General features: G+C 38.8%; 3 protein-coding genes and 1 long non-coding RNA gene across 11 annotated transcripts; all 4 read left to right on the plus strand.

The window, feature by feature from the left end:
• Positions 1-11,114: 11,114 nt before the first annotated feature.
• Positions 11,115-18,803, plus strand: LOC130100600 (transcription factor Sp5). The gene is made up of 2 exons (XM_056266111.1): positions 11,115-11,159; positions 17,813-18,803. The coding sequence occupies exons 1-2, from the start codon at positions 11,127-11,129 to the stop codon at positions 18,749-18,751; spliced, it is 972 nt and encodes a 323-aa protein (XP_056122086.1). The 5' UTR covers positions 11,115-11,126; the 3' UTR covers positions 18,752-18,803.
• A 989-nt stretch (positions 18,804-19,792) lies between these two features.
• erich2 (glutamate-rich 2) lies at positions 19,793-28,775 on the plus strand. 5 transcript variants are annotated; one of them, XM_056266101.1, is made up of 11 exons: positions 19,793-20,038; positions 21,213-21,264; positions 21,755-21,794; positions 21,972-22,008; positions 22,123-22,215; positions 25,322-25,444; positions 25,723-25,814; positions 27,302-27,468; positions 27,666-27,723; positions 27,825-27,896; positions 28,580-28,775. In XM_056266101.1, exons 1-11 carry the CDS (start codon positions 20,031-20,033, stop codon positions 28,732-28,734), a joined length of 897 nt encoding a protein of 298 aa, XP_056122076.1. In that variant the 5' UTR covers positions 19,793-20,030; the 3' UTR covers positions 28,735-28,775. The 5 variants fall into 5 exon arrangements, with proteins under 5 accessions (XP_056122076.1, XP_056122073.1, XP_056122077.1 ...); XM_056266098.1 differs by having other exon boundaries at positions 19,794-20,038; positions 25,720-25,814; XM_056266102.1 differs by lacking the exon at positions 25,322-25,444 and having other exon boundaries at positions 19,796-20,038; positions 25,720-25,814.
• A 1,213-nt stretch (positions 28,776-29,988) lies between these two features.
• gad1b (glutamate decarboxylase 1b) lies at positions 29,989-52,088 on the plus strand. 4 transcript variants are annotated; one of them, XM_056266070.1, is made up of 17 exons: positions 29,990-30,345; positions 31,327-31,453; positions 33,237-33,299; positions 35,747-35,890; positions 37,007-37,249; positions 37,610-37,700; positions 46,848-46,960; positions 47,193-47,308; positions 47,457-47,536; positions 47,691-47,745; positions 47,986-48,102; positions 48,217-48,281; positions 48,376-48,454; positions 50,606-50,755; positions 51,549-51,656; positions 51,744-51,833; positions 51,915-52,088. In XM_056266070.1, exons 2-17 carry the CDS (start codon positions 31,378-31,380, stop codon positions 52,086-52,088), a joined length of 1,764 nt encoding a protein of 587 aa, XP_056122045.1. In that variant the 5' UTR covers positions 29,990-30,345; positions 31,327-31,377. The 4 variants fall into 4 exon arrangements, with proteins under 4 accessions (XP_056122048.1, XP_056122045.1, XP_056122047.1 ...); XM_056266072.1 differs by lacking the exon at positions 29,990-30,345 and adding an exon at positions 30,943-30,967; XM_056266071.1 differs by lacking the exon at positions 29,990-30,345 and adding an exon at positions 30,996-31,016.
• A 15,577-nt stretch (positions 52,089-67,665) lies between these two features.
• Positions 67,666-69,219, plus strand: LOC130100592 (uncharacterized). Its single transcript, XR_008808894.1, has 3 exons — positions 67,666-67,763; positions 68,708-68,860; positions 69,179-69,219. It is a non-coding gene; the product is annotated as an uncharacterized LOC130100592 (long non-coding RNA).
• Positions 69,220-72,089: the final 2,870 nt, after the last annotated feature.

Below are 72,089 nucleotides of genomic sequence, written 5' to 3' on the forward strand. Positions count from 1 at the left end.
CAACACAAGTGGATTAAGTAAACTTAAATGTTACATATATTTAAGCAGATTGAACACAATCAAATTAAGTTCGGGCAAAATGGCAGTTGGCTCGCACTATACTGCCACCCTCTGGGTGCAAGAATTTTTCACTTAACATAAATGGTTTGTGTTTAGGCAACGCAATAGGATTTTGTACTGTTAAGTTGAGACATAATTACGTGGACCTTACTAGAAAAAAACATTTCAAGTCAAAAAACACAATTATTATAAGTAAACTAAATATAAATATATTATGTAAAGTGCACAACCTTCCTCGTTCATTTTTTTGAGTAGTCAGCATGAGACATCGCAATAGTCTTTTCTTACCTATTGTGCCGTGCAGGGGTTAAAGTGGGCCGGAACGGTCCGGAACTGTGTTCCGGCACCTCAGATAAATAAATAAAAAAATAGATTCATTAATCTCAACGAATCTTGCTTGCCGACCGACCGACCGACCGACCTCCCTTCCTCCCCACTGAACGCGAGCGATTACAAATGCGTGAAATTCACTCACGGTGGTTGAGCGCGGTAAAGTTAGTTTTAGGTTCGATATTTCGCCTGACATTTGTTTTCCCTAGCCACTGTTCTATAGGGTCTTACAAAGATACCAATAGCAGGATTAGTTTTAACATTATGTAACCATTGTATATTGACATGAAATATTCGTTTCACCTACGTGCATTAATGCTGCATATTTATACCTGAGAATGCTTTGACGCGTTTGCACAGCGCATGATGAGGGAACCAGTGGCGGTTCTAGCCCATTTCAACTGGGGGGGCCAAGCTGGGGCCAGTTGTACTGTTAGAGGGGCCAGTTACATTTAGACCTTATTGTTGTCCTATCATTTTCTGCACTGCTGCAGGCATTAACAGGCAAAATACCGTGTTTATAATCATTCAACAATGTATTGCATTTCCATTATATTTTTACATTTGCATTACATATTCAGTATTAGTCACAGTAACTGTAATAGACATGATGTCCTTCTTTCTCTTCATTTTGAGAACTATAGAGCAAAAGCAATGGGGACCAAGAAGCTTATTAATTCATTTACTGAAAATAACTGACTTGATATGTCTAACCGTTTACAGGGTTCCTGCACACTTTTTAAAGTCAAATTTAAGGCTTTTTAAGACCTAAAGAAATCAAAATTAATACCGTACATTAGGGGTGTGCAATATTGACAAATATATTTCAATATTTTCAACATTTTGTTAATAATTAGATAATATTTTACTGATTGTGTTTTTGTGCTGGTGCCATGGCTGGTTTAGGCCTGTTGTTGACAGCTGACTCACGAAGATATTAATATTTTTCATATTCGATGCAGTGGTCAGTTCACAGCAGTGACAGAAATACATTTTTTAATTAAGAGGCAATATTTGCCACCTTAAATTGATTTCCAGGGGCATTTTCACCTATGGACATTTTTTCTAAACTTATTTAGAGTTATGCATCACCTTTTATGTCAAATACTAACATTCAAATTATACAGTAATTATACTTATTTATACAATAATACTTAATTATGCAATAATTATACAGTACCACTGTTACCAGTCAAATTAATTAATTCAATCAAAATCCATCTTTGCAGTGCAGAGGTGACACAGAAGTGGCATTAATATATTTACACTCCATTTACAATTGCATAAATAAAGCTATGAGATTTTTTTAAATCAATATTTAAAAATGAAATTATTTCTAATTTTAACGTTTTAATTAAAGGATACTTTAAATATGAAACTAAAACCGCCAGTAGGCGGCGGCAAGTCCCTGTAAGAGGGATTCATTCATTCAACCGATTTGTTCAAACGGCTGATTCATTCGGGAAAGAAGCAAGTGATTCGTTCAAAACGCGGATTTCAGTCAATAAATCATCGCTGTGTTGCATTGAGACTCACTACGGTTTCATTATGAAATTCTAGTCGGCGAAATAAAGGGAAAACAAACAATATTGACAATATTGTGTCTAAAAAGTAACTCCCAATGTTAACTTATTGTTAATTTAACAGTTGTACAACATAAATATCACAGTTGCAATTGTGCACGGGAAAACGGCACTCTTGCTGATGTGATATTCTAATATAAGAACATAATATGATATAAATATAAGACAAAAACTAATTTGGGGACATAGCCTATGAACTGCACACAGCAGTGAAAGGACGATAGACAAATGCGATGTCACCTCACAGTGCCTCGTACATAGTTAAAACAATGATTACAATATCATAATAGACAATACACATCGCACACCATACGCACATAAAGAATGAACTTACAACTGAACTGACATTTACCAACTTTCTTCTTCTCTCCTCTCTCGCGTGCAGGAGACAGGCGTTATTCTGCCGCGATTCCCGCGAATGTGATGCGAATTGTCACGTGAAAATGCAAATCCACAAAGATAGAAAAATAAAAAAATAATACGCATACAACGATAGCAAAAAACAGTTTTGTAAAAATTATTTCAAACTCCACATTTAGGGGGGCCAAGCTTTTTGTCACAGGGGCACGGGCCCCCCTGGCCCCCCCTCTAGAACCGCCACTGGAGGGAACGTCTGCCAATTCCACTAACTGCGTTAAACGTATAGCCTATAATTTGTATTATTTAAAGTTACTTTTCAAATTCCAGAGCTTGTAGAAGGTGGGAATACTGACCTGGTAGCCTTGAGTAAATTAACTTGTTTAAGAAAAAGATTCATATAACATATAAATATCAGTTAAGCTTTACTTTCTTCACTGACACAGACGAAAATGAAAAGACTATCAGTCAAAGTCCAGCTTTAGGAGGGGAAGAAATAGGGCTGAGAGAAAAAGAAAGATGTAGATGAGGAGAGAGAAGGTATTGACAAAATAATATAATGCCCACTCACTGACATGGTTTTAAAGCTATTTATTATCCATTTTTTGGGCCTTCAAAAGTCTTAAATTGCACATTTGTAGGTCAGAGAAATCTAAATTTTCTCGGGGGAGCCTGCCCCCCAACCCCCCTAAATACCTCACATTTTAATGCACATGTCTGTGGGTGGGGCTGTGGATGATAATTATTCCAAAAAGTATTGCTATATCACGATACTCAATATGTTGTCCCAGGGTGAGCCATTTTTCCCTGTTGCACACAAAATTTGAGGATTCCCCCACCTGCCAAAACCACTTTAACCACTGGTGACGTGTATATATATCCAAAGAAAACAGCTTCTGGGACAAAGACATAAAATAGAATTTATTGTGATACCTATTTTTTTTTATGTGTAAAGCCATTGAATTAGTTTGTGTCCCTCAAACTCCAGTTATATTGGTACCAGTTACCCTGTAAAATCTTTAGCATATGCCCTAAATCACATGACTTGCTAGAAGTGACATCATTTCCTTGGAGGAAAAGCAACTCTAAGTAATAATCGGTCATAAACTTTTCCGGTTTCCTCATTTTTAGAAGACTCATCTAAAGCGTAAAACATAACATCCAGCCGGTTGTGTCACTTACACTGCAGATGAAAAAGTTTGTTTTTTTAAATATATTTTATTAAAATTCTTCCGAAATGTAAATCTTCTGCTAGCACGTTACTCAGCTAATAATTGGCTTCATAAGCCTAAAACGCCCGTCCTTTTGTAAAAAATGTCATGTAACGGTGGACAAACTTCATAGAATGTGAATGGGAAATCTTAAATATATGGTCGGAATTATTAGGTTATACTAGCGTGTTTTTATGATAGACAGACACTTTCTCATTTTAGCCTACACAATTTGTTTTAAAGTTTTATCAGTCCAAAAATCCACCAAACTGTAGGAATTTGTGCGTAAAAACTAGAAAAATTGAATTATATTTTTTACTTGTCCTTCCACCCGCAGTCGAAAGGGTCCAAATAATATTCTTAAAGTTTAAAGAATGTTCCAAGAAAGTGAAAGTGTCATTTTCTGTCTCCAACATCGGTTATTAAATGCGATTGAATGATTTGGACTGGATGCTGATGACAGCAGAAGAAGACAGTCTGTCCTTCTTGTTGAGTTTGCATGCATGTTATTAATCTCTAAAGCTACAAAGTCCTGGATTTCAATGCTAGCGCACAATCATCCACCGTTCTACTAACAATTCAGCTTTTGGTCAACTTTTAGGCTATTTGACCAGCGATGGCGACTAAATACCTGGCTCAGGGAAACAGATCTGTAGAGACTAACTTAAAACGAGATGAAGGAACCACATCTTTGTCATCATTTGGGGAATCTTCTTAGCATCACAGAGACATGTTAACAGGTTCAGTGCCTGAGTGCTTATCCTCAAACGCTGCCAGATTTGCGCGCAGGTAATCTTCTGCCGACACACACAGAGCTCCTCTGAATGTCCCTCACCTGTCGGGGAGATAGGAGGGATATTCTCTGTCGTTTTCCTGGATGTTCTGTAGCCATAAGCGCCTGTCTTTGACAGAAGCTGTTGCAGACGTTTGATCAGCCTCGATGCTGAAGTAAATCTTCAAGCAAACATGTTTAAACCAGCTGATGAAATTGTATCCAAGATGTCTTAAAAGTTAGAAAGAGACAGTTTAGCGTCCTGCTGCGCATGAATGGATTGATTTCGTTTCAGAGGAACGAGCTGTAACTTTTAAAGAAAGATTTAGATTCTTATCACTTTTACTGTCATGTTAGCTTCAAAATTAGGACATTTCCAGTAATTATGCACCCCCCCAAAAAAGCTGTTAAAGGAGTAGTTCGCTTTTTTAATAAACTTTTGCTGATAATTTACTCACCCCGATGTCATCCAAGATCATGTCTTTCTTTCTTCAGTCGAAAAGAAATTAACTTTTTTTGATGAAAACATTCCAGGATTTTTCTCCATATAATGGACTTCAATGGGTACCAAACGGTTAAAGGTCCAAATGACAGTTTCAGTGCAGCTTCAAATGGCTTTAAACGACACCAGACGATGCATAAGGGTCTTATCTTGCGAAACGATCGGTCATTTCAAAAATAAATAAAAAAGTTAAAGTTTTATAAGCACAAATGCTCGCCTTGCTCTGTTCTGTAATGCGCGTTCGTGACTCTCCTGTTCGAACTCGTTCATCAAAATGAACAAATCTTTTTTTAATTTTAATTTCAAAAAAGATTTGTTAATTTTGAACGAGTCTTTTTTCGAGTCATTTCGTTCATTCAACGAACGAAATGACTCGAAAAAAGATTTGTTCATTTTGATGAACGAGTTCGAACAGGAGAGTCACGAACGCGCATTACAGAACAGAGCAAGGCGAGCATTTGTGCTTATAAAACTTTAACTTTTTTATTTATTTTTGAAATGACCGATCGTTTCGCTAGATAAGACCCTTATTCATCGTCTGGTGTCATTTAAAGCCATTTGAAGCTGCACTGAAACTGTCATTTGGACCTTTAACCATTTGGTACCCATTGAAGTCCATTATATGGAGAAAAATCCTGGAATGTTTTCATCAAAAACCTTAATTTCTTTTCGACTGAAGAAAGAAAGACATGGACATCTTGGATGACATGGGGGTGAGTAAATTATCAGCAAAAGTTTTTTAAAAAGTGAACTAATCCTTTAATTCTGGACAGTGTTGCTCCAATCAAATGGATGTTGTGCCCTTGAGAAAGACACTCGACGCCGTCGCCACCTTACTGACCATTAAGTTTACTGTCGGCGTCTGCTAAATGACTATAGTCTCACATATAGGAACACTTTTAAAGTCTGTCCTACTTTGACAGGAAGAGATTGCATGATCAACATCTAAATTATTAACGGATTGATCTGATATCTGTTAAAATAATCAACTGACATGGGTAAAAAAACTGATCAAAACATGCAACTATTCAGATTAGGGGTTGTAATTTTCACATAAGCTTTACATTTTTGTGTGCAATCTACAGTATATCTTTAAAAAAAGGAAAGAAATTCTAAATTTTATTCAGCAAGGACGCATTAAAAATGATCAAAAGTGACAGTAACGAAAAAGTATACAAAATATAAACTGGTTTCCACAAAAATATGAAGCAGCACAATTCTTTTCAACATTGATAATAATCAGAAATGTTTCTTCAGATCATCATATTAGAGTGATTTCTGAAGGATCATGTGACTCTGAAGACTGGAGTAATGATGCTGGAAATTCAGCTTTGATCACAGGAATAAGTTACATTTTAACGTATATTCAAATAGAAAACACTTATTTTAAATTATATTACCAAAACAACAGTCCAGTCAGTCATTGGTCCTTCCTTTCACAAAACATTGCCTTCCCCATTTATGGTCATTTATTTAATATTTTAGTTTATTTGATTGTTTTCAGTTACTAAATGTAATGCTTTCATCTCTTTATTTTATTTTTATTTTACCTTTATTTAACCAGGAGAGAACCTCACTGAGATTAAAATCTCTTTTACAGGAGTGTCCTGGCCGTTCATCTGTAGAATTGCCCAGATTTCCCACAAAATCAGCAGAGAAAATGAAGGAACGGTCTCTTCCTCCATCTGGATTTGACCAGAATATCATCTCCGTGAAGGCGTGTGGGAAAGCAGCACTGCAACTGTGTTGAAGGCCACGGCTGGTCCGTAATTAACATTGATTGTGACTTTGATGTGCTTTCTAGGGAATTGGAAATGTGCTCATCAAAACCGGTTCAGACATCATTAGCTGAGCAGCGTCTTCTGTCGGTTACTGAACCTCGTTCACACACCGTCTGTAACAGCAGACCAGTTCTCAATCACTATACTGATTTAAAGCGTATGGTTAGGGACAGGTTATTAATTACATGCAGGTATCTTTAAATATAAGTATGTAAAAACATATATGAGTGCATTGAATCAAATGATTAATCAGGGTATCCGCGGGGTCTTGAAAAGTATTAAAAGGTGATAAATCAATTTTGGGAAAATTAAGACCCTTAAAAAGTATTTAAAAAGTCTTATCACGGCTTTATAAAGTCTTACATTTTGAAAGTATTTTTTCTGAATTAGCTGTCCAACAGTTTGAGTCCCAAAAACATCGTAAAAGTGTGTGAATTTAGTCATTTTTATTAAAAAAAAACTTTGCTTTGATTTACTATCCCAGCCTATTTGATTTTTTTTTTTTTTTATCAGAGTGGTCTATAGTCTTTATCACAAACTCAAAACTGTTAAGTTAAAAGTATCACTGATGTAAATGGTTACAGCTTGAAGTGGCGGTGAGGTATTAAAAAATATTGAGAAGGTCTTGAAAAAGTCTTGAAAAGGTATTAAAATTAACTTCAAGATTCCTGCATATAATCTTGTTAATACAAATCTTCCTATTTAGTCGTTAACACTCGAAGTGCCATTTTGACCGCTAGATTCACAAACTCTATATCTTTAATGATAAATACCCACTTGAGATATTAATGCATTTATTGTATTAGAATATCTTTTAAAAACAAAACACCAAACTGTACATTTAAACAAGTTTAATTATACATTTATAAATAATAATATCATTAGTAGCCTACCATAATCACCAAATATTCACTACAGATAGGCTATATTTCCATATCCATTCAACATAACTCAGAACAAGATAATAACAACTAAAAGTATCTTATTGAGATATTCTGTTGACAGTGAGAGTCAACCGCGGGAAATGTAACAAAAGAATACCGGGAAATTCAGTGCGGTCAATATGACCGTCTGTAGCCGAAATAGGTAAATATGTTGATTTGTTTTTTTGCCTTATGTGTATTTTATATAAATACAGACACTTTTAGGAAAAGTCAGGTACCAGCAGGATTTTTTTTTTTTTTTTAACAAAGTTATCGCAGATATAAAAATAATCAAAACGGTCAAAATGACCGTCATGGCCGTTCTAGTGTTAAAGACACTTGACCGGTGGTCATATATGTCAAGTATCACAGGCAATATATTATAAATGCCACTCACACAAATGAAGCTAATTGCCCCAGAACTCTTCTGATTGGTCTGTGTCCGATCTGCTCTAATAACCATTACCATATAATTACAGACTAGACTCAATGTTATCATTCCTCTCTCTCTCTCTCTCGTTCCCTCTTTCTTGCGTCTCTCTCAGTGTCCCTCAAAGGAAAGGTCCGATGTAAAATGGGTCACTCTCACACCCTGGAGTGCATGTTGAAAGCGTTCTGGTTCTATTAACAGGCTTCTTCCTCCCCAGCCTCTTCTGACCCCGATAACATGCTTTTTTATTTTTAATTGTCATGCCAAGAGAATTCCAACATTTGCAACAAAGAAAGACATGTTGTAAACCGTCCAGCCCTCCAATAACCAGATGATTCCCTCTGACTTGCATATGAAATTTGTTTTATAGTGTTTAGCATGCACATAAAAATGTGTGGTAGACTAAATGGCCCATGGTAGAATATTTCTGTTGCTTATGGTTAAATTTGGTTCTTATTTTAGAGATTGACTCTTCAAAGCATATCTGAACATTTCTGCTCTATTGCTATTGCTCTTTGAGTCACGCATTACACACATTATAATATTCAGCAGTGTTATTGATTTGACTGCACCGACACTATTGAGAGCTGAACTGAGCTGTTTTCTGCAGAGCTGCTTTATTCCTGAATTGAACTCATTGTATAATTGATGAACTTTACAGTTATTGATCCAAACTGAATCAACTCTGAACTGACCTCAGCTGAACAGTGACACTGTTGTCTTTTTAGAGCTGCTTTACAGCAGTATTGAATTCTGTTTGCATCACTGAATCGTCATTTCTGTAAAGCTGCTTTGAAACAATCTCTGTTGCATGAAGCGATAATTATGGAAGCTTGTTTCCACCACAGAATTTAAAAAAAAGGTAATTACAACTTTTTATCTCACAATTCGGACTTTTCTTAGAATTATGCTATATAAAGTCGCAATTGCAAATTAGAAAGTTAGAATTGCGTGACTTTTTTCTCACTATTCCGACTTTATAACAAGCAATTGCGAATTTTAATCTTTATAACTCACAATTGCGAGTTTATATCTTGTAATTCAGAGAAAAAAACCGAGATGTAAACTCACAATTGTGAGAAAAAAAAGTCAAAAGGTCGCACTTATCTTTTACATTGTTTTATTCCGTAGCGGAAATATAAAGATATAAAAATCAAAAGGGTCAAAATGACCGTCATGGCCGTTCTAGTGTTAAAGACACTTGACCAGTGGTCATTTGGTATATGAATGCGATAATTATGGAAGCTTGTTTCCACCACAGAATAAAAAAATAAAAACTACTACTACTACTTTTTATCTCACAATTCTGACTTTTCTCAGAATTATGTTATATTAAGTCGCAATTGCAAGTTAGAAAGTTAGAATTACGTGATATAAATTATGTAATATTGCGCAATTATGACTCTTTTTTTTTTCTCACAATTCCGACTTTATAACAAGCAATTGCGAATTTTAATCTTTATAACTCACAATTGCGAGTTTATATCTTGTAATTCAGAGAAAAAAAAGCGAGATGTAAACTCACAATTGTGAGAGAAAAAAGTCAAAAGGTCGCACTTATCTTTTACATTGTTTTATTCCGTGGCGGAAACAAGCTTCAACGGCTGAGGAAATAAAGGTGACTTGACTATTTTATTTGATTTCTCTAAGGAACTGAATCACAATTACTTATTTTGATATTGACAATCAGTTCTAATATTTTATGTATATTTTGATGTTTATTTATTTATTGCATTCAAATCATACCACACACACACTAACCACCACAGTTCATGGCTAAACGACTCTGGCTTTTAAACACAAAACCAGGCTTCACCTCAAAGGTTCACCAAGGGAAACCGGAGAGAACGATCACATTACTGGGGGAAACTCTTAAACTAAAGAGACCCATGTTGGAGGGCCTTCATGTAGGCCTGAGAGAACAATGGCTGCTTTCTGTCTTCATGAGACTTCAAAGCTGTGCGCTGAAGGAACAGAGTTCTGCTTTGTTGTGGAAAGCCACAGATGTTGCTCTAGTTCTAGACACCCTTGTAAGCACTTCAAGAGGCATCGAGCCTCCCACACGCTGACTCTTAGACTCTTAGGTTTCCATGCTGTTCCTTTTAAGACTTCATTAAAGGGATAGTTCGCCCAAAAATGTAAACTCTGTCAGTAATGACTCTCCCTCATGTTGTTCAACCCCGTAAGACTTTCGTTCATCTTCAGAACACAAATGAAGATATTTTTGATTAAATCTGAGAGCTGGATCACTCCTCCATAGGCAATGATTAGTTGAATAAAGTCGTTATTTTTGTTTGTTTTTTTGCGCACAGAAAGTATTCTCGTCGCTTGATAAACTTAAGGTTGAGCCACTGTAGTCACTCGGACTATTTTAACGATGTCTTTCATAACTTTTGGGCTGGCCAGTTTCGATCCCTTAAGAAGCCTATGGAGGAGTGATCAGCTCTCAGATTTAATCAAAAATATCTTCATTTGTGTTCTGAAGATGAACGAAAGTCTTACGGGGTTGAAAAACACGAGGGAGAGTCATTACTGACAGAGTTTACATTTTTGGGTGAACTATCCCTTTAACGTCTAAAAAATCCTGTAAAATACTTGCAGAAAACAATTAACAACATCTGAATAAAATATATACTATACTATATTAACGTTTTTGTGTGCAAAAAGTTTTGTTTTATATGTTTGACAAGGCAAAACCGTGAAACCCAGATTAACTTTATCCAACTAATAGGCAGTACCCAAAGAAAACAAGTATACATTTCTACAGCCTCGTAGACATAAGCAACAATTACTGAACATTTAAATATCCCGTCAGTGGCATACACTATTATTTCTTTGATCCATTCACAATCCCGATTAATTAATGGCACCTCCTTCATCTCTCCCTCCAAATAATCAAGTGTTTTATTTTCCAAAGCAGCAAACACTCATAAGACTTGAGCTCCTCGTTATTCTGTGATGATTGGGCAGCGGTAATCTTCAAAGGCAAAGCGCTTCATTCTGACTGGCTGGAGTTCTGATCAAACTCAATGAAATGATGCCAGTGTGTTCACTTTGCTACAGGATTATCCCGTGTGTTGTTGCACGGCATTAAAGAGGCGCACCGGTGCCAAACACAGTTACAGGGGATCTAGATCGAGAAGTCTTCATTGGTGCGGCATAACTGTGGACGCCATAATGCACAATGACCCACTGCAAGCTTTCCTTCAGGTGCGTTAAAAGATTTCCTCTGATGAATTGTGTCAAACTTGTCATTTTGATGTTTTTTTGCTTGCATGATGATTTGGGAGGGATTCGTTATTAGGCTATATCCCAGCAAACAATATTACGTTGTGACGACGTCACGTGCTGGTCATTTTTAGTCACGCTTACGTTAGCATATGACGTCGCCACAACCGCCAAAGTGAAACACCAAAAGAGGTCGCTACGACGTCGCCAACCGACAACGTGACAACGTCTTCAGTACGTCTTCAGTACGTTATGTTAAACGTTATTTAATTTTGGTCGCCGATTCGTCTTTTGGATGACGTTGCTGCGACGTAGCCAGTACGTTGCGGCAGCGTTATTGGTCGCCAATTGGTCATTTGATGACTTTTTCATATATATATATATATATATATATTCATTCTGCAGTGGATTTATTGACATCCATTTATACTAGCATTTACCTGCCACAGCAACATCTATAATTGTGGTTCTTGTTCAGAACTTTTTGTTTGTTGGTTGTTTCAACTAGCATTACTGTTCAAATCGACATTTTACTCAAACAATTGGTAAAAACATGTTTAAACATTCACTAATGTTAATGTTAAACATGTTAAAAAACATTGTAGAATAATTGAAAGAACTGAAAAGTGTTTTTGCAGATTTTATTTAACAGAATTTAACAGACACTAAAATAACAAATGGGGAAAAAACAACTATACATTAAAGCAAAAAAGGAAAAAAATAAATGTCACTATTTAAAACACTTTAAAAAGGTCTTCATCTGAATTGCTGGTTATTGTCCTAATGTGGGACTGCCACTTCTGGGACTGGCTGCACCTAGACAAACAATTTAAATAAATTAAGTGAACAGACCTTCAAGATTTAATGTCAAGATTTTGTATCGGTACACTGTAAGTATCGGCAAGTGCAAAAAATGAAATACTAAGTACTGCTACTCATTCCATAAAGTGGTATCGGCCCATCCCTACAAGTAATAGTCGATTGCCACAGTCTTTTAAGTGAAATGCTCACAAGAAGTGTATATTTGTACCTGTAGTTTACTGTGGGCTGGGGCATGTTTTAAAACATTTGTGACGAGTTCCTCCACAGCTTTGTCCTGTAGTCCGGACCGACTCAGCATGATAGCCCCTGTTGTGTAGAATAAAAAAATTTGTAAATGTTTTGTAAATTTCTTGTGTAATTACAATGTTTTACAAAACAAGTGGTGGACACATTTAATATATATTAAATGAAGCAGAAGGGCATTTTGATATTGTCTTTTAGATTTGAAAACAGCAAGCTATATTTTGAAACATGAACCAATTGTAAAGCAGAAATTGTTTAGACAAGCATAAATGCATTTTTTTGTGCTGTGGAACATCCACACAATTATTACCAAAAGTAACACTTATATTAAACTCACGTTTGATAACCTGGTACACTGCTGTATGCAGCAACGTTTTTTTTCCCTTCTTCCCATGAAGGCTGTAGTTCTTCCAGACACTGCTAGAAGCTACAGCCCTCATGATACGCCTTGTAACTTCTCCCGGGTTGGCTCCACCAATCAGACTGAGATGGTGTGTCTACACAGAGGAAATACAGAAAATTAAAAATCCGTAATGCAGTAAATATTTAGCTCTACATAAAACATAGCTTTATGTTTAAACCATTACCCACCAATCTCTTCTTGTAGTCTGGAAGCTCTTTCAGTTTTGCCTCCAAGACAGCAAGTTCTTCCAAAGACTGGGCCACATCGATTTCTATTGGGGTCTCCGGACCCTGGCTGGCCCCTCCAGTCTGGTTTAACCGGAGGAGGATCTCCTGGATGTTTTTTGCCATCACATCCTGGCGGGTCAACATTGCCTTAAGTGTCTCTGTTTCAGAAACACAAAATGTTTCAAAGACATTAAAATGAAGGTCAGAAACGTACAAAGTGCAAAGATAACACATTGCAGTTATTACATGACTGAAATTTACCCACAATAAAAATTAACATACCTTGTATTACTGTAACCGTTTGGGTTAAGGCGGAGATAGAGTCTGACACACTTGAGGAGCAGCTGGCAGTTTCTGTGTGCACATATGCAATACAAAATGCAAGCGATTAAACTCAACACTTAGGTTCAGCATGTTATAAAACGAGAACTACCAAAGTTCAAATCACCAGGCTACATTTTTTGTGTCAATATGTTGATATGTTGATAACTGTAACACTTTACAAATAAACAAGATTTTCAAAGTCATTAAACCAACAATAAAAATATAATCATACCATCAGACATCTCAGGCTGAATAGGACTAACTGGATCAAGGTCTGTGTAAATAAATAAAAAATATCAACATAAGGTATATTTTAATATAGATCCGCACAACTTGACAAAGCTTATGCAACAATTGTTAACTTACTGTTCATAGTGTTTGTCTGCGGAAAGATGCAGATGGGAGGTGGAGGGTGTGTTGGTCCTGCAGAAGATTTCCATGAAAGTGGCACCTCTGGTGGTCCATGGGACAAACCTAGATGATACATATTACCAAGATACTTTGGTTAATCATTCATTTACGGGACCCTGTCTAATGAATTCCAAAAATGTCATGCTAGCGATTTTCTTATAGAGGGCAGTCTTGTGAAGCATGGTACTCTTGAGAAATATTGAACAGTTATTTAATATCATACCTCTGGATTTCTTATTAGTTTGGAGGACCTGTTCTGCAGAGTCTTCATCTAAAAAGCATATAATAAACTCCAGTCAACAAACCAGTCAGAGATACAGCATGTAATAAATAACTACATGTAAATGTAAATACCCTCATCGCTGCTGTAAGCAAATTTTGCTGGCCTTTTTGATGTCCTTTTTGAGAGCACAGCCCCATCATCTGCACTTTCCACGTTTGACAATGTTTCGGCCTTTCTCAACCACCGAAGTGCCTGGTTAAAGTCAGCTACAAAGAAATGTGAACATTAGGGAAAGTACAAACAATATAGGATTGTACGGGCAGTGGATGGCAGTTGTGGATGACCATGGCTTTGCAGCAATTTCAGTAAGCTATCCACAGCATTGTGCTTCACCCGGAACTCACTGGTCCAAGCTGCAAGGGCTTCAAACAATGTGCCATCAGAGTGGTTGTCGAGGTCTGAGTCACTGCTCACTGAGTCACTGCAGGGTGACTCCATACCACTTTTGTGCCTGTCACATGACTCATGCACACTGTCTTCAAACAAATTGTCTTCATTCATGCTTTTATCTCTCTTCAAATCGGACACGTCCTCTATCACCATTCCATCTCTTCCACATGCCATGAATGCGTCTCTATTGAGGCTCTCAGTGTTTTGGTGAGTGAGATTCTCTGCCTGGCTTGCACAGGCATTCCCTGTCTGGCTCGCACGTGCATTTTCTGCCTGGCTTGCATGGAGTTTTTGGAGAGTGCGTCTGGTAGCTCTCCAGGACTGTAAATAGATTCTCCGACTTCGCTTCATCCTAAAATACAATCAAATTTTACAATTCAAACCGCGCTGACGTGGAAACCAGGAGAAACATTGTGCCATGAATGAACTAATCAGTGTCCACAGATCAGCAACATTCACCATGGATTTACTGTAGTAACACTACTAACTGTAACCATGGAAGTGTGGCAGGAATAGTAGGCTATAATGCTTTCAAGTAACATTACGTCGGTTTTATTTTGACATTATGAATACAATTGCTGCCCTCAAATGTTAATCTGAACTAAAATAAACCTTTGTTTATAACTACTACAATATTACATTTCATTTTGTCCAAGGAGCTGTTTTTGTTTTATATGCTCCTAAGAAAAGTCAAGTATAGCTCCATCATTGCTCAAAGTAAAAAAATATCATACTTTATGATGTTAGTTTTAATAAAAATATAATTAAAAAAATTATATCAAGGACATTTCTCTGGCATTTCTTTATTTTTGCTGTATCGAAAACGTACCGAACCGTGACACAAGTGTATCGTATCAAACTACACCCCTAGTAAGGACATGGTAGCCACTTGATGTTTCTGAAAAGGTTTAAGTTAGTGGATTGTCAAGTTCTAAAAACAGAATAGTTTACAGTCCCCCAATAACAATATTTGTATACTGGATTTAATACTATCACTTTTTTAAAAACATGCTTACCTGAAAAACACTGCAGATTTCTGTGATTTCCGATTTCAGTGAAGACAATCACCGAGAGCTGCAATGGAAGAAATTAGATGCGAGTTTAATAGTTTCCCACACCACTATTGTGTGAATACAACATTTCCAGACAAAAACAGGGTTTCTAGGAACTGGGAAGGGAGAAAAACAATATGTAATAATACAAAACAACAATTAAATAAAGCTGAAATAAGTTATTCTATTTACCAGGATAATGAAATTACCACAGTAAGAGACTACAGCAGTAAATTCCACTGATATAAATCAACTTTTTGATGATATTCTAATTATATGACCAGTATCTGTACATATAAAACAACAACAGTAGGCCTACAGTAACGTTAGGCCCACTCAGACATGTTCTATTTGAGCAAATGTGACGCAACACTGTCTACTCAACAATTAAACCTAACTAGTTAAAAAGCCATTTTAAACTACATTTGAAATAGAGATCTTGGTTAAAATGTAAAATTAGGAAACTTTAGAGAACGTGTGGGACCCTTACGGCGGGTTGTTTTTACACTTACCTGTTTCGTCTTGAAGGAATGGTGTATTTCTTCTTTCTTCGATTGATAAGTTAAACTACTGCTGTAACGTTAGGTAACTAAAAAGATAAGAAAGTGTGTAAAATAAACAACTAGAAGACGGTCAAAGGATACGAAAAGTGAAAATTCAAACACAATCCACGCATGTTCCGGTTCGTGAGGTGGGACTTCTATACACCAGCAGCGGAAGCTCTTCGCTGCAATCGTTTGAGTTGCATATACTGCCCCCTAGTGTACCGAAGGGAAATTGTTGAAATCTGTATGACTTGAATGAGTCTTAAGTGAGACACTTGTTACAGTGTCTCACTTAAGACACTGTAACAAGTGTCAGGGTAATGTTACAGGGTAATGTTACCCTGTCACAGGTGAATAGGGTAACATTTTTAAATTATATATATATATATATATATATATATATATATATATATAAATTAAATTATAGTTTTACTTTTTGAATGGAATTACTGATATAAATAAACTTTTTGATGATATTCTAATTATATGACCAGCACCTGTACATACAAAATATCTGAAAAAAAATTCTTCTATTAAAATGTACATCTGCTTCTAAGTCAAGAAATGACGTGGCTAAGACGTGGTGAGGAGGTTAGAAAATGATTGGTCATCAGCTGGTCTTTAGACAACGTTGTGGGAAGGTAAGGAAGCGACCAAGCGCTGTGGTCACGAGACTACCTTCTGATGAAGTTGCCACAACGTCGTGGCATAGTCTTTTGGTGACGCGACGAACCCACGACCAATACTGACGTCACTTTTGGTCGCCGTTACGTCACGCAGCGCCTGAAAATAGTTCCGTTGTGTTGACGGAAGGTGGCCTATTTTCAGGCGCTGCTTCATATCATTACGCCTGCTGCTCTCATGGTACGGCAGTGAAGTTTCTTGATTATTACGCAGGAATGAGAGTATAGTTCCTAGCCATATCAGCCTAGAAAATCGCAACTTTACATTTTCCGTCTGTCTTAGTGCACGATGTAACTACAGAAGAGTCAAGTTTTAAATAGGAAAAATATCGAAACTCTTTGGTCATTTTTTTTTTTTAGAAATGCTAATGGTCTTGTCCACTTCAATGATGTATGCTAAGCTATGCTAAAAGTGGTACCGCCAGAACCGGAGATCGGCTGAATGGATTCAAAAACGGTAAAACTCAACAGTTTAACTCTGGGGGAGTTGTAAAATGAGCCTATTTCCAAAAAAAGTGGAGTATCCCTTTAAAGTAACACTATGTAGTTTTTCAACCTTCATAATATATTTCCAAGACCCTTGTGATGGTACATCGACTTAAAATAAGTTAAATGACACGTCTGCCATAGCCTGACGTGGTCTGTATCGCTTTTACTGGCACTGTGTAACTTCGGGTTTCGGGTAGGAACCCGTGCACAAAAAGAACTACAAAATTCGACTGCTTTACGGCATACGTCACTTCCCCCACCACTTCCTCAAATTGTCTGTGGCCATTGCAGACATCCCAAGTCTCCCGGGAGTCTCCTGCGTCTCCCTGATGCCCGCAAATTAGTTCAGATCTGCCGGAATCTAGAGCGCGCATGCGAGACAGAACACACTGAGCACATAACATACATAGCGCGAGCACGGGAGAGAGAGAGAGAGCGAGAGACCTTGCGAGTGTGCCTCACGAAAGCTAGTCAACCTGCCACCCCCTGCCACCCCCGTTAACAATCCAGTCACCAAGATAGACCTCCCTGAAATTACTTCTTGCAGGTTGGGATGTCTGCCATTGTTGATTCCAAAGCCGGCGCTGGATAAACAGCGAGCGTGCGCGTGCGACAGTCGGCTGCGGAAGGCTAAATTATTTACGACAGCAGTAATGGACAATTCTGCTTCCAACCTGTAGGGCGACCGCTGAGGAAAAATCACATGGTGTTGCTTTAAGACCTCAATGTATTGTCATAAATTATATGCATTGATATTTCATAGGATCGGACTCCAAACTCCACCCCAGAATCCATCAAAGGATCCCCCTTGATGTTGCTGGAAGACACCTGCAATCGCATCAGCCATTCCTGTGCCTCCGGATCCACTCACGTCCCGTATGAAGGTTCACCACCCAAGCTCTTCCATCCCTGGAGAAGTGACGCTTCCACACATGCAGCGTTCTCCTCTGGCTGTGGCACGAGGCTGTCCCAGCACTTCCAGACCTCATTAAACCCACACCACGACGTGCCACTGACACCTCCAGCTGAACACTATGACTTCTCACCGCTGAAGATGTTGCCGTGTCCATCAGCATCCTCCTCATACGCTTCTCTTCCCACGTCAGTTTCAGCTTACGCACCCACACACACTGGACTTGTGCATCATCCGCAGAGGCAATTGGCTCGGGAGGATATACAATGGTGGACCCTACAAGACGCCGGTGTCTCCTCAACACATCATTTTCAGCGGATCCCCCGCGGGTGGGTTCTGGGTCACCCGGAGCTCAGCCAGTACCAGTCCCAAATCGCCACCCTGCTAAACTCCAAGTCTCGGAAAAGCCGGAGATGCATGTGCCCAAACTGCCAGAAGAGCACGGGCGCGCCGGGCAGGAGAAAGCAGCACGTGTGCCACATGCCGGGCTGCGGGAAGGTGTACGGAAAGACGTCGCACCTGAAGGCACACCTGAGGTGGCACACAGGTGAGCGGCCGTTCGTGTGCACCTGGATGTTCTGCGGGAAGAGCTTCACGCGCTCCGATGAGCTCCAGAGACACCTGCGCACACACACCGGAGAGAAGCGCTTCACCTGCCCGGACTGCAACAAACGCTTCATGCGCAGTGACCATCTGGCCAAACACCTGAAGACACACCTGATGAGGAAGAGCAGACCACTGTATCCCGTGCTGGATCACATCAGCGAAACTCTTGAGCAGAAGTCTTAGATTGTTTAAAGCGAGCACTTCATGAAGTAATGGGAGAGCAGGGCTTGTTGTCACAGTTGAGCTATACTACTATCTCAGTAAATATAAAATGTTGGGGTTAAAGTTACTCCGAGGTTTATTTTCTCTAGCAGGGTTTTTAATTCAAGTTGCATTCAATTGGGGCACGTTGTCACAGCTGTGTTTAAATGTTATACAATATACAATTTATTAATTACATTCATTTTGGCCAATGCCGATAACCATATAATTCTTTATATTTGAATGCCGATTAACGATAAGTTTTGATCATTTTTGAGAGCCTGATTACATTTTTATGTATAGCTATGACAGACTGCACATGTTGCACTTCTCTGCATTTTCATTTTTGAAGTGATTCAAATAATATTTCAAGCAATTTACTAACCATCATGTTGAACAGTGCGCATCTGATGTGTCTCAGCTGAAGGAATAATCCAGTATTTATCGGACAGATTTTCTTATCAGACCGATAACAATAACATTAAAACTGATCATATATTGGACGTGCATCCCTAAATAATTTCACATTGATGTGTTACCTTTTACTTTTTTGCTATTTCAGAAATAGTTTCAGAATTGTTTAAATATAGCAGAAAGCATGGTAGGACCATTGAGACGTGTTACAACATGCTCAAAATGTGTTAAAATTAATGTTCAAAGCTTTTGTATTGTCGGGACTCTAAGGAAAGTGTCTATTCAGACCCAAAGAAATATTAAAAAATAATGTTGGAATCAACCAAAGTTTCCCCCTATGCAATATGATCTCGGTGTACAGGCAAAACCCTAAGTAAAAATGTTCATTGGTAATTGCCTTCTTTTTCAAAAAAGACATTACGTTAATCTATAAAGGCTACACATTTTGTCTACTCTATTTTATCATTTGCACAATTTTAGTCACTTTTTATTAACTTGGAAGTTAAAATCCTCATTGAACAAAAGGTATAATAGCCTAATGATAATGTATATTGCTAAATAATGAATACATTATTGTATGCTGTTACAATTTGTGTAAAACAAGTAGCAAGTGTCACGCAAGACGTTGGTTCCGGAAGGAGCATGTTGCACTCGGATTGTTTGGAGGTGACGCCTCCAGTTGCTATGGAAACAGCACGCCTGCCCTCTCAAACTGCGACAGGGCTTCAGAAAGTCAAAAGAAACTTCTGAAAAGTGTTACTGTAGGCCTTCAATTTTATGACAGACTTCACAATTACCCGTTCAGCTCTCGATTACAGTCGATAGATCCTTTAAAAATAAAGCACAGATGAACAGGTAAGGACGCTCATATATGGCATTTTAATCTATTATTTTACGTGTTTTATATAAATTATTCTACGTTATTTTTCAAACAGTTAATACCCGTTTTTACATTTAAAACGATCGCTTTGTTGTCTGTAAACGTTGCAATAGAATGTGTCTGAAAGTGAATAAGGCTTAAAACATTCAACAGATTCTTGAGTTACAGGCATCGCTTCAAGTCTTAAAGGGATAGTTCACTCAAAAAAGAAAATTCTGTCGTTAATTACTCTCCCTAGTGTAATTAATAGTGTAGTTTAGCCTTACAAACAAGACTTTCGTTCATCTTCTGAACACAAATTAAGATCTTTTTCATGAAATCTGAGATCTTTCTGTCCCTCTATTGACAGCTATGCAACTAACGTTGCCACTTTAAATGCTTTAAAAAGTGCATTAAGAGATTGTAAAACTAGTCCACATAAATTGAGCTATTTACTCCAACATTTTTTAATATAAGCTTTTATTCATATATAAACATTCAAGTCACACATCAGTTGTGGTAAACATAAGCTCAAGCATGTTTGCTTGACATGCAAGAACCAATGAGGTTCATTCTCAGCTCTTTTGAGCTTCAGCAAGAATGAGGTTTGTTTTTGCGCATCAAACAGGTTCGGTTGAGTTTTTGTTTGCTGATTTATATGTAAATAAAACCTAAATTAAATCTCTTCATAACATAAAGTGATTGAGTCTCTTCAGAAAATTTGGACTAAATCGTTCAATTCATATGGATTAGTTTTATGATCTCTTTATTAACTTTTTGAAGCATCAAAGTGGTAGTTGCGTAGCTTTCAACAGAGGGACTGAAGGCTCTCAGATTTCATCAAAAAGATATTAATTTGTTTTCTGAAGATGAATGAAAGTGTTACGGGTTTGAAACGACATGAGGGCAAGTAATTAATGACAGCATTTTCATTTTTGGGTGAACTAACCCTTTAAGACTAATACACCTGACTGTTAGCTATAATGTTAAGAACATCAGGGCACATACAGGTTAAAACTGGGCTCTCGTGTATTTTTACATTAACTCAACATAAACATTTGTATAATTTCCATTACTCTTTAAAAGTCTCTATACAGTGGTTTTACTATGTCTGCATTTCTTTAACAACAAAATACTTATTTTAAATATTTTATTATTATTAATGCTAAGATTACAGTGTGTTGGGCGGCTGTCAGGAGTCTCATCAAAAGACAATGAAAAGGTTAGTGGTTATATATCGATATTGTGCTTTGTTAAAGGTGCTCTAAGCGATGTCATGTGTTTTTTAGGCCAAAACATTTTTTGTCACATACAGCAAACATCTCCTCACTATCCGCTGGCTGCCTGTCCCCTGAACACACTGTAAAGAAACGCGATCTCTGTAGACAGCCCATGCTTCACAAACAGCACCAAAAACAAACTGCAGCGACCCGCTCCCCAAAACATAACAAACTGTTCCAGCCAATGACCGACAAGAAGGGTTTGGGGGTGTGGTTTGGGGGGTTAGTGTGCGGATGAGGAGGAGGGAGGGTCTAGCTAGCCTCCGTTTTGTTTGACAATAGTTCGAACGTCAACAAGAAGTGACGTCACCCAGGATCGCTTAGAGAACCTTTAACTTTCATATCATGTGACAAACTAGTGTCTTGATCATTTAGCAATTTAAGTAATATAGAGAAATAATAGAGAATGTATTGTTTTTTCTATTTCTAAAGGAGGTTGCACCCTCAAAACCAGTGATTGGCAGCTCAACAGGTACAATAATCAATTAGCAGGAAATCATTTCTATCAATACATATCCACTATAGCAACTGTTTTTTTGTTTTGTTTTTTACATTAAGCAGTTACACGCACATGACGACAGTCTGCCTTGCTTTCCTCAAGGGTTATTTTTCTTAAAGGTTGAATGACGTTATGTCCTTTGTTCTGTAGATCCAGTGGCAAAAGAATCAGTGGAATGGAAACCAGAGTAGGTTTAGATTTTCAGATTATCTTTTGGATATTATACTGTATACAGTTTGCTTTAGTTACTTTCACATTCACGTCAAATGCATTTGGTGCTTTGGTTTGATTTTATGTATAGGCAGCAGAAACCAAAACCCAGCGGGAGGACAAGAGGACAGGATTTATCTATAAACTATGAGACAACAAATATCAAAGCTCCAAGTTCCACAAGGTAAAACATTTTATAACAGTGGTGATTAATGAACATGAATTGCCCATGCAGCTCTCAGTCGACGGGTAACATTGTAAAAGCCTCACAATATTTACAATTAAACGTATTTTCCTGCATAGATGAAGTAAGAATGCTCATATACTTTGATGTATTAAATACAAAGTTGTGTCATGAAACTCTAGACGACGCAGACTAATAGATACGTAACTCAGTTTGCTTGCAATCACATCATTCTCTATAGACCCTTTTTTGCGCTAACGTCACAATTACGTCATGGCGGTAACTGGAGGCAAAACTGGAGGCATCCAATACAAACCAGCACAGATTCGGATAAGCTTAAAATGTCATCTTGTTGTGTTGTTGGGTACAATAATCGACGGAGTACAGGCTCCAATTTTATCACATAATGTTTTCTAAACTATTGTGATTATTTGTGAATCATCTGTGATTGTATATATACATTGTTGATTGATTGTGACTAAACTTTTTGAAGAATCTGGTAAGAAAGAATAATCAAATACATAAAGTTGCTGTATCTGGAATTTTTTTTTCTAGAAAATATTCTCATCTTTAAAGTTGTACTGTAATGTCACTCTTTACGTGGTCGTCTTCTGGCCTTCAGGTTCTCTTTACGCTCGGTTTCTCTATCAGGTAGGTGTAGATGTCAGGCCACTCAACCGAGGTAACGTTAATCCTGTCAGATCTTCCATCCATTGTGTGTACGGGTCACCCAATCTGGTTCCGTCCATTAAAATTAACTTTTTTTTAAAACAATCGCTGTCCTGGACAGTGAGTAACCTTACACATTAAGATAAAATCACATTTTCTCCAGTCGTTAAAAAAAAACAAGCTAACAAAACTTGCTAACTAGCGTTAGTGAAGCGGCCAGAGGGAATCGTTCTGAAGTCACAATGTTTACCAACTGAAAGGGGTCTATAGAGCACAGCTGATTGTATCAGTAGCCAATGAGCTCGCGGCTCAATCTTTAAATACTTGGTCAGCATTTGCTGTAGCAGTTTGCAGCGTGCTTTCAGAAACCCTCCACCTTCCCCAGCTCCACCGGTATAGATCTGCTACGGGTAATTCACTATATTATATGTACATTTACCTAAAGGATTATTAGGAATTTCTCATTAATGAATAATCTAATCAACCAATCACATGGCAGTTGCTTCAATGCATTTAGGGGTGTGGTCCTGGTCAAGACAATCTCCTGAACTCCAAACTGAATGTCAGAATGGGAAAGAAAGGTGATTTAAGCAATTTTGAGCGTGGCATGGTTGTTGGTGCCAGACGGGCCGGTCTGAGTATTTCACAATCTGCTCAGTTACTGGGATTTTCACGCACAACCATTTCTAGGGTTTACAAAGAATGGTGTGAAAAGGGAAAAACATCCAATATGCGGCAGTCCTGTGGGAGAAAATGCCTTGTTGATGCTAGAGGTCAGAGGAGAATGGGCCGACTGATTCAAGCTGATAGAAGAGCAACTTTGACTGAAATAACCACTCGTTACAACAGAGGTATGCAGCAAAGCATTTGTGAAGCCACAACACGCACAACCTTGAGGCGGATGGGCTACAACCAGCAGCCATATCACCCTGTAGCCCAAGACTGGTTGCCCACTGAAGCTAAGCAGGGCTGAGCCTGGTTAGTACCTGGATGGGAGACCTTCTGAGAAACCCAGGTTGCTGCTGGAAGAGGTGTTAGTGAGGCCAGCAGGGGGTGCTCACCCTGTGGTCTGTGTGGGTCCTAACGCCCCAGTATAGTGACGGGGACACTATACTGTCAAAGAGCACCGTTCTTCGGATGAGACGTTAAACCGAGGTCCTGACTCTCTGTGGTCATTAAAAATCCCAGGATGTCTTTCGAAAGAGTAGGGGTGTAACCCCGGCATCCTGGCCAAATTTGCCCAGTGGCCTCTGTCCATCATGGCCTCCTAATCATCCCCATATATATATACACTGATTGGCTTCATCACTCTGTCTCCTCTCCACCAGTAAGCTGGTGTGTGGTGAGCGTTCTGGCGCACTATGGCTGCCGTCGCATCATCCAAGTGGATGCTGCACATTGGTGGTTGAGGAGATTCCCCCTTCCATGTGAAGTGCTTTGAGTGCCTAGAAAAGCGCTATATAAATGTAATGAATTATTATTATTATTACAACAGCAGAAGACCCCACCGGGTACCACTCATCTCCACTACAAATAGGAAAAAGAGGCTACAATTTGCAAGAGCTCACCAAAATTGGACAGTTGAAGACTGGAAAAATGTTGCCTGGTCTGATGAGTCTCGATTTCTGTTGAGACATTCAGATGGTAGAGTCAGAATTTGGCGTAAACAGAATGAGAACATGGATCCATCATGCCTTGTTACCACTGTGCAGGCTGGTGGTGGTGGTGTATTGGTGTGGGGGATGTTTTCTTGGCACACTTTAGGCCCCTTAGTTTAAATGCCACGGCCTGCCTGAGCATTGTTTCTGACCATGTCCATCCCTTTATGGCCACCATGTACCCATCCTCTGATGGCTACTTCCAGCAGGATAATGCACCATGTCACAAACCTCGAATCATTTCAAATTGGTTTCTTGAACATGACAATGAGTTCACTGTACTAAAATGGCCCCCACAGTCACCAGATCTCAACCCAATAGAGCATCTTTGGGATGTGGTGGAACGGGAGCTTCGTGCCCTGGATGTGCATCCCACAAATCTCCATCAACTGCAAGATGCTATCATCAATATGGGCCAACATTTCTAAAGAATGCTTTCAGCACCTTGTTGAATCAATGCCACGTAGAATTAAGGCAGTTCTGAAGGCGAAAGGGGGTCAAACACAGTATTAGTATGGTGTTCCTAATAATCCTTTAGGTGAGTGTATACTATATCGTACAGCAGCAGCAGGACTTGCTCACAGCAGCGTAGCGTGTGTGTATTGGCAGTAGCAAGTCTCATACTTGCTCTGCAGCAGAAGCAGTGTAACAAATCTATTCTGCCAAGACCAAACATTTCAACATTGTCATATCCATTACCATGCCAAACACTCCTAGAGTTGTCATGTCAGAAATACACTTTAACAATCATTTAAATGCATTGGTTTGATTTTGTGTAGGCAACCGATAGCAAAACCCAGTGAAAAGAGAGAAAAGCAGGATCCCTCTATAAAGACAGAGGGGAATCCTTCCCTAAACTCTGAAACATCAAGTACCTCTCACAAAGAACACAATTCCAAGAGGTAAAAGCATTTGATATCTGACAATAATAACTAAAAGTGACATTTCTCTATACTAGATCATTTGGACAGATGCATAATACTGAGAGGAATATAGAAAAATCCTTATTTTTAATTTGATTGTATCAGTGGCTTTTTTGTATTCCGGTCAACATGCTCTTTGGGTCATGCATGGGATGTGGTTTATGGGCCGTACATGCATAAAGCAGGGAAGCTGATGGCATTCATTCGCTCCAGTGATCTCTAATAGTTTACCTTTTATCACCCATTTTTTTCAGCAGCAGAGGGTATAATGCCTCTAAAGCTCCGTCCTTCAGAAATGTAACCACGCATGGACATAAACTACCTAAACAGGTCCCCCCTATGATGACAGGTACTGAATCTGTTTTATCCTATAGGCTGTTTACAGCTGGTAGTAAGATGCGTTTTGGTCGATCGGATCACAAGTGGACAACACTAAATAGGGTCTAAAGCGTTTTGAGCTTGTCCACTTTTGACCACTTCCAGAGGGAGTAAAAAACACATTTGACCGGATTGCTTTCGTAGTGTAAATGATCATGTGGTCGAATGTGTTCAAACAGCCACAAAACACCGTCTACTCTCCGTCTACTGACCTCATCCGTGAACATTATAGGAAGAGCTCTAGCCAGACGGGATTTAACTTTGTCGGATGAAGACCCAAGTTTGGTTTGAAGATGAAAAATGTACCAAGCACAATGTTCTCTCCCCATTCCTGATTTCTAACACACACTCACAGCGTTCGGCTGGTCTTGTGGCTGTCAGCTGCTAATCTCCGTGTTTTTCCGTCATCTCCGGGTGTAAATCACATGTAAATTCCACAAGCTTATTTCATCCATTAGATCGAAAGATCTGAAAAAAGACCATTCCCTCGAGGAAATCAGGACAGAAGTGGTTGAAAGTGGACAATAGCAAAGTCCTTTTAGACAAGTCATGCCACTCGGCCGCCATCTTGGCAACGCCTCCGGGCAGCTATTTCGGACTAACAAGACCAGGCTCGTATCTAAATGAATGGGCAGAGAGTCAGAACTGCACTTTCACTGGTCACCGGGACATAAAAACTGCATGTATAGAAACAGCAGTAGAATATGATAAAGATCGCTGAAAAAGTTTGATGACTTTGCCCCAAAATAAGGTTTAAAACGCCTTTTTCCCCACAGGTTATGCTTTTACTACGCATGCGCAAGGGTTCTCTCCCTCTGACGTGCACGCGCTGCACGGTTTGAAACACAGTATGTGTGAGCTCTCGCTCGCTCGCTCTAGTTTCCGGGAGATTTGAACTAATTTTGTGCATCAGGGAGCCGCTATAAATATGTGGTAGACACTTGGGATGTCTGATATTTACACAACTCACATATACACTGCATATCAAATCTGCCGCCTTTTCAAACAGTAACGTATTTTCCACTGTCGCAAACCTCAACTGTGCGCATGCGTCAGTGGAACCAGACGATAGGCTTAAATGTTTCCCGGCTTGACTGTTAAAGGCAGACGATTGGCTTTCCAGCGGGAGGGGCGGGACATGTGCATACAACCGCCATCTTTGGCGTTACGGGTTTTCCCTATATAGTTGTATTGAGGATTGAGTAAGTGGCATGTCTTTATATAAATAGTCTCTGACAATAGAGACGGATTAAAACACCACGGGGATGTCTACTCGTGATCCGATCGACCAAAACGCATCTTAATACCAGGAGTGAACAGGGCCTTATTCTTTTTTAAAGCATTTATTGTTCAACCCATTTGTCTCAGAGTTCCTGACGCATTTTGTGATGCCCATGGGCTCCTGTACAAATGCAGCAGGGCCCAAAAAAGATTTTCTTTTTCTTATTTAAACATTAGAAAAGCAAGGAGAATGTGAAGTCCAGTCAGAAAGTGTGCTTGAAAAACATATCCAGGCCCCTCAAGTAGTGTCGTCTGCAAATGACCAGGATCCTCATGAGGCCCAAAGTGAAGAGGAAGAGACCGAGAGCGCAGAAGGACACGTGCCTCTAGAACTGTTTGCAGAGGTACACATCAGGTTTATTTACATTTATGCATTTAGCAGACGCTTTTATCAGAAAGAAATAGTAGTTCTGATGTGTTTGAAAATGGCTGCAAGTGTCAAACACACTTTTTTATTTCACTTCTTCAACTTTGGACAGTGGGCATTGGCCTATTGAGATGCAGTTAAACAAATGTTCTGTTCGTGTTTCTCTGAGTCCAGTTTCTACAGGCTGTGATGACAAAGAATTATCCACTCGCCAAGAAGCTCTGTCAGATGAGTAAGCAGCCATTTGTATTGTGGACTATAGTATTGTTATTTGGCATTTCTTACATCATGATACTAATGTTTTCATCATTCTCATTCATTCTTTAAATGTAGTTTTAATTTATGAGCCCCAAAACTCAGAGGCTAAGAGCTTCCAGCCTCTCATTGAAGAAAAGTTACTGATTGGTGAGTTCATATCTATCCATCTATTATCCATCCATCTATCTATCTATCTATCTATCTATCTATCTATCTATCTATCTATCTATCTATCTATCTATCTATCTATCTATCTATCTATCTATCTATCTATCTATCTATCTATCTATCTATCTATATCATCATCATCATCATCATCATCATCTATCAATTAATCTATCATCCATCTATCTATCTATATCTATCTATCAATTCATCTATCATCCATCATCTATCTATATCTATCTATCAATTCATCTATCATCCATCATCTATCTATATCTATCTATCAATTCATCTATCATCCATCATCTATCTATCTATATATACAGTATATATATATATATATATATATATATATATATATATATAAATTCATCCATCCATCCATCCATCCACTTTTGACATGTAGTTCCACTTTGTTTTCCACTCAAATTGAAGCATTTACATTTTTATGACAATCTCAAGATTCACTAAAACTTTCCTCTTTAGTTTTTGAATTAACATAAATATATATATCTCTAAATTGCTTTAAACAAAAATGTTTTGTGAAGCACTACAGGCATGAATGAAAATTAAATAAAAGCAATGTTCCAAATGGGTAACTTTAATAATGAAATTCAAGTGTGTTGAATTCACCTTCTTCATCTGGATACCCTGGTAAATTCTAGAAGCGGAGGAGGAATCGGATGATGATGATGATGATGAATTTGACACATCTGATGATGATGAAGATGACGTTGAGGATGATGACGATGAGTCCACAGATAGCTCTGACACAGATGAAGAGTCCACTGAAAGCACAGATGATACATTATCATCTTAATCATGAATAAACAACAAACAATCTAGTGAGGTGCGTTTCCCACAGTCATGCACTGTGTTGTTTTAATAATTCTTATGCTTATAAACAATGTGTGATGTGTCCAGAATATTATGTATGCGCAGATATGTCAAATACTGACTGGACATTCAATTATATTCTGCATGAATTGTAATCTAACCCCGGTTTCACAGACAAGCCTTAAGCTAAAATGCATGTTAGAGCTGTTTTAACTGAACGCAACCTGCACTGGCATATCTTAAAATATCAGTGCCATTATTTTGTCTCAGGATGCACACCAGCAATGCTTTTTCTAAGACACATTTATAAAAGCTACTTAAATTGAACTAAGGCCTGATGCTGGTTTACTCTAAGCCCAGTCTGTGAAACCAGGCCTATATTAGGATAATAAATAAAATAGCTCTTCCCTACTTGACTTTTTCTGTTTAGTTGTTCAGACAGCGCAAGACATTTTAGCGCCATCTGATGGAGGAAAAATAACACTACTGTTTCACACATATGACCGAGGCCAGTTGTCACACAAGAAGGCTGTATTTAAAAAAAAAAAAAAGGCTCATCTCAGCAACTATAATATTTGGAGACAGAAGTCCAGTTATAGACTAAGTCTTATAGTAATTTTTGTGATTTTTTTATCCTCTAGACTCTAGAGTAAAATGTATACTATTTTTTAAATATCTGTTGCACAGGTGAACACAATAAAACCGATCGTTCCATGCGTTAAGATAATGATATATACGCTTTCAAATGCTTTTTGTTGTCAGGACTTTAATGTACAGAAACTGACTATCATAAAAACCTACTGGAGTGAGAAGTTGTGACAACTAGCCCCGGTCTCTCTCTTCTTGACCCCGTGGAGCTGTCCAGGGGCTGAAACTGCGGCAGACAGTGGAAACCAGTACTGACAAGCTGGATAGGTAGAGGTTTAAAAATGAACGATCTTACAGACATGAACAGAGCAGCTCAAGTGTTTTTCCAGGGCGCTGCCCAAAATCCTTCATTCAAGTTCAAGTTGGTCTGTTCTCTGTTGCCACCTCGTGGATGTCTTCCAGATGTCTCGAATAGGTGATAACTGGAGCTGATCCACAAGTCGTGCATTAAATGAAGAAAAAAAAAACATTTTTTTTTACATTAGGATTGAATGCTTTCATTTGTTCATTGCGTCCTTTCAAAACAACAACAACCATAAAAATGTGAGCTCGTCCTCATGATGTATCTGCCTTTCTTTCTCTCTCCCTCTCTCTCTCACTCACCGTTTTCTCACTCCCACGCTATTTTGACGTGTGTGTATATATTACTTGGAGAATTAAACTTCATGTGTCTGATGACTTGAGTCCATATAATAATCCTCAGAAAGTACCCGTGGATATTAACCCGTGGAAAAATACAGCTGAAGTGAATTTGGGAGATTCTCCTCTCGCCTTTGGAAGGATAAACACTGAATCAGGAATTTGGCGCTGGATGGATTTTTATTTTCTTGTGCACTCTTCTGGTTTTCTAATATCAAGTGTCTCACCGCCACATCATCACGCGCTGTGAAACATCCTCCACGTGCCATTTTTCTGGATTTTACTGTGACACCTGTGACTTCGCAAGGTAAGCGCTCACCTTCTGCGTTCTGATCTAAGCCCTTTTTTTCTTTTCTACAATATTGGGAAGATAACAATATGAGAAAGAAGAGCATAAACTGAACTGTGCCTTTTGTATTCAGTTATAATAAATGCATGTAGAGATTTAAACCAGTTTCTGTGTTCATACTGGAACGCGTCTGGCAAAATAATGATCTAAAAACATGGTGTAATTTAACACATGAGCAGCGCAATGATTTTTTTGCCCATATTTCACTAACTCCGACAGTGATTGATGCGCATTATTTGAGGATATTTAAAGATCATCTTAATTGAGAAATCAATAAGTAGCTCCTTTTCTATACATTCTCTCTTTTTTTTTTTTTTTGCGAGCATCGTTTAAGCTTCTGATCATCTGTAACAAAGAAATATTATTTATCATCGTCACCAATACGTTCAAATGATTATTTCTGTCCTGATTCGTCGCCTTTGTTATGCTGCGGTTGAAGTGAACAGATTCTTCGTTTTAAATGATTCGATTTAAAGACCTCGTTACAGAGCCAATTAAGTCAGACTTCACGGTCTGCTGCGCGCTGGAGCTCACAGGGGCGTCTGGAGAACACAGCCATCCAAAATACCAACTTATATAGGTCGGACTATCTTCAGAACTTACCTACCGTTCTTTTCGTTATTTCTTAGGTGTGTTTTTTCTTTCTCGTGCTGTAATGTGCGCTGTTCTGTCAGAGCGCATTTCTGAACATGACAGAACACTGAGCGCGCGCGCGCGTGGCGCTAGACAAATTATCCCGGTGACGCGGAGTGAATTACTGCCATTTCATAAGGAGAATTTGATGCGTGAAATTGTGCTAGAAAAAAAACGCTTATTTTTATATAGCTAGTACTCTTTATACTTTATATGAGATATTAGCCAGTCTTTTTTTTATATAAGCAACTGTAATTTGTGCCATCACTTTGTTTATCCTAATTTCTACACATTTTCCGTGTGTAGTGTGGGTTTTTTCCTTCAGTCTGAAAGCAGTGAGGTGTTTCTCCAGGACTGATGGCGTCTTCTGCACCTTCTTCCTCGGCTGGTGATATGGACCCAAACACGGCTAATTTACGACAACCTGCCACAAGTAGGTCTCTCTGGATAACGCGTTTTTCACTTGGCTTGTTTACTCCGTGGGGTGGCGATGTTCATCACTGCCCTGAAAAACACACCGTGCCGTGTGAGATGTCTATTAGCTGACAGCTTGAGAGACAAATAATAAATTATCTTTAGATAGATAGATAGATAGATAGATAGATAGATAGATAGATAGATAGATAGATAGATAGATAGATAGATAGATAGATAGATAGATAGTTTACAGTCATGCCAATAAAGCATTTTTAAATTGAATTGATATTAAAACGAGAACCCCTGATTATCGTTTTATTACAAAAAAGATTATTGCAATACGATATTATAGTTTTAATTATATTTGACTATAGTTTTTGTCATAAAAATGTCAATTCTTCAATTGCAGGGAGATCGATGTAGCCTATATAGATGTAGTAATAATAATAATAATAATAATCTTATACCGTTATTTTATTTTTCCTATTTTTCTAGATAGTTTTAGTCTCAGTTCTGCAGATTACAAATGAAAATAGCATGCAAATTGTATACTTAATTTTACTCTCAAATAAGAGCATCCTGCTTCTGCCTAATTGCATTTAATTATGGTCCCGATCTTATAACAATAGCTCTGCATTTTGCCACGTTTTATGGGAGCTTGAAGAACAGCAATCAGCCATCGTCTGCTCTAACAGACCCACCTTAATAGCGCAATTATAGAAATTACCCGCCATCACGGTCCAATTCACATTTTCCTTTGTAAATATGCTGAAAATGCCCGAGTCAAGATTTTTTTAAAAATAAAAATACATAAAATAAACTGGTTTGATCTGATTTGATTAGGTAAGATAGATACAAAATAAATCAAAATGTCATGCTAAAAAAATAGTGCAAGAATATGAAGATGTAGTAGGCTACCAATGTTTTTTCTGCTATATGAATTTTGATATAAATTGTAAAAAGCATTATGTGTTGTGCTGTGCTGTTTTGTTGTGTGTGTGCGTGCGCGTGTTTTGCTATTATCTCCCTGCCAAGCTCTATCTCACGCTCACTGACCTGAGGGGCGCGCGCTGTCTCTGCCTCATCTGACAGCGCGCGCCTGGGGCAGATCGAGCTAGATCTGCCCTCAGACAAAACCCACCCCAGAGATACATTCATTTCAAACTATTGACGATAATAATAATAATAATTCCCCTTCGTTTCTTATCGCTCTATATACACACTTGCACCATTTTGTTTATATAAATGATATTTGTCCTTGCTGAATTCATGTTCAATGTGCAAATGCTTACTGCTGTGAGTGACTGTTCATTTTATTTCATTTTCCATTGTATCAGCATCTAAACTTTATGGCTGCATCTGTCTGGTCACTAATGCTAGAGGTCATTCGTGTGTTTTTTCGAGTGGTGTATTTCCTCTCTCTAGGCTCACTGTGTGACGGCTGCAAGTCAAACACAAGCGATTCACTCAATTAATTCCGAGACCTCATTTCATGCCCGCTTATTTTAAACCGCCTCTTTGCCGGATGTGTGCCACCATCTATTAGCGGCCTGCCTCTCTGATAGCCTCTATTGATCGCTTGGCGAAAATCAAGCCCTTTCAAAAAACCTGAAATAGACACATAGAAGGAGAAAAAAGACACACGTTCGGCAAAGACCCGAATCTGTTGCGCACATTCATTGTCTTCTGCGTCAATGCATGTTGACCCTTAATTTTGCGCTTTCTACAGCATCTCCCATAGCATTAAGAATAGAATAAACTCTGGGATGTTGAACAGCTCTCCAAACGTCTCGTTTTAGCCGGCGACGCGTGGTACGGGGTTGCGCACGGATGCACGAGGAAACTGGGCATGAAGATCTGTGGTAAGTTACAGTGCCAACATTATTTCAGTCTTGAGGTCAGTCAAGGTGCCAAAGTGGAGGGCACCTTTATCCATGCTGTTGTTGCTCTGTTGACCCAGGTTTGAATACATATGCCCTAGATATGGAGCACGAGACTGTCGTTGCGTGTTTCCATCACACTAAAGGTCAGCGAGCTGTTATTTGCCCTGTAGGCGAGTGTGTGAACAGGTCTAGTCTTTTGTTCCCCCGTATCACCCCTTGTTCACTCTCATTATTATTTTCTGGACAAAAATAAATAAATAAATAACTGACATATACTGACAGAAAAAACTGTCAGTATATGTCAACTGACAACTGACAAATAAAGCCCCGAGTTGGAGGCACGATTTGTGTAGGTTGTTAGGCAAGAGAAGAGAAAAATAGCCCGTAGAGAGTGTGAATCATCACTGTCTGGATGGAAATATTTTCTCACGGTCACTTAGATAGGTTTTCGTAACTGGATTTGAAACTCTATATATCAGGAGAAAAAAGGGTCTGCCTGTGTTGCTCTCTATTAGTTTCCTGGTGGGTGGTGCTCTCCCTCTCTCTCTCTCTCTCTCTCTCTCGACTTGTCTTTTTACGCCACACTGCTCTTTATAGCCTGCTAAAAGATGGGAAGAGGATTGGGTGTTTTTAAGAGGATGACGTCTGGGAGGATGTGGCCACTCTGACTCCTGCTGAACTTTACATCGTTTTACTCTTGTGTATTTCAAGGCCAGATCCTCTCGATTTATTTTTTTACCTTGTGTGCTTTTTGTTTAAAACATGAACATGTATGGAGAATTATGCCCTGGTTATTGCAAAACCACATTAATCTAATTAGTAATATGTATTACATGCTAAAACCTAAGGGGAAAAAACTGAATGATCATTAAAATTGTTGATGTATAAACAATATCTGGAATTTTCGCGCCCTCAGCTTAATATTCTGCTGTCGTTTGAACTCATTTAAAAAGCGTGTAAATAATTAGTCAAATTATTATCTATCTATCTATCTATCTATCTATCTATCTATCTATCTATCTATCTATCTATCTATCTATCTATCTATCTATCTATCTATCTATCTATCTATCTATATTTTTGTTAATTTGTTTCTATATGCATTCATTTATGTGTATTTTTTATTTATTTTGATTAAACTTTATTTTAAGGTGTCTTTGTAATTATATATTTAAGTACTGAGTAATATTAATGAACTAAATATACTTACTATAGGGTTAGGTTTAATTTAGGGTTAGTTGCGTGTAATTCTGCATAATTTATTGTAGTAACTACATGTAACATATGTAACAATGACACTGTAAAACAAGAGAGAGAGCTCATGCAGAAATGGATCTGAATAGACTCATCTTAACGATTTAAAGAAACGAAATGAATGCCTTATCCAGTGTGTAAACCATTGCTCAAATAAAATCATATTTTTTAATGAGAAGATTCGGCGTATAAAAAATGTAAATAATTTGCTATTTGTATCTTAATTGCATGCGCAATAAACATGCTCGACGTTGTTGTGAAGACAAAAAAAATCCTTTAGCATGAGAAAAAGAGAGAGATTTGGTCTTTAGCACGAGAGAAAACAGAAAAAAAAAACCCATTTGATAGCCGCAATGAAGTCGTGTCGCCTATTGATGTGGAGCGAATCTCCAAAGATTTACGGCATCGAATAGTCATTAGCTCTTATCAGAACCGAGCCTGAATGAGAGATGGGCTGAGGGTGGCAGAGGCGAGTATTAACGCAGGCCTGCTCTCTCTGATAATATTGTGCGATAGTCCAGCTCAAAATGAAAGAGATAACACAACCGGGCCCTCGTGACCGAAAGGCGGATGCTCTAAGGAAATATGCTGTGAAATATTGAAAAATATTCTTTATAATCTTGCTAACCATCTGTGACCCATGTTTTACAATAGCTTTACGCAGACCTTCATAAATAAAATCAGTCGAAATAATAAAGAATGCATGCACTATGAACGAAAAACAGGCTATTTTGTATTTTTTGGGTTTGACTCTCTTAAGTAGGTCTTTCTGCTTTGCCTAACATGTGTGTTCATGTTCATGATGTTCCAATAAAACATCCTCGATGGATCTATTGAATGTGCCTGTCGGCTGTTAATGACATGATGAGCATCTGGTCAGTCACGCGGAATCTGTGAAGGATGATATAGCCAAACTCGACCGGGTTTCATGTTCCAAAAAAAAAAAAAAAAAAAAAAACACACCCTACATGTCCTCTGATGTCATACAGTAGCACATCTGAACTGAACCTCAACCAATCCATAAATAGCGCTGTCCCACTAAAACCCCAGTCACTGGAATCACCAGGTATAAATATCAGCGCGTAGAGATAGCCTACAACTTTTGTCCATAGCATCCATTATCAAGGCTGAGGATATGTTTTGCAACTCTCCCCCGTGTTGTAATGATGCAGGTTTCCTGCAGAAGAACAACAGTCTGGATGAGAAGAGTCGTATGGTGGGCGCGTTCAAGGAGAGCGCGAGGAACCAGCTGACGCGCGACAACAGCGAGCGCTACACACGCGACGAGACGGACTTCTCCAACCTGTTCGCTCGAGGTGAACACACACACCACCACACACACTTCTCGCTCTCAGTGCCACATTTCAATCTAGCGCATTGTTGCTTCATCAGAAAATATAACAATTAGAAGTTAAAGAAAAAGAATTGAATGGTCGCATTGTATATAAACTAAAAGCATTATATATAGGCGACAGAACCGGTCTAAAGTTTTGAAACATTACTATTTTAATGTTTTTAAAAGAAGTCTCTGATAATCATCAAGCCTGCATTTATTTGATCAAAAATACAGAAAAACTGTAATACTGTGAAATATTATTACAATTTAAAATAATGGTTTTCTATTTTAATATAGGCCTACTTTCAAATGTAATTTATTCCTGTGATCAAAGCTGTATTTTCAGCATCATTACTCCAGTCTTCAGAGTCACATGATCCTTCAGAAATCACTCTAATATGATGATCTGATGCCTATACATTATCAATGTTGGAGACAAGTTGTGCTGCTTAATATATTGTTTTTTTTACAACTTGTGATACTTTTTTTAGGATTCTTTGATGAATTAAAAAGTTAAAAGAACAGCATTTATTTAAAATATAAATATTTTGCAACAATATACACTACATTCAAAAGTTTGGGGTCAGTAATTTTTTTCTTTATTTATTTGAAAAGCGATAAAGGTTATACTGTTAGAAAATATTTCTATTTTGAATAAATGCTGTTGTTTTAACAAAAATCACAGATTAAAAAATAACATGTTTCCAACATTGATAATAACTAATATCAAATACGCATAATGATTTCTGACACTGAAGACTGGAGTAATGATGTTGAAAATTCAGCTTTGCATCACAGAAATAAATTATATTTTAAAGTATATTAAAATGGAAAACCATAATTTTAAATTGTAATAATATTTCACAACATTACTATACTTTTCTGTATTTTTTTTTTTTAATCAAATGCAGGCTTGGTGAGCATAAGAGTCTTCTTTCATTCACATGATTGACTAGTGACCTAGAAATGTCCAATGGAAAAATCCCACATTTTCAGTGTGGATTCAGACTTTTCACCTCCATCACTTCAACCCCACTAATATTTCAATTTTATAAATGAAAACACTTCTTATCTTTACATGCTGCCTCTATTCTAGATCTACTGCCTGCTAAAAATGGCGAGGAACCCACAATCCAGTTTCTTCTGGAAGTGGTGGAGATCCTCACCAATTATGTTCGCAAGACCTTCGACAGATCCACCAAAGTGCTGGACTTCCATCACCCTCACCAGCTCCTGGAGGGGATGGAGGGCTTCAACCTGGAGCTGTCGGATCAACCGGAGTCGCTGGAGCAGATCCTGGTGGACTGCAGAGACACGCTCAAGTATGGAGTGAGAACAGGTACAGGCCAGTGACATCACAAACACACATCAGTGTATCTCGAAGACTGGAGGAATGATGCTGGAAATTCAGCTTTGCATCACAGGAATAAATGACATTTTACAATCATTTCAAATGTAAAACAATTATTTGAAATGTTAATAATATTTCACAATATTACTGTTTTTACTGTATTGTTGATCAAATAAATGTAGGTGAGCATTAGAGATTTATTTCAAAAACATAAAAAGAATCCAACCCCAGACTCCTGAACAGCGGTCTATACAGAAAGTATTTATGGTCTGGTTGATTAATGTTATGATATTAAAGAGTATTAACTTGCACTTCTGTTCTTACAATTCCTGTAAAATCTCTTCTCAGGTCATCCTAGATTTTTCAACCAGCTTTCATCTGGACTGGACATCATTGGTCTCGCTGGAGAATGGCTCACCTCTACTGCCAACACTAACATGTGAGTTAGATCAGCCTCTCTCCTCCTCTCCTCTATTCTCTTCTCCTCTCATCTCTTCTCCTGTCATTTCTTTTCCTCTCCTCTCCTCTCTTCTCTTCTCCTCTATTCTATTCTCTTCTCCTCTCATCTCTTCTCCTGTCATTTCTTTTCCTCTCCTCTCTTCTCCTCTCCTCTCTTCTCCTCTCTCTATTCTCTTCTCCTCTCCTCTCCTCTCCTCTCCTCTCCTCTTCTCTGCTCTCTTCTGTTCTCTTCTCCTCTCCTCTCTCTTCCTCTCTCTTCTCCTCTCATCTCCTCCCTTCTATTCTCCTCTCTCCTCCTCTCCTCTCTCCTCCTCTCCTCTCCTCTCATCTCCTCCCTTCTATTCTCCTCTCTCCTCCTCTCCTCTCCTCTCCTCCCTTCTATTCTCCTCTCTCCTCCTTTCATCTCCTCCCTTCTATTCTCCTCTCTTCTCCTCTCCTCTCCTTTCCTTTCCTTTCCTTTCCTCTCCTCCCTTCTATTCTCCTCTCTCCTCCTCTCCTCTCTCCTCCTCCCTTCTATTCTCCTCTCTCCTCCTCTCCTCTCCTCTCTTCTCCTCTCATCTCCTCCCTTCTATTTTCCTCTCTCCTCCTCTCCTCTCCTCTCTCCTCTCTCCTCCTCTCCTCTCCTTTCCTCTCCTCCTCTCCTCTCCTCTCTCCTCTCTCCTCCTCTCCTCTCCTTTCCTCTCCTCTCTCCTCTCTCCTCTCTTCTCCTCTCCTCTCTCCTCTCTCCTCCTCTCCTCTCCTTTCCTCTCCTCTCCTCTCTCCTCTCTCCTCCTGTCCTCTCCTCTCTCCTCCTCTCCTCTCTCCTCCTCTCCTCTCTTCTCTCTCCTCCTCTCCTCTCCTCTCTCCTCTCTCCTCCTGTCCTCTCCTCTCTCCTCCTCTCCTCTCTCCTCCTCTCCTCTCCTCTCTCCTCCTCTCCTCTCCTCTCTCCTCTCTTCTCCTCTCCTCTCTCCTCTCTCCTCCTCTCCTCTCCTTTCCTCTCCTCTCCTCTCTCCTCTCTCCTCCTGTCCTCTCCTCTCTCCTCCTCTCCTCTCTCCTCCTCTCCTCTCTTCTCTCTCCTCCTCTCCTCTCCTCTCTCCTCTCTCCTCCTGTCCTCTCCTCTCTCCTCCTCTCCTCTCTCCTCCTCTCCTCTCCTTTCCTCTCCTCTCTCCTCTCTCCTCCTGTCCTCTCCTCTCTCCTCCTCTCCTCTCTTCTCTCTCCTCCTCTCCTCTCCTCTCTCCTCTCCTCTCTCCTCTCTCCTCCTCTCCTCTCTCCTCTCTTCTCTCTCCTCCTCTCCTCTCCTCTTTCCTCTCTTCTCTCTTCTCTCTCCTCTCCTCTCCTCTCCTCTCCTCTCTTCTCTTCTCCTCTCATCTCCTCCCTTCTATTCTCCTCTCTTCTTCTCTCCTCTCCTCTCCTCTCTTCTCCTCTCCTCTCCTCTCCTCTCTTCTTCTCTCCTCTCCTCTCACCTCCTCTCCTCTCTTCTCCTGTCATTTCTTTTCCTCTCCTCTCCTCTCCTCCTCTCTTCTCCTCTCCTTTCCTCTCCTCTCCTCTCTCCTTTCTCCTCCTCTCCTCTCCTTTCCTCTCCTCTCCTCTCTCCTTTCTCCTCCTCTCCTCTCCTCTCTCCTTTCTCCTCCTCTCCTCTCCTTTCCTCTCCTCTCCTCTCTCCTCCTGTCCTCTCCTCTCTCCTCCTCTCCTCTCTCCTCTCTTCTCTCTCCTCCTCTCCTCTCCTCTCTCCTCTCCTCTCTCCTCTCTCCTCCTGTCCTCTCCTCTCTCCTCCTCTCCTCTCTCCTCCTCTCCTCTCCTTTCCTCTCCTCTCCTCTCTCCTCTCTCCTCCTGTCCTCTCCTCTCTCCTCTTCTCCTCTCTCCTCTCTTCTCTCTCCTCCTCTCCTCTCCTCTCCTCTCTCCTCTCTCCTCCTGTCCTCTCCTCTCTCCTCTCTCCTCCTCTCCTCTCCTCTTTCCTCTCTTCTCTCTCCTCCTCTCCTCTCTCCTCTCCTCTCCTCTCCTTTCCTCTCCTCTCCTCTCCTCTCCTCTCTTCTCCTCTCTTCTTCTCTCCTCTCCTCTCCTCTCTTCTCTTCTCCTCTCCTCTCCTCTCTTTTTCTCTTCTCTCCTCTCCTCTCCTCTCTTCTTCTCTCCTCTCCTCTCCTCTCCTCTCTCCTCCTATCCTTTCCTCTTTCCTCTCTTCTCTCTCCTTCTCTCCTCTCCTCTCTCCTCCTCTCCTCTCCTCTCCTCTCATCTCCTCCCTTCTATTCTCCTCTCTTCTCTCCTCTCCTCTCCTCTCCTCTCCTCTCCTCTCATCTCCTCCCTTCTATTCTCCTCTCTTCTCCTCTCCTCTCCTCTCTTCTTCTCTCCTCTCCTCTCCTCTCCTCTCTCCTCCTCTCCTTTCCTCTTTCCTCTCTTCTCTCTCCTTCTCTCCTCTCCTCTCTCCTCTCCTCTCCTCTCCTCTCTTCTCCTCTCATCTCCTCCCTTCTATTCTCCTCTCTTCTCCTCTCCTCTCCTCTCCTCTCCTCTCATCTCCTCCCTTCTATTCTCCTCTCTTCTCCTCTCCTCTCCTCTCTTCTTCTCTCCTCTCCTCTCCTCTCTCCTCCTCTCCTCTCCTGTCCTCTCCCCTCGGTGGGGTCATTTGGAAATAACATGTTGTTTGTGATACATATGTAAGTGTTTCCGTGGCTCTGAGGTTATGTAAAGGGTTTGTTTGAACGCTATGGCTAGAGGCGCTGTCTTTGTCAACTCTGCATCGAGTGATGTCTCTGATTGCTGGAACACCCGGTGCCCTCCAGGCGTGTGAGATTGCATATTGATCAGCACATAGAGTTACACATTTGGGCGCTGCGCTACATGATATAAAGAGCAAATTGACTTGAGCTGTTTTATTGGACATTTCTGTCTGATGAGTTGCTCATGCGAAGTGCAAAGGTGATTAGGAAAGAAACGATAGTATAGATTGCACTGACACATAGATTTCTTTTTTCCTTTTTAAGTTGCAGAAAACACATAGGCATAGAGCGCTGGCTGCAGGGATGATTTATTTGTGTTGGTCATCCCAGAAGTTAGCATCACACTGGTTCCCTCGACAAACTGTGACCAACAACAGTTTATGATTCCATCATGATAACCTTTACAAATTAACACAACTTTTGAAGCCTAAATACAATCTATAAACGAACTACACCACGGCCACATGACTTCAACATCACCAGCATTAAGCATCAGCTCTTTCAGCACTTATTTAAAAGCATTTTCCCTGAAAGTTTGAGTTAGAATAGTTTGCAAGAGCATGATTATAAATACAGCAAGGCTGTGAAAGCTAGTGAGTAGACGAGTTTCTGTTTGGCTGATGATGTTTAATGTCCCCGACAACCTCTATAGTCCCATTGAGACACTTGACAGCAACCACCTTTTTCAAGACAAGTAAAACTTTAACAAATCACAAGTGGGGTATTACCGATGTTGTAGAATCAAACGTGAAGATACCTTGAGCTTGTGTTCACCAGACATTTCAGACATTTAACAAAATTCCCATTGACATTGGGGCGATGGAAGCAGAAGTGCACACCCAAATCATTACCACTGATAAAAAAAACAAGGATTTGTGCAACAAGACTTAGATATAGCCTTTATAACCAGTTCATCAGGTGAAAATGAGCCTTTTATCCCATTTATAAAGCTGAAGCTGATGGTTTTTTTTTTCATGAAGCTATGACTGTGCAGCACTGAAGAGTCTTACAACACTAAAGCACAGAATGGACTTGTACCAAATCTATTTAACAGCCCATTGATTGTGTGTGACTGTGGGCTGGTAGGAAGTGTGTGCCAGCTGGGACCAGCCAGTCGGAGAGAGTGTGTGTCCCTGCGGGCTGAACAGTCTGGCCATCGAGTTTCACTCCCAGAGGCCATTTTGATCTCAGAGGACCGAGCACTTCATTACAGCTGTCTTTCTTAATATAAACAGAGAGCTTCTTATAATAGAAGTCACTTACGGTGAGAAAGGCCTTGTTAAATAGCCATAACTATGAACAACGGGTTTTTGCAATAGGGAATTACTTTGATTAATATCCTCTTAAGCTAATTCATGCCACATACGAAGAGGAGGAGAGCAAAAGAGAGAAAAGAGCAGAGCTGAAAACATTAAAGTATTTATAGGGTCTGTTTAAATAAAGTGAGCTCCAGTATTTTAGGGCATCATAGATGCTCTTCTGACATGAAATCTGTTTATGTTGCCCTGTATCCCATTTTGGACTAAATCTAAAGCAGTAGAACATGTAATGCTGCCATGCAGGAATGGAAGGAGCCTAAACGAAAGAATTTTTTTTTTTACTGCGAACAATTAACCCAAATAACTATCTGAATTCAAAATTGTGACGATTATTCATTTCTATGCACTTGTATCGTGCATGTCGCATGTACATGGTATCACAACTAAATGTTATTACATTAAGCAAACTGATTAACTTGACATCATTTTTAACGGAAGAGCGGATTAGGTCATTTGTAACGTAAATGTGCAATTCCAGCATCAACATAACCATTTTATATAGGCTACAACATAATAGAACATTAACATTTTCTAATCTTACTAAAAATGCATAAAATAACACTTTATTACTACTCTTATCCCACCACGTGCAATGGGCAAATGAAAATGCTGTTTTTCATATTTGATCGAGCTATTGTTCTTTCAACATGAAAACAGTTTAACATGATGCAACCGTGTTTGAATGAGAAACCTGATACAACAGAGTTCAAACTAAATTAATTATTTAAAGGGGTCATATAATGGTACATGCACTTTTACAAGTTGATTGTACTGAAATGTGTGTTGGCAGTGCCTGTACACAACCATCAGATAATGATAAAAATCCATCCAGTGTTTTTGTTTTAATCTCCTTATATGTTTTCCCCAGTCTCAAATCGAGCCGTTCGACCATGTGACGTCACACGCTCGGAAGCCCCTCCCACGATTGTTGATTGACAGGAGCGTTTCAACACAGACCCGCCCTCGCTCGTGAGCCAGCTGTCAATCATAGTCTGCGCGGACCGGCGCGGTCATTGTTGATATGCTGGAGCACTGTCTATGAGAAGAATGGCGTCTAAGCGATTGTGGTGTTCTGTTCTTGGGTGTAATAACGAACACAGTCATTTTAATGTTCCTGAATCCGAACCGCTGAAGACGCAGTGGCTGAGTTTGTTTTCGAAGGGAATATTCCCCACGAGCAACGTCAATGCTCTCATGTTTGCGCGAATCATTTCTCAGCAGACTGCTTTATAAACGAGGGTCAGTATAAAGCTGGTTTTGCTAAGAAGCTGCTCCTGAATAAAGGATCGGTACCAGATATTCGTGTTCCTGCTGAATCTCCAGAACAACTGAAGTGAGTGTAACGTTTTATTAAACTTTATATTAATATTTATATTAATCCTTGTAAATCGCTAGATGCACGCTTCACAATGAATGCGTCTAAGGTTTACACTCAGGGTACATTACGGCATGTTTTCTATGTATGACGTTCTCAATATAATGCATAATCCCACGTTTATACTGAACAACGTATTATGGTTATTGTGTTATTGTGTTACAAACGGTGTACGCCAGAGCCGGCTCTGATGTGCGCAGGCGTGCTGAAAACAGAGCTGTTTTTACCAGGTAAAATAAGTGTTTTCTTACAATACTAATGAGAATTTTTAATTAAAGTATATTACAAACTTTTAATTTAGACCCTAAAGAATCATATTAGCTTGTACAAAAATGGCATTATATGACCCCTTTAAATAAAGTGGACGGCATCAATAAATCATTTTTTGAGTGTATTTTCAGCCCATTCTCATCCCAAGGCGTCATCTAACTGACGCTTTTGACCATGGTCAACATGCCGACGCACATGGTACCCCTTAAGCGTCAATATGAGACGCGCCTCCTAGTGGTCTAACCCTAACCCTACCTCAGACCTAAACCTACCCATAACGGAAGCATCATCTAACTGACGCTTAAGTACCATGTGCGTCGGCATGTTGACGCATGGTCAAAAGTGTCAGTTAGATGACGCCTTGGGATGAGAATGTGTTGGTATTTTACCTGACTAAGCCCTATGTTGCGACTGGCATTTGACATATCATAATATTTTAATTTATTATCATAATCATAAACACTGCTTTGTAGTGCAAATAGTTTTACTGTTAACTGCTCTTTGTTATTCTTTTAGTTATTTACAGCGCCTCGTGAATCGTATGTCTATGAACAAGGTGCCAAATAAGGTGGATAGACTTGCTTCCCATTTATTATCTATATGATAGATCGGTGTTTCAGTTTGACATGCCCCTTATGACATCACAACTTGGCAACTGGTAGAATTCCGAGTTTCCCGCTTGTAAATATGACATTGCTCAGTCATTTATCTGCTTAGAACTCGGAATTCCAATATTTCCAACTTGAAGGGCGCATATAAAAAGCCAGTCCCAGAGAGATAAGCTCAGTGAAAAACATTTAATGAGGCTGACAAAGCAACAACTTTACCCAATTTGACCCAATATGTGTGTTTACAATTTAGCTTTTTTTCATGCTTTTCATGAATAACACTATTTGTTTGACTGAGTACATCACAATCCTAATATGAACACCATATCTGAATTCATTGTTCACATTTTGTTTCTTATGCAGTAGACACCAAGCATAGTGTTTTCTTTGTGACATTTGCTTTAACAGTATAAATAAAAACATCCACAAGTGCTGCTGACATTTGAGAAGTCAAGAGGTGATCGATGGTGTTGGCCGGTTTCCTGTATTAAACCTTGAATTTTGCCCTTTCTTCATATTTTATTCCTGTAAAGCATGATGTTAAAAAGCACTATATTTGTATTGAATGGTAGATGGAGTCATGACAGTGCTTTTATACGTGAAGTACGAATGGCAGAGGTGTGTTAGTTCACTAGATGAGAGTGTGGGAGTCTCTCTGTTGATTAGTTCTTCACTCTTACGCTGAAGCTTTCTCAGACGCTCAAAATCTCGGGATAAACATTTTTCCTTCTCTCCCACATTATGCCGTCCTGTGGCTCGAGGGATAAAGCTGTTGTGTTCGCCTCCCACTGCTCTCTGCCCCATTTTGAAGGATTTCACCTGCAATGTTTTAGAATGTTTCATTTCTGCACTGCTGAGATTGTCGCTTCAGCTGCTGCTACACACACACACACACACACACACACACACACACACACACACACACACACACACACACACACACACACACACACACACACACACACACACACACACACACAAAGGGCTTTGTGAGAAGAGAGTGGGGAGTGTCCTGTTCTGTGAATGGACATGCTGCAAATGCTGCTTATTCTGTCATTATTCACCGTGACTAATTTAGACCCATTATTTCTCATCAACGGTGACACACACTGACCGGCAGCTAATGGACTGACACACACACACACACACACACACACACACACACACACACACACACACACACACACACACACACACACACACACACACACACACACACACAAAGAAGTATTCATACACCCTCAAAATAGCTTCACATAAAAGACAAAAAAGAGATTTTTACATAAAATGTAAGTGGTGTTTTGGCTGGTTTCTTGGGATTTCATCGAGCTTGTGTGGGTTTTAGGGTGTTGCTAAAAGCCCTTTTGTCTCTATGATAAACGATTTTCAGTGGTTAATGCCGATATTGATATCTAGAGACCAATATTGGCCAATATAATGCTGATATATTCAGTGCATTATACAGCAAATGAGATGAGACATTTTTTACACACAGTATTTACTCAAAAAATCACTTTTCAATTAAATGTTATTATCCATTAATAAGACACTGTCACAACGAAAATGATGGTTCATCTCTTGTTCTCTTGATCAGGTATTGTGCCTATAGTGAGCATGTGATTATGACTTTATGTATGCAAATGTATATGACACAATTTCATAATAGTCCAATGGTAAAAGGTCCCGATATACATTGTGCCACCGCCACAATATTCAGACAGGTATTCAATTTCCGGTTGATTTCTCCTCCTTTGTACATGAAAATGCAATTTGTCAAATCCAACACGTGTAAGAACTGCGGGAAAATACATTGTTCTATTTATATGACATTATGACAGCCGGAGTCATGTTTTAGCTGCATGTTATTGATGATTCTCGGTTATTTTTTACTGTCTTAAATCTTTGTTCCTTTTGTGACGGAGCTGAACAATGTGTCTGCCCGGGGCTGTTCCCTGTCCTACTTGTGTTCATCACACTTTCGTCCCTCTCTCGTCTGAATGAGATGGATGTGTGCGGGAGTGTGTTCTTATCAGGCGCGCACAGCCGTCCGCTCATTTGTGCGCTGCTGTCCCCCGTCAGACTGAAGTTACTCCTGCATTTAGACGGACAGATAGCCATCAGAATACCGACTCCCTTCATTAAAACACCCTGAAATGAGCCCTTATCTAGTCTATCACAGCCGTCTTTTAATTAGCGATATTCAAAGCAGCCGAGAGGGACAGAATATTCCTCTGTTGGAACAGTGTCTGCAGGGACTGTGAATCTCTGAAGAAGCTGTTGCCTGATTTTGACGATTTGGAGAGCTATGGACGTCATAAATATAAATCTCAAACGAACCTCATAACCAAGTCAAGTTTCATTAAAAAAAAATTAAAAGAAAAACACCACACAGTATAAGCTTGTTTCAGTAAACTCTCGCAATTCTGACTTTTTTTCGCGCAATTGTGAGTTGCTATAGGCTATCTCCAATTCTGACTTTATAAATCGCATTTGTGAGTCAAATCATGCAATTTTGAGAAAAAAAGTCTGTTTTTTTATTCTGTGGCGGAAATAATGCTTCCATATTTTAAGCGTAGCTATTGTAGCCTGACATTGTAACGCCATATCTATCAATCAGCATTCTTGGAAAGCCAATCAGAATCGAGTTCCAAAACTAACTCGCCAATCAAAAATCATCAATTAAAATAATGTGAATGTGATTTTTTTTAAGTGTAATTTGTTTTATTATTGATCATTTCTTTACACTGTGATTTGTTTGTTAAACTAAACAAAACTATTTCTTGTGACTACATAATATGACTGTCATAAATATTAATCTCAAACGAAGCTCATATTGACCATATTTCATTTGGTGTTTGTGTTCAGGTTCACCTATGAGATCGCGCCCGTGTTTGTTCTGATGGAGCAGCTGACCCTAAAGAAGATGAGAGAGATGATTGGCTGGCCGAACGGGGATGGCGATGGACTCTTCTCACCAGGTAAAATCAATCGAAATAATCCAAAATTATTTAATATTACAATTACAAACGTATGATGTTCCCTCAAAACATGTAATAAAAACAATGACCATATATTATGCATAAAAATAGGTAGGCTGATGATGAAATTATGACGTATTTTCACGTTGGCTTAATTCCTTTGACACGTTTAATTTCACACAGCTGTGATGTGAGAGGCGCTGAAATACACTGAATGCTCATCTGTTCACAGGTGGTGCCATATCAAACATGTACAGTGTGATGGTTGCACGTTATAAGTATTTCCCAGAAGTCAAAACCAAAGGCATGTCAGCAGCACCACGACTCGTGCTCTTCACATCTGAACATGTGAGTACACACACGGCAGTCAAACAGAGGATTTGTCGCCCTCTGGGGGTCATATATTTATTTTTGTAGTGTAAGTAATTGATTCTATTCTATCTATAGTATTTTGGCCATTTTGGTTGACTGGCAACACTTGCTTATTTTTTTGCAGAGTCATTACTCAATCAAAAAGGCTGGAGCTGTACTGGGATTTGGAAAAGAAAACGTCATTCTCCTGAAGACAGATGAGAGGTATCATGACAGCACAGTTCTGTGTCAGTTACATAAGAATAAAAAGCTCAAAACTATATATATATACAAGCACTTGGTTACTTTCTTTCAAAGCTCATGTTTTATTTGCTTTTATAGTCCCTCCCACTTATACCTAATTGGCTGTCTTGTTTAGGGGGCGTGTCATACCTGCTGACTTAGAGGCCAAGATCATTGATGCTAAACAGAAGGTGTGTAAATGCACAGACTACACTGCTCTGTTCTGTGCTCTTGAGACAAGTGAGTGAGAGTATTTAACCTCTGTGCCTGAAGAGTTCAGTGGATCAATACTGGGGCAGGTATCCTCCTCAAGCTGATGGATGATTTGACCTTTACGTGCTTCAGTTAATGAAGTGGCACTCTGCTGTTCGGGCATTATCTTTAGGCCATGCACTATCAACAGTGAATGTGATTTTAAATGTGTATTTTAGGGTTACGTGCCACTGTTTGTGAATGCGACGGCTGGTAGTACAGTATATGGAGCATTCGATCCCATCAATGACATTGCCGACATCTGCGAGAAGTACGACCTGTGGTTGCACGTGGATGTAAGTTTGACTCAAATGCATGCATTTTCAATCAGTGCTTTCAGGATTCGCTGGTAACTAAATACATGAATATAGTGTATGGATCACTGAATAAATGAATGAGTAAATCTCCAGGGCGCATGGGGCGGAGGACTGTTGATGTCCAGGAAACACCGTCACAAGCTAAGCGGCGTTGAGAGGTGTGTAAAAACCATCGGCGCTGAGGTGCTAAAATGACTATATCTCAGGTAAGGTGCAGTGTGAGCTGAAACCCCTCTCGTTTGTTTGTTTCAGGGCAAACTCTGTCACGTGGAACCCTCATAAGATGATGGGAGTACCGTTGCAATGTTCAGCCATCCTGGTTAGAGACAAGGTGAGACTTGGACATAAACAGACATATACACTATTGTTCAAAAGGTTTTTTCCCCCTAAATAAAATTAAGGGCTGAATAAAATTGATCAAAATATTTCTATTTCAAATGCTGTTCTTCTGAACTTTCTTTTCATAAAAAAAATCCGGATTTTGTTTTATATGAAGCAGCACAGCTGTTTTCAACATAGATAATAATCAGAAATATTTTATGTGCAGCAAATCATCATATTTGAAGGATTTTTGAAGGATCATGTGACACTGAAGACTGGAGTAATGATGCTGAAAATTCAGCTTTGATCAATAAATGACAGTTACATATATTCACATGGAAAACAGTTATTTTAAATTGTAATAATATTTTTTTTACAGTGTTTTTGATCAAATAAGCAGAAGAGACTTAAGTCAAAAGCATTCAACAATCTTACCAACTCCAAACCTCTGAACAGTATTGAACATGTACAAGCAGAGCCAAAACCTGCTAATGGCCGGTGACTTAAGAAAATGTAATGGCCATCTATATTTTTTACCAGCCATGAAACTGTTTTTGCAAAAACAGGGAGTTATGACACCTACATTTTAACAAGTGAAAATACACAATTCTCTATTGCAATTTCGATACCACAGCTAAAACTACTAGCTTAACTAATACACATTCAAAACATTATTAAAGACCAGTAAAAAAAAAAAAGAACAAATAATCAAATTACAAGCAAAAGGACAAATAAATACAATATAACAAATATACAAATCAAATAAACAGAGCTTTTCAGGTCTGACGGTAGTTTTCAGCTACAGAAATGTACTAAAAGTATGCAAATGTAAAACACCATTGCATAGTCTTCACTGTATAAATTAAACATCTGTATTAATTAATCCTTATTAAAGTTACAAAAGCTATTTAGTCAAGAGCAGTGAGTGATTTTTTTCTTTGTCCTTTGTTGTTTGATTGACAACAAAAACACAGTCAGCATCAGGAATATTAGGCTGCTGTCACTATAAGAGCGAATGCATGGATCTAATATACTGATACTAAGGCTGCATTTACACTGCAGGTCTTGATGCCCAAATCCGATTTTCTGACTATATCCGATTTTTTGGACGACCCGCTTACATCATCTTTTAAAAGTGACCCGTATCCGATGTTTGCATTTACACTATACACTGCTGAAACTATGGGGCCTAAAACACATGTGTTTACTTTCTCAATTGTTTACATTCACTTAAGACATATCAGAGTGTTAGGATACTTGCTATTTCTTTCAACATAATTTTGTGTGAATTTGTCTGCTCCAGTGCAAGAAGACATGAAAGATAGCTTAGTTTAGTGTTTGTTCGCATGCGGCTTTCTGCGCGCACGCTTCAGATGGATTCGCAAACAAAACTTTCCAACTAGCGCGAGGAATGAAATGTATCCCTTTTGCGTCTTCTTGCGCTTGAATATTTAAATTGTCTTGGCTTAAACTTTCCTGACAATTCGTGACAAAACGAACAGTATTTATATCGTTTTTACCTCTTGTAACGCACAGACCGAAGCGCCCGCGCCCTCAGATCACTTTGACATGGCTGTGTTTACAAGAGGTAAAAACGATATAAATACTGTTCGTTTTCTCACACAAACCGCTCGTTTCGTGTCTTAGGCCATCAATGTGTACTTACATTTACGAGTCATTAAATCATGTTTAATTTGGACTTCTCTGTGCATGCTCTTTGAGGTGGTGACCATAGACCTGCATTATATGAATATCTACCTAAAAAGACCTAAAAATATCAAAGTTGAAACTACTGCGGAAACAAAGACACCTACATCTTGGATGCCCTTGAGATAAAACATATCAAAAATTAATTTCAAAGTGAACTATCCCTTTCAAGTTTGTTCAAGTTCATGCATTGTTAGAATTAAAAAAAAATGTTACCGGCCAACTGGTGAGTGACACCGTTTCATATACTCGTCGTCAACGCCGATTTTTATTTGGCGAGTGTTCATTTAAGGCCCTGTGTACAAGTCTAAACCAAAATCTTGGCTATGCAGTTACACACCTAACTGATGTGGATATATTCATCTGCTAAATGAATGCATGTAGATCAGGTTTAGTTAATACAGCTACTGATCACATTTGAGAGGGACTTGAATACGCTGTGCTTCTGTTTCAGGGCATTCTGCAGGGCTGCAACTCCATGTGTGCCGGATATCTCTTCCAACCAGACAAACAGTACGACGTGAACTACGACACCGGAGACAAGGCCATCCAGTGTGGCAGACATGTAGACATCTTCAAATTCTGGCTCATGTGGAAGGCCAAGGTGCGTCCCAGCAGCCGCTATTATGTCAAGTCAAATTTATTTGTAGCGACAACCTTAAAGAAAATCATATTTCAATGTTTATGATATCTTCATGTCACATTCAGCAGATCAGAGCTGATTATAGTTTACATTTCTCCACGATACAAGCAATCAAGCAGTTGAGATTTGATATAAAGTATCACCGCATGCGGATAAAGTTGGACACTTATACTGTATATCCAACTTTATATAAAGAGCTGGGCAATAGTTTAGTTGCATTTTGTGACTAAATAAAAAATCAGGCATTTGCTGCTGTATGTAGTTGCTTTACATGAGCGTACTATATGAATGCAATATAAAGTTGTATATTCAACTTTATATAGAGCTATGTGATTATACAGTTACATTTTATGATGATGTAAACAATCAAAGAGTTGGGATTTGCTATATAGTAGACTATATGTTGCTGTACCTTTTTCGCATACTGTATGTATGTGAAAAAAAGTTGGATATAAATATATCCCACTTAATATAGGCTATAGAGAGGTACATTTTTGCGACAAACAAACTGAGATTTGCAATATAGTATATTTTGCTTTACATGAGTATTAATTAACTATAGTTATTTACTTACTATAGGGTTAGGGTTAGTTGTAATTATGCATCATTTAATATTATTACTATAGTAAGTACATGTACCTTAAAATGAAGTGTTACCCCAACTTTTAATATAAAGACAATTATGTGGCTCTAGCATTAAATATTTTGTAGAGGAAAACATTTTTATTGTGCCTGGTGAATTGTATCCATGCAGGGCACAATTGGGTTTGAGCAGCACATTGACAGATGCCTGGAGATTTCTGAATATCTCTACAATAAAATCAAGAACCGTGAGGGATATGAAATGGTCTTTGAGGGCCAGGTTTGTATCTGGAACACACATATTTATAGATTGAAAGAACTGCTTACCTAACACTGGATGTAATGGCTTTTATTTTGCTCTCTACAGCCCCAGCACACAAATGTTTGCTTCTGGTATATTCCGCCAAGCTTGCGTGGCATGCCACACGGAGACGAACGAAGGGAGAAGCTACACAGGGTACTTCATCATCTCCTATAACTACCAAATCAAGAGTAACTACAGTAACTGGTGTCATAAGGACTCTGTTTTCCCCTGCAGGTGGCGCCGAAGATCAAGGCATTGATGATGGAGTGCGGCACAACCATGGTAGGGTACCAACCACAGGGAGACAAAGTCAACTTCTTCCGAATGGTGGTCTCCAATCATGCCGTCACAATGTCAGACATCGATTTCCTGATCGACGAGATCGAGAGGCTGGGTCAGGACCTGTAAGAGCAGAGAACTGCAGCTCTGTGTCTAAAGCATCTCCTTCATCCACTCGACGGGACAGTCGTGAGGTCTACGCATTTACTGGCTATGTTTATTCGTCGTGTTGTGGTCCAATATGTTCTGTCCTTCTTCTCAATGTCTGTAGATCTTTCACTTACAGATTACACAGCCTGTATAGTATGGAGGCTTGTTTCCACCTTTAAATAAAAATAAACTCTTTATCTCACAATTCAGATTTTTTTTTTTTGTGCGCGCAGTTGTTAGTTTATAGTTCAGAATCCGGACTTTATAACTCACAAAAGTTATATTCTGAGAAAAAAAGTCAGAATTGAGAGTTATTATAAGAATTTGGAATTGTGAGAAAAACATCATGATTGTAAGGAAAAAAGTGTTTTATAATTGCGAGTTTATATCACAATTCTGAATTTTTTCGCAGAATTTTGAGATATAAACTCAAAATGTAATTGGGAGAAAAAAATGTGCCAAGAGTTTCTTGGAATTCTGATTTTATATCTCACACTTTGAGAAAAAAGTCAGAATTGAGAGTTATAAAAATGTGGAATCGCCAAAAAAATAAAGTTCGAATTGTGAGATATAAACTTACAATTACAAATAAAACAATTTTACCTGGCAAAAAAAAAAAAAAAAAAAATCTGAATTGTAAGATAAAGGTATAGCAATTACCTTTATTGTTTTGTTGCGTGGCGGAAGCAAGCTTTTCCCTAGTATATACACGGTCACCTTACAGCAAGTCCACTGGGATCATGTGGAACAGCCGGTGCTTCGGTTTGTAAATGCAAGATAAAGACGAGCAAAGGCGCACCACGCTTTTAATGAAGCTCGAAGCCCTTTCTGTGTAGTAGTGGGGTCTGTGTGTGAACCAGTGGTTGATCTGTATTTTAGTGTTGTGTTTCTAGAACTTATACCTTGTTAGTAGGTCATGTAAAGTGGTTAATCAACACCTTTGTGAGGTGAAACATAAGAATTTTCCGTTTGAAACGATATAAAAATAGATAAACAAAGACCTTTATTTATATTGCGGCCGAGCAGTGTTTAAAGGTTCAGTATTTCTCCCATTTGTAACGGTTCTTCATTTGTACTTTAAGACAAGATATATTTAATCAATTAAGTTTAGGCTAATGTTTAATAGTCCTGTAGTGTACTTGTGAGCCAAAGACAGAACTAGTGCCATACATTTTACAATATACTCGATATTCTTTGAAATAAGCAAGCATATAAATTATAGTATGAATCTATAGACATTTATATACAGTAAATATGAATATATTGTATATGTTTATTGTTGTTCAGGCCCTTAACTCTGTGCAATCAGTGTGTTAGTGTTATAATGTTAATGTGTGTGTATCTTTGACTGAATGTTACAAGCAATCCTATCAATTATCTGAAGGTTAGTAACCAGATGTTTAATGCTGATTATTGATATTCAACTCAGGCGATTATAGCATCATATAAATATATATATATGAAGAGAAGAAACCACAAAAGAAAACAATAAAGCAAAAAGCACAAACTTAGAGGGAAGGATGGAAATGATGTCCTCAGGATGCTGGAAGATTGTGTTAATATAAATATTTATTAAAGGTTTATTATTAAGATTCAGCTGTTGTCTTTAGAACATGTGAAAGATTACTTTATTTAATGATCAATGTTTTTGACAAATGCACAATAATCTTTTTCCTCAGTAAAGTGTTGACTGTAAATGTTGAATGTGAGGAGGGCGATCTGGTCTCCTCAGTAAGGCTGGCACTTTAAAATGCAATCACTATATGTAAACTGTTATCAACACAATAAAAGCTACTAAACTATAAGAATGTTCTTTTAGTGGTCTTTTTGACATGTAAAATATGACCCTTTTATTTTAAAGCTTGCTTACACACTTCACACTTGAGATTGTTTGTGTTTCCTTTTATTTCATTCTTATTTTAACCAGCTGCTCACCGGCACTAGAATGTATGTTATAAATAATCTTTCAACAATAGACACTTTAAAATAACTCAAAAGTAATCAGTCTGATTATATCACCTTAAATGTGTAATGTAATGGATTTCCTTACTAACTACAATTTGGAATTTAGAATCAGTAACCGATTATAATTTGTAAGTAATCTACCCAGCACTGATGAAATATTACCATATTCATATGCCAAGTTACATAATATAGCAATGAATACTCCGACTATCAGATCAGAGAGCAGTGGAGACAAATTAAGTATAAATGATACAAAGATTAGAGAAAAATTCAGTTGTAAAACATTTGCAAAAGCATGACTCTATAAAAGATCAGTTTTTAGATCAGAAGTTTTCCATTTATTGGCCTATAGGTTCTTCTAATCTACTATAATGTATCAGCCACAGGGAGGCAGTGTCACAAAGAAATGAAGAAACTGAAAACATGTTGCACACATTTGACTTCCTCCAGAGGGCGCTGAACCACACACACTAACATTAACAGGGTATATGCAGGAATCTTGAAGTTAATTTTAATACCTTTTCAAGACTTTTTCAAGACCTTCTCAATATCTTTTAATACCTCACCGCCACTTCAAGCTGTTACCATTTACATCAGTGATACTTTTAACTTAACAGTTTTAGTTTGTGATAAAGACTATAGACCACTCTGATAAAAAAAAAAAAAGTCAAATAGGCTGGGATAGTAAATCAAAGCAAAGTTTATTAAAAAACAAAACAAAACTTTGCTCCACCCTCAACAACAATCATGCTGACATGTGCCTCAGTTCTTCGTTTTTTTAATAAAAAAGACTAAATTCACACACTTTTACGACGTTTTTGGGACTCAAACTGTTGGACAGCTAATTCAGAAAAAATACTTTCAAAATGTAAGACTTTATAAAGCAATGATAAGACTTTTTAATACTTTTTAAGGGTCTTAATTTTCCCAAAATTGATTTATCACCTTTTAATACTTTTCAAGACCCCGCGGATACCCTGATTAAAGGGATAGTTCACCCAAAAATGACAATTCTGTCATCATATAACCCTCAAATTGTTCCAAACCTATATGAATTTCTTTCTTCTGCTGAGCACAAAAGAAGATATTTTGAAGAATTTCGTTAACCAAACAGTTAATGGGACCCATAGTTTTTTTTCTTCATAGTAGGCTATACTATGGAAGTCGATGGTGCCCATCAACTGTTTGATTAACAATTTTCATCAAAATATCTTCTTCTTCATACAGGTTTGGAACAACTTGATGGTGAGTAAATAATAACAGAATTTCCCTTTATGGGTGAACTATCCCTTAACACAACATAGTTCAAGAATACTACAAGATAGGCCTAAAATGTGTTCTACTGGACAATCATTAACACACTAAAAACTGTATTGTACAGGTATTTAATTTAATGTAAGAGATAAGTTACAAAAAGCTAAATTATTATTTAGTAGCCTAGCTACACGCACATTGGTATTTATAATATTTTTTTTCTATTAAGTTTTATTTATACATTTCCAAAAATCTCGACGACACTCAGAATAAAATGGCATAACGGAAAACTGCTCTTTTTTTATTAAGGCAGACACAGAAATAGAAGGAAAAAAACAATTCAAATGTACAACAAAGAAAAATATGTAGCCAGGGTAAAAAAAAAAAAAAAAAAAAAAAAATGTTGTATATATTTTTTTATATATATAAGGCACAAATGCTAATTTCTAATGACTTATGGGAACAGACTGTATTACTTAGTTTGGTTCTAAGCAGTGATTAAATTGTGATTTATTATGTGGGCTCTCCGGGGGTCCGGGGGGGTTATGCTCCCCTAGGAATTTTTTTGAAAAATAATCCATTAAATGGCACTTTCTGGAGAATTTTGTGCAAAGAAACTGAGAAAATGAGTCTTACATGATATGTAAAAAACTGCAAGGTTAAGAGCATATACTTTGCATTGTTGTAGTATCAACAGGTATTAGGACATTTAGCATTTACATTACTGTTAAAAACTCAAATAAATGGTTGATTTAATTTCCATTAACCACCTAGCTTAGCAAGGATAGATTGAAAAATAAAATCTATCTATCCTTGTGGAAAGGTTCCTAGCTAAAAGTAGGTCTAGCAAGTCTTATATTTCTGTAATTCACACAGATCAAACACAAATATGCTGCCTGAATAGATTGCTAGTTTATTTTGAGTAGCCAGCTAGCAGTTCTCTTGGCAGTTTGCTGATAATCCGGTGTCTGAAGTAAAATGCTCAAAACATCTCCTGAGAAAAATCACATGGCCAACATAGTCTTGGTTATTTAATTTAGATTTAGTATTATTTTCCTTACCTTGTCATTCAAGGCCAGGGCACTTTATGTACATTTCTGGAACTTTTGCACGCTTCCACATCCCGCGCAACTAGGATCTCCCAGGAACACTCATTATATATCGCTGCGTACATTATCCGTGTCAGCTAGATGCGCATGCGCGAGCGGTGCGCGATCATGGGCGACTGACAGCGAGATTAGCAGCTGGAGAATACGGCCGTTTTTTTAAATTGAATTATGTATTTAAAAGTTGCCGAATGGATTCATTTGGAGACTCCGAAATTGGCAGAGATAGGCAGGCAATGCAAAAAAAAAAAAAAAAAATCTTACATTGGGAAATAGTGGGGGGGACATGTCCCCCCCACGTATAATGGCTCCTACGCCCCTGCATGCATGAACTTAAGGCCGTTACATAGTCAACGCGAGCAAGCAACGCGAGCAAGCAACGCGAGCTACGCGCTCCTTTTCATAGTACACAAGCGTCACCGGCGATGCCTGAAATGCAATACACCGATCGCGCAGCAGGGGGTAGTAGATTCTAGAGTCGGGTCACGTAATATTCAGATCAAAAAAGGAGTAGCTCTACTATAAAGGGACAATGTCCAATTTAACGCACCCTCTGAGGCGGCCGTGAAACAGCGCTGCGAAATGGCCAGAAAATGCAAAAGGCGGCCAATGGGCTCTATGCACGGCGGTATTTCCGGTGAAGGTCTAAGGATGCTGGATTACTTCCGCCGATCGTAGAGTCCAATGCTATACCGAGAATTTATATTGGTTTTTATACTCTATTGCTATACTAAAGAAACGTTAGTCACAAAAACAGACAAAACAGACACTCCTCATTTTGTTTATGCTTCTGTGTTTATTATATTAAATAAACATAACTATATATAAAATTACATCTAAACGTATTAAAGTTTCGTTTCAAAGACGAGAGGACAGTAAATTTTGAAGACTCTGCCATAATCCCGTTTTCCTCGGTTTTCCTCCACTTTAAATCTCCCCAACCGGATACGCAAGAGCATCCTTGTGTCAAACGCGGAAGTTATGCGTGCATATAGCCCATTGAGCACTGTGTAAAATGCAAAGTTCAAAGCTTCATAAAAAAAAATTCCACAGTAATAATTGCTCAATTTTGGGTTTCGTTACAGGAACAGCTGTCATATTATGGGAAAATGTCCAATTTAACGCACCCTCTGAGGCGGCCGTGGAACAGCGCCGCTAAATGGCCAGAAAATATATTAGGCGGCTCATTGTGCATTGTGTAAAGTGCAAAGTTCAAAGCTTCATAAAAACAAAATTCCACAGTAATAATTGCTCAAATTTTGGGTTTCGTTCGAGGAGTAGCTCTACTACGTAGTACGGAGTACGGGAAGTCGCCTGTTGAAAAAAAAAAAAAAAAAAAATTCGTGGCGACGGTTTTGCAATCCGTCCGCTCAGTTTATAAACCGTACTCACGAATTCTCAATCTGTTCCCTCTGTTTAACAAATCGTGCTCACGGATTAATAAACCGCACGAGTTCCTAATCCGCGCTCTCAGATTTGTAAACCGTGCCTTCAGTTTTTGCAATCTGTACCCACAAATTCATAAACCGTGCCCACGCTTTCGCAATCCGTTCCCACGGGTTTGTAAACTGTACTCACGGATTTGTGTCCTCTCCCCCAGTCTGTGCCAACCAGGCCTTCTGCGGGATGCATTTAGGCCTATTATGTTTAAACTTAATTCTTTTGATGGATAATTTCTTGAATTTTCTAAAAAACGACATTTAGGCTACTTGTATCTTTAAAGTCCATTTGTTTAGGAGGAAAAAGCTCAGTATAATAGAATAAACAAAAAAAGACTTCACATATAAAAAAGAAATATAACACAAGGTTAGGTTATATAAAAATAAAACATTCATAAATTATTTTATGATTAAAATATTACTGTCTTCAGTGAACTCATTTATAGTTATAAACACAAATGATAATAATATTATTAGCCTGCATAGGCCTACATATTTAGAAGGCGCTTTTATCCAAAAAGGAACACAGCAATTAATCAAATGTCAGTCATAATACAGGTTTGACAATAATAATACAGGGCTAAGATTATCACAAATAAACACAAGATTTTGAGCATATAAGTGTGTGGGAGTGTGGAGCGCGCACTGCATGGCACGGGGGCGCGCGCGTGAACACTTGCATTTTCTTATCAACAGTGGAAACAACTTTTACTCTATCATTTCTGGTCATAAAGAAAAGAATAATACATAATTCGCAACTACTTTTATTTGTCCAAACTCACATTACAAGAAAATGTAATACCCCTTTATTAAACATTTAAAATATTCACAAATTAATATGGGGAAAAAAAATCGATTTTACTGGTTTTCTAAGGCCAAATTAGAACCTGGAAATAATATTTTTCCCGCAGTGCTGAATGTGAAGAGCCATGTCTCTGGAACCGTAGAGAGATGGTTTATAGGCTAATGCTAATACATGTGTCTGAAAAAATAACGAAGCATTTTAATTGTTCGTTTAAAAGTGAACATTTCAAGCTTTATATAGGCTATGCTGTATTTTGTTTCAGTTAATTTAGTTCATTCTTATGAGACGCGCTCCAGTTCACGGAGATCATGAAAGCGCGCCTGATTGTTTTATTTTACAAAAGCACAACGTTTTCTTGTGAGTTTGGACAAATAAAAGTAGTTGCAAATGATGTATTATTCTTTTCTGTATGACCAGAAATGATAGATTTCCACTGTTGAATTAAGTTTAAACATAATAAATGCATCCCGCAGAAGGCCTGGTTGGCACAGACTGGGGGAGAGGACACAAATCCGTGAGTACAGTTTACAAACCCGTGAGTACGGATTGCGAAAGCGTGGGCACGGTTTATGAATTTGTGGGTACAGATTGCAAAAACTGAGGGCACGGTTTACAAATCTGAGAGCACGGATTAGGAACTCGTGGGTACGGTTTATTAATCCGTGGGCACGAATTGTTAAACAGAGGGAACAGATTGAGAATTCGTGAGTACGGTTTATAAACTGAGCGGACGGATTGCAAAACCGTCGCCTCGGATTGTTTTTTTTTTCTCCAACAGGTGACTTTCCGGGCTCCGTAGAATTGTATTTGTCTATTTTAATGCAGGTACAATACTGTTACTGGCCACCAATTAATGTGACCAAAAAAATTAAAAGGCTTGAACCTGATAAAAAAAATTGGACCAGGCACAGGGTCAGAGTGTTTGCAAAAACAGGTATTTCATTTTACTTTAAATGATCATTCAAACAAAATGTTAGTGCAACTCTGTTAAGGAATGCTAAATTATACTCACTGTATTTTTACTTCAGGTGACTATGAAACTGCAAAAAAGTGGTCCAAAAGAGCAGCTGTGCAGTCTTCTGTGGAGAGCTCTGATGACGTTCCCAAGAGAAAAAAACAGCCAGTGTGTCTCAGCAGCTCTGATGAAGGTATGAACCTGAGCGTGAAATAAGTTTACAAGTAAACAATTAAAGTAATTCTAAAATAATTTGTATTCATTTTTTTTTTTTAAAGACACTTCTTCAGTCCCTCACCCCAAAAAGAAGAGCCGGGTGAACTGTACATCAACTGGTATGCCTTTCTTAGTTTTAATTCTTTTACTTTACCACTTTTACCACAATTTCATATTAAAAAGTGTTTCGGGGTTTTCAGAATACCAAAATTTCATTAGTTGATTGATACCAATACCAGTACATTTCATCGTTTTCCGTTTGTTCGGCTATTTTTTAGTAATTGCCTTCTAATTTACAGTGGAACCTCAGCTGCCATATTTCCCCCAGCATTTAAACCAACCAAACAAACCACACTAACGCCATCAAGACCTGAAGAGCATCACATTCTTGATGCATCATCAAGACCAGCGCCTCCTAGAGACATCCAGAAGAATGGTAAATGCAAAACATAATTTGAAACTTAGTTTTTACCTTTATTTGAACGAATCAATCTTGATTCTCCCAGATCACCTCCTGAGCCTACTCACTCAGAGAATCATCAGCATAGAGAGTGAGATGAAGGCGATGAGGAGCTCAACAGCAGCCCTGTATGAACTCTATGCTCGTGCCCTGGGTGATGGGACTAGTCAGCGAGTGGAGGAGATGAGCCTTGATGTGTGTGTTACTATGGAGGAACTCCTCTCGAAGAAGAAGAAAAAACGAAAGAGGAGACATTTCGGAATAGAGTGGTATGTTAATAGTGAACTATCCGTGAAATGCCAAAAAAAGTGTTAGAATTAAGTTAAATAACAAAAGTTATTACCATTTTGAAAATTTATTCCATCTTGTAGACACACCATTTAAGTCTTGTTGGCGGTCCAAACCCTGGGGAAAACACCCGGCGGGTGATGCGGGCACTGGCCTCCTACAGTGTGTGGAAGGTGTTTAGTCTGAAGGACTAAGAAAGGGAAGAGACCACTGCAAAACTTGAACATTATGAAGGTCATAAAAAGTAAGTCCTATATGTTAGTGACACAAAAAACTGTATTACCAGTACTTTTTTAACCATTGCTGCATAGTTAAGGAGTTTAATATTACAGAGGCAGTGATGATGTCCAATCCTAGAATCCAGCAAGCAACAGTGGAGGACATTGTGGCAGACACACTTAAGCATGCTCCAGCAAGGTGTCAGAATGTAAGCTCCTTTGGTGGTTTTCTGTAAAATAGTTATTATCATTATAATCTAATTACATAATTTAAAAAAGGGAGATGACATGTTCAGTTCACTTAGAACTTTTCTTTTACTAAAAGTAGAAACAATGTGAAGTTGACCGTTTAGTCACTCACTGGTTTGATTTACTTAAAGTTACACAAACAAAGAACATCTGACTGTACATGTGAGTGGAACATTTCACAGTCTGTCGTTTAGGTCAGTTAGGCTTGGGGTAGTTTTCAATTTTAACTATTCCAATTCCGCTCAGTCGAACCTAATTAACGGTAAGTTAGGTAAAACAAAAGTTTGGATCTCGTGCTATAAGCTAACATGGTTAGCGCATCTCACCTCGTCATAATTTACATATAGTTGACATCTGACAATCCTAACAACAAATAAAATATTAAAATGAAAGATATGATTCATGGTTACTCACTTAGAGCGCAGCTGAAGTTTTTTCTTATATCGTTCAACAACTGCCGAACGTCCTTCTTCATTTGGTTTAATGGCGGGTTGCGAACCAACATCATAGGTGCATGTCGCCACCTACTGTCATGAAGTGTGAAGAGAACTGGTTCTCACCACGTAATCCCTATATTTTGTAATCCACTAATCCTAATAAACTCACTATTGCATTTATTTGTTTCCTGCATTTTAACCATTTAGTAAATACAATTACTGGATTTATAGTATATTTATAATTATCTTACATGATTAATATAATGAAACCCTCATATTTTAAATAAATTATATTGACCAGCTGAATCTAACATTTAATTTCAACAAATGTAAAAGTCAAATGAAAAAAATTATGTGCAATTAATTGTATAAAACTGAAATACTTTTAATTTTGCAGCAGCAGGACCAGAGAAAAGGTGTGCAGCAGCATGATGAAGATGATGAAACACTCCTACTTTTTGAAGACGAATAAGACTTTTTGATTTTTGTTGTTGAAATTTTCATATTTTTTCCTTAAAATAAGATCAAATTAATTAAAATTAATGTATATGCCAAATTTTCACTTATCAATAACTTGTTAACTTTAATATATATATATATATATATATATAGCCTATATATATATATATATGTTAAAAAGTATATGTTATTTATTTATTATCTTACTGTGGAAAATGTCATTAACTAACTGCTGATTATTAAATGATATAAATGTTTTCTAGTTGATTGATTCTTGAGGCACACATGTGTGTATTGTAACACTGGAACAGGTAACACTGAATAAAGGCTGATTAAATGTATGCAGTGTTTTTTGTTGTTGTTGTTGTTTTTACGTGGTATTTTGGTCGTTGTTACGTTGTCCTCACAACATACCAGTTAGGTCATTGAGACGTACTCATCACGTTCTTGCGACGTACACTATAACGTCGCCACGACGATTATGGGAATCACAAAGTTACGTTGCTGGAACGTTATCTGGTACGTCGCTACGACGAATATGGGCCGGTCCTGTAACGTCTTCACAACGTAACTGTGTTAGCTGGGAAGATACTGCCGCAGGAGTAATTTCTGAAAGTCACTGCCGCAGCAGTGCAGCGGTGAGATGCACCCCAGTCAAATTTCCACAAGCCCATGTCGTTTCACTCCACAACGAACGCAGGCACACTCTTTCAAACACAGCTCCCGCCGGAGCTCCACTCATAGCCCCACATGGTGGGCATAGTAGGGAGACGCAGTTCCAGCCGGGAGCCCCATTAAACATATCACTGCCGCAGCAGCGTCCATCCATGCTCCATACAGCTTTCAATTTCCACTCTTTTTGGGGGGTAACATACTTTAAGCTATTAGGCATCCTGTATTTGATCACGTTATTCTAACTTGCTGTCCCAAATATTTATTCAACACTTCTGGGGGGTATATCAGAGCTCGAGTTGAAGCTGCTTCATCGAGCCCCTCTCCAGCGGACAGCAAGCCAAATAAGTTTAACCTAAAAGATTTTATGGGCAAACGAACTCGTTAACGTATCTTTAAATAACCGAGATAACAAATGTTAGCAATGTTGTGCTGAAAGATTCATGTAAATACTGCAGTGCATGAACAATGCTGATCCTCGATCTTGTTGTCTGAGATGGTGATGGCAACGAGATGTGGTTTATCACATTTATACTGTGACCTGTACATTTTTGCCTGGAGCTGAAGCTTTTCATCAACCTTCTCAACAATAAAATGATTAATATAACCCTCCAATGAATAGTTAAGGCCCTTTTGGTGACTTTGAGATGATATATAATCTTTCTGTCTCCAAAAATCATCAATTGCCTCCTGTGAAATGTCTCCTACTGTGACAGCTGCCATAGCGCCTGTCCTCGAATGTTGACTGTTTGTCCGTGTAAGGGGTGTACAGTTAAAGACCCAGAACCAGATATGAAGAATGAAGACCCGGAGTCAGGATTATAAAAAAATTAAAGAAAAGTTTTACTGAAGATAGTTTGCATTTTCATCAGCAGAAGTCAGCTTCAAGACTCACACAGGAGTTCGTAGGCCGCCCCGCTTACAGTTACAAAGATCACAGCAGTTATACCATTTCCAAGGTCTAAGCTACGTCATTGCTTACAGTTGAATGATTCTGATTGGCTAATAAATAGATAAACACAGTAATTTTCCACACATATACAGATAGACAGAAGAATATCTCCATCGATTATGCAGCTGACACTCAGACCCTGAAGTTAGGCACTGTTACTGCATTCAGATATCAAATACAGACATTCAAGAATACATGAAAAGAACATTTCAGTAATCACACTGGTAACTTCTATAACAAAGTAAAAGCTGATGACGTAACATGCAGGTAGGCCCGCCCTCACATGATACACTGATAGGTCGATTGATAAGCTTAAATCTGATTGGCTAAAGAGTATGAGTGCTCTGTGTAGGAGGAGAGCGCTTCTAGAAGAGTCTCAAACACACACACACACACACACACACACCCAAGGCGATTCGTATGTGAATGACGATTTGCACATTCACATTCAAGGATAAACTCGTACATTTTAAACATTCAAAGGTTTTTGTGCACAGTTGTATACTAATTGTGTTTTGCATTTGTGAAATGTATTTTATGAATATATAATTTTATTTTGCGCATGTGAATTACTTTTTGTGAATATAATTTTTTTTCACGCACGTGAATTTTTTTTTGTGTGTACGTGAATTAGGTTTCATGCATGTGAAATTGTCTACGCATGTGTGAATGATGTTTCCCGCGTGATTTATAATTGAGACTATTCTGCTTCCATACCCCAATCCCCCTTAGCAACCTCAGACCAAGGCTATATGCACGCATAACTTCCGCGTTTGACGCAAGGATGCTCTTGCGTTTCCGGTTGGGGAGATTTAAAGCGGAGGAAAACCGAGGAAAACGGGATTATGGCAGAGTCTTCAAAATTTACTGTCCTCTCGTCTTTGAAACGAAACTTTAATACGTTTAGATGTAATTTTATATATAGTTATGTTTATTTAATATAATAAACACAGAAGCATAGACAAAATGAGGGGTGTCTGTTTTGGTGACTAACTTTTCTTTAGTATAGCAATAGAGTATAAAAGCCAATATAAATTCTCGGTATAGCATTGGACTCTACGATCGGCGGAAGTAATCCAGCATCCTTAGACCTTCACCGGAAATACCCCCGTGCATAGAGCCCATTATTAAATGTCAAGTACTGCTTTTAGTTTGAAATTATTTGCAGTCACTGGCTGTTAACCTTTAAAGAGATAAGACACTCAAACCTAAATGGGCCATTTTACCTGATGGCCCACTGGTGTGAGACATGTGTTTTGTATTTTATTTTGATACATTTGATGATCAAGTATTTGTAATTTGTAACAAAATACTTTTTGATGTATTTGTGCCCATCTCTGACTCCGAGGAGGGGTATGTACATCAATCTGGAGTGAAATTGGTCAGTGCAGGGAATGGGGAGTTTTCTTTTTCTACCAATCTGATTTGATCGACAAAACAGCTTTTGTTGTTAGAGGGCTTTTATTTTGATATTACACATTAGAGATTGTAGCATGATGCTAGACTATCTGTCTATTAAAAAGCCATAGCCTGCACAACTTAATTCCTGTTCCCTTAAAACAGTCATCGGTGCTTTCTGTAATATGCATTTACTTATTTATATAGTGTAGAATAGGGTTGAACGGTACATGTATTCGTATTGAACCGAAACTGTACGGGCGACACGGTTCAGTGCATGAATATACACGGTATAAAAATAAATAAAACTCGCGTGCAAATTAATTAATGTAATGCGGAACTACTTTATACGCGGGTTCTTTAGGGACATAATCTGAGATTGCAATGATGGAATTTTGTGTGTGTGTGTGAGAGAGAGAGAGAGAGAGAGAGAGAGAGAGAGAGAGAGAGAGAGAGAGAGAGAGAGAGAGAGAGAGAGAGAGAGAGGCGCGGGCGCGATGGAACAGTAACAATGTTGTTTTTAATACCTCGTCATTATATTCATACAGGACATCATTCAAACTGCAAAGTGTTAACTTGTTTATCCTCGCCAGCCATAACCTCCGTCGTTGTTCTGACAAAAGCTTAGTCTTCTCATATTCATAAAGTCTAATTTAAATACGGGTATACTGTAAAACCAAATTTAAATTAATCCTCGGCACGATTTGAACATCCATTGACCCAGCAGGAGATGACCATTTCCCCTTTTTATCACGAAATTAACTCGTTTCAGCTTCTTCTTTATTCTGCCCACAACATGCGCACAGAAATGGCGTCGGATCGGCAAAAGCCCACGTATGTTGTGACGTCATGTATGTATAGATCAGTGGTCAGAAGAACGACATCAACTGTATTTTAGTGATTTGAAAGATACACGCGCACCGCTGGACATATGTTGGTGGTTGCTAGGAAACGGTTCAACCAGGGGGACATCACAAGGTAAGACGATGGGAAATAAATTATAATGCTAGTAGCGCTAAAATATTATTATTTTTACCGTTTTGTGTATCTTTTTCAATTTCTACAGCTTACTGCACGGAAAAAGTTGAACCCTCTGGGCTTCTTCGGTCAAAAATGACCGAAAACTGTTACGTTTTGAAATGTTTAATTTTTTTGCTTCATCGGAGGGGGATGAAACTTGGTGACTTTTGCTGTAGATTAGGCCTACCTATGTATGTGAACACACAAAATAATCAAGGAGATGATTCGGATATGTTAAAGGGTCGTAAAAAATAGTCACACTTAACGTTAGCTTCCTCCCGCTCAAAAAGACCGACCATAGGAAATGAATGGGAAATACGAAAAAAATAGGAAAACTCAGAGAAACTTTTGGTGGTACAAACTACAGATCAGCCACTGTGCAGAAAAAAAGTGTACAGCTTTATCAAATACTGAGTAACAAAAATCTTTGCATTGTGATCCCTTTCTAACCAAATGTTATTGTTTGATTGTAATCATAATGCAAAACCTGATAGCAATTATCTAAAAAAAAAAAACACATTATTTTTAAAAAGTCTTTTAGAATATCTAAATATATATCTAAATAGAAAAAAACGAATAAGAGAAATCATGTCTAAAACAACAATAGGAATCAAAAAGCCTTTCTATTTATATAGGCAGCCTCGAGGCGTTACAGGACATTTCACACTTTTATATATTTTTAAAGCCACTGGATGGCGCTCTGCTCACTTGATTTTTTTTTTTTGCCTGCACTCTATTTTGATGTGAAATGTTGCATTTATTGATTTTTTTTATTATATATATATATATAATAAAAAAAAAATATTATATTAATTCTAATGGAAAAATTAAATAGCTAATAAAAATATATAATTAATATAAAGTATCATAAAAATCTTTAAAAATTCTAAATAATAATAAAAAAAATATTATCGAACAAGAATATATTTGATTGGTTTTCCTGGGGGAAAAAGATTAAATTTTAAGGCTTATTTTTTTACCAGGAGGAAGCTAAGTGTAACTTCTTATCTATCTATCTATCTATCTATCTATCTATCTATCTATCTATCTATCTATCTATCTATCTATCTATCTATCTATCTATCTATCTATCTATCTATCTATCTATCTATCTGTCTAACGTTATCTATCTTTCTGTATGTCTGTCTGTTTGTCTGTCTGTCTGTATTGACAAGCCAGTTCTGATTTTGTGTAATAAAATACATCTTCTCTTTTGAGGACTTTTGAATCTGTGATCCACAGTCAGCAAACATGTCTAAAACAGCCGAGAAGAAAGGAGAAGTGGATAAACTGTGGCGAGAGCTGAAGGATTTACACAAACACAAAGAGTCCATCGAAACCATGTCTAAAGCATATGAGTCTCTGGATCTCAAGAATAAACAGAGTGAAAAAGAGATTGACGCACATAAAAAGCAGATTCAGGAGTTGCAGGTCAGACAAAATTAGTTTTTTTTTCTGACTACTTTGGACAAGCACTTTCCTTCCAATTGTGATATTTCATAATTTTGATGATTTAATTGAAATATAAACTGTACAAAACTTTTGCAGGAGGCCATCACAGCTCAGCGCTGTCAGCTGAGCTCTAGTCAAAGCGAAGGAACAAATCAGCAGCTTCGTTCAGACCGTGACAAGCTCGCCCAGGAACTTCAACATCGCAGAGTCCAGCTCGCTGCGGACCGAACCACTCGGAGAAAGCAGCTCACTAAACTTACCATTCAAAGCAACAATGCTGCTAAAAAACTACAGGAGACAAACGCTTTGGTACATTTATTACACCCACATTTAATGTATACGCTAATTTTTTTTAATATTTTTTTTTTTATACAATTTTCCAAATAAGTGCTTTATGCCTTCAAGTAATAGTTATATTTAGTTGATCTTGCAACAACATTTCTGCCCAAAATCATTGCCCTAACAACTATTCGTACCTCTAAACCTAACCCTAACCCTAACCATAACTTCTCAAATCAGAGGGAAATGACAGGGGAATAAGAATGATGTTCCCAGACAGCAACATAGTGTCTGCCCAGATCCGGGCCACATCTGGTACTTGTGGGTTTAACTCGTACCGGATTTGGGCCAGGTCTGGGCCGACACTATGTTGCTGTCTGGGGTAGAAACCCCTAACCATTGTTATAAGCCTAAACTGGACATTAACTGTAAGCCTAGCCCTTGAATCTGATTGGTTGATTGGAATGTTGTTCCAGGATCAACAAGGATGTTGGAACTTGGTGAGATGCAATTTGGGATTGCTTTATACAGTATTTTCACCCTCTGGCCAATTACTTTAATGACCAACATTTGAAATCTATTATATTTATATATGTTTTACATGCTGAAAATGAGAATCATGGACATATCAGAAACATCATAATTTCATGCTACATGCAAAACCATATCAGAACACAGAATGCCCTTTAATGATACATTTACATTTAAGCATTTTATGCATAATAAAACATACAACTTTATTTAGTTTAGATACATCTTTATTAGTTAATATCTCAGTCAAGCTGAAACAGGAGAAACTGTGTCTTGTATCATTAGTAGACCAGGAATTTTTTATTTTTTTATTTTCTGGCAACAGGGATGCGTTTTGTATATTTTTTGGAAGTAGAGATTATGTCATTCTGGAACTAAGTGAATTCATTTTAGCAATACTCTCAGCAACATCCAGTCAGTCGCCCACTCTGTCTCTTCCATAGGGGGAAAGGTTGATGCGTCGCTCTGAGCTGTGCAGAAAGATGGAGACGGAGCACGAGAAGGTTCTGCCCTTCTACAAATCATCATTGAGTGAAGAAGAGCTGAGTCAGGAGAAAGCCAATGCCATGAAGTCGACGAATGAGAAACTCCCTCAGGTTTATTCAAATCACACTCCATCACAATCCCACAAACCACTGTAAACTTGCTTTTAAATCTGCCATCATTTTCACATGGAGTGGCCGCTTTTTACAATCCAGTTAATTCCAGATCTTTATTTTCTCAATGGATATCCTGTTTCACTCCGATATATGTCGATTTGGGGGAAGTAATTTCAGATATTTCATGCAGATTCATTACTTTAATTTGATGTGTACTAGCATTTCTTTTGCATTATTCTAGTCATCTGTTAAATTCAGTATATCATTTGTGTTGTCTTTTGACTTTTCTCCCCTTGTCCTATCCTCTGTCCACAGCTAATACATGACTATTCTCCTCTTGGGAAGTTTTGGCAACGTTTCAACAAGGTTCAGCTTGACATTTTGTGTCTGAAGCGAGAGAAAGGGCTTCTGTTACAGGAGAACGAACAACTGAAGATCAATCTGCAGCAGCACATGGATGAACTTTCGGTCTCTGGTGAGAGTTTTCAACAACAAAAGCTTCCGGTGGCGTCTTCTTCAACTCTACAGACCCCCGCTGCCACTGAGAGACGCGCTCAAAAGCGCCATGTGCTAAAAAAAAAGCGCTAAGCAGCGAATATTGTGCAGAAACAGCTTGTGAAAACGTGTGTTTTTTGGAAGCAATTAAAATGTTTTATGCCTCTGGCATGCAGTCGGTGAATCTGTTTAATGCAATGATCTCAGTATATTTTTTTATTAAATTTAGGATTTTAGGACACTTCCTCAAATCCCACAGCCTTTTCTTACGACTTTATATTAACTGGTGCAATTATGTAAATGTGTTGACCGATGCTGTTTCATCACCTCAAGATGTCGCCAAATCATTGAAGATTGTCCTTTATACATCTGGAAAACAGGTCGATGCATTTTAGAATGAAAGGTGAAGTTGAAAATAGACTACATTTTGAATTATTTGAAGACATTTTGCATCTTGTCATTTAATAACAAATAAGCTCAGCTATAACTATAAGCTCTATCACTCATGGATGCATAGCAAACCTCAAACACTGATGCGTGATGTCTTTAATAAAGACATGCTGTATTAATCTAGTACAAAACAGGGCAACAAATAACATGAAGCTATGTTTTATGGAACGTGTTAACTAATGCATAATATTATTATGGAATCTTCTGGCCAAAGAAATGCATCAAAATACTGAAATATTTTATTTTGCACTGCAATAATAAAAATCAAGGCAACATGAATAGTTTTTTTTTTTTTTTTTAAATCTCAAAATGTCGTCAGTAATTTGTTATTTAGCCAACTTGCAAAACTGTTGTTGGCTGTTTTTTATGTTGAGAAACAAATCCTCAACCTCAACATTACCTGTATCATTTATGCATGTCGCAATGCATGCTGGGAACACAGCATGCACAGCACGGTCAAACAGCTTTAAAAGGTTGGGAGATTTTCAAGAGTCAGCAGATCTTACAGCATTGTCTTCAACCGTTTGGAAAGGATAGACTGTGCTAAGCATTTTATATTGAACAACACTGCTGTTGTGTAAAGAGGTCTGTGTTTGAGTGTGTGTGACTCAAACACAGACCTCTTTACACAACAGCATATATGATGTTCTCCCATCACCGCAGAACCTAAACCTCTGGGTAGGAGAGGATCCCTCTTGTCCTTTGTGTTCATCACCTTCCACATTAAGGCACATTTTGACAGGATGTAAGGTGGCTCTTAGCCAAGGTCGGTTTACTTGGCACCATGACCAAGTACTGCGATGTTTGGCTTTAGCATTGGAAGGCAAGCGTAGTATGACCAATAAGTTGTCTCACCTCATTCACACACAAACCACTCCTGGACCACAGTGTGCCTCCCGTGGTCCAGCCCCTTCGGCGTGTTCCCCTGGTTCTGCGGGACAGCGTTACACAGGAGCTTCAACGCCTCCAGGCTGATGACATCATAGAACCCATTGATGCCTCTCCGTGGGTGTCCAACCTCGTCATCGCCAGGAAGAAGTCAGGTGGACTGAGAGTCTGCGTCGACCTTCGCCAGGTCAACAAGGCAAGTCCTGACAAGTACCCTCTTCCGACGACAGAAGAACTGACAACCCACTTCTACGGCTCCCAGGTCTTTTCTAAGTTGGACTTACGTCAGGGCTACTTACAAATTCCTCTGCACCCGGAGAGTCGGAACCTGACGGCTTTTATCACCCATACTGGCCTGTACCGCTATACGAGGATGCCTTTTGGGCTCAGTTCAGCGCCAAGCTGTTTCCAGAATATCATGTCCACAATCCTCGCCAGCTGTCCCGGTACCATGGCCTATTTGGACGACATTGTGGTACACGGGCCAGATGTTGACACACACAACGCCCGCCTGGAACAGGTCTTTGACTCCCTCAGCCGCCATCATGTCACCTTGAACACGGAGAAGTGTACGTTCTCCGCACCAGCCATTGATTTTGTCGGGTTCCATGTATCGGCAGATGGCATCTCCCCTCTCCAGTCGAATGTGGCAGCCATCAGCCCCATCCCCAACCCCACAACAGCCTCGCAGCTGGCTTCGTTCTTGGGGATGACAGCCTACTGCATGGGTTTCCTGCCACAGTACTCCTCTCTCACGGCCCCACTGAGGATGCAGCTCAAGCAGGATGCTCCCTGGACCTGGACTTCTGAATGGCAGGCAGGGTTTGACGAACTGAAGCGTCTCCTCACCACGTCTCCGATCCTGGCACACTTCCAGCTGGACTGCCCCACATTCGTGACCAGTGATGCGTCTGCTGTGGCTCTGGGCACCGTTCTGTCACAGCTCCATGATGGCACGGAGAGGCCCGTAGCCTTCGCCTCCCGGGCGCTCAGCCCCACCGAGCAGAAATACTCAGTGGGTGAGAGGGAGGCCCTCGCCTGCATTTGGGCATGTGAAAGGTGGCATTTGTACCTGTATGGACAGTCTTTTACCCTACGGACGGACCACCACGCCCTGACAGCCCTGATGTCCACTTCGGGCGGAGGACACAGGCCCCTTCGCCTCTACAGATGGTCAGACCGCCTGCAGCAATATGACTTTCAGTTACAATTCACGCCTGGCAAGACTAATGTTGTAGCAGATTTTCTGTCCCGCCCTGCCGCCATCCAGTGCTCTGCTGTCTCTCCAGAGGATGAGGAGGTAGTACACCTGGTCCATTCCCCTCTGAAGGACACGGTCTCCCTCCGCGACCTGGAGTCCGCCTCAGCAGCCGAGCCAATCAGACTTCAACTC

Source organism: Rhinichthys klamathensis, unplaced genomic scaffold (genome assembly GCF_029890125.1).
Source record: "Rhinichthys klamathensis goyatoka isolate OS25496 unplaced genomic scaffold, OSU_Roscu_1.1 h1tg000244l_1, whole genome shotgun sequence".
Classification (NCBI taxonomy): domain Eukaryota; kingdom Metazoa; phylum Chordata; class Actinopteri; order Cypriniformes; family Leuciscidae; genus Rhinichthys; species Rhinichthys klamathensis.

Coding starts and splice junctions, on each gene's coding strand:
- gad1b (XM_056266070.1), top strand. CDS start 31,378: ATGGCGTCTTCTGCACCTTCTTCCTCGGCTGGTGATATGGACCCAAAC. Junction 47,746..47,985: donor TCATTGATGCTAAACAGAAG/GTGTGTAAATGC, acceptor TGTGTATTTTAG/GGTTACGTGCCACTGTTTGT. Junction 50,756..51,548: donor GGCTCATGTGGAAGGCCAAG/GTGCGTCCCAGC, acceptor GTATCCATGCAG/GGCACAATTGGGTTTGAGCA.
- erich2 (XM_056266098.1), top strand. Junction 21,795..21,971: donor AGTGATTGGCAGCTCAACAG/GTACAATAATCA, acceptor TTTGTTCTGTAG/ATCCAGTGGCAAAAGAATCA. Junction 27,897..28,579: donor TGAAGAAAAGTTACTGATTG/GTGAGTTCATAT, acceptor GGTAAATTCTAG/AAGCGGAGGAGGAATCGGAT.
- LOC130100600 (XM_056266111.1), top strand. CDS start 11,127: ATGCACAATGACCCACTGCAAGCTTTCCTTCAG. Junction 11,160..17,812: donor CACTGCAAGCTTTCCTTCAG/GTGCGTTAAAAG, acceptor GATATTTCATAG/GATCGGACTCCAAACTCCAC.